This window comes from Muscardinus avellanarius, assembly GCF_963383645.1.
Source record: "Muscardinus avellanarius genome assembly, chromosome: 11".
Lineage (NCBI taxonomy): Eukaryota > Metazoa > Chordata > Mammalia > Rodentia > Gliridae > Muscardinus > Muscardinus avellanarius.
In genome coordinates, this window is record NC_137797.1 from 62,788,547 (window position 1) to 62,860,635 (window position 72,089).

General features: G+C 42.6%; 1 protein-coding gene and 1 pseudogene across 2 annotated transcripts; one reads left to right on the plus strand and one right to left on the minus strand.

The window, feature by feature from the left end:
* Nucleotides 1–14,842: 14,842 nt before the first annotated feature.
* ATP23 (ATP23 metallopeptidase and ATP synthase assembly factor homolog) lies at nucleotides 14,843–31,901 on the minus strand (the record flags this gene model as incomplete). The annotated part of the gene is made up of 6 exons (XM_080705532.1): nucleotides 14,843–15,046; nucleotides 17,775–17,858; nucleotides 20,416–20,553; nucleotides 27,380–27,461; nucleotides 28,460–28,505; nucleotides 31,715–31,901. 6 exons carry the CDS (start codon nucleotides 31,899–31,901, stop codon nucleotides 14,843–14,845), a joined length of 741 nt encoding a protein of 246 aa, XP_080561658.1.
* A 6,048-nt stretch (nucleotides 31,902–37,949) lies between these two features.
* LOC308269477 (Golgi phosphoprotein 3-like) lies at nucleotides 37,950–38,640 on the plus strand (annotated as a pseudogene). Its single transcript has one exon. The product of its transcript is annotated as a Golgi phosphoprotein 3-like (transcript).
* The last annotated feature ends 33,449 nt before the right edge of the window (nucleotides 38,641–72,089 follow it).

Here is a 72,089-nt window from a genome sequence, read left to right on the forward strand (position 1 = left end):
TTACACAGACATGGGCTATTTCTGTTTTAGCTATTGTTAACGATCCTGTGAACGTGGGAGTATTAATATCTCTTCAAGACCCTCCTTTCAATTCTTTTGAGTATACCCCCAGAAGTGGAATTGCTAGATCATGGGGTAATTCTACTTTTAACTTTTTGAGGACTATTATATCTCTGCTCTAATATTTTTTTTATTGTTGTTGTTTCCTTCCTTCTGCCAGTGCTGGGTTTAACTGGTTCTTTTATCTTCTTTTCTTTAACTGTTAAAGATAAGTTGGTGATTTGAGGCCTTTTATATATATATATATATATATACTGAGGATGGAACCCATGGCATTCTACCTCTGAGATACCCCCCAACCCTATTTTTTACTCTTTATTTTGAAAGAGGGTCTCACTGAGTTGCAAAGGATCTCACCATGTAGTAGCTGAGGCTGTCCACAAACGGAGATCCTCCTGTCTCAGCCTCCCAAATGCTGGAATTGCAAGCATGCGCCACCACGCCCAGCTTGAGATCCTTCTTTTTTAGGTCAAGTGTTTATGCCTATAAGTTTCTCCTGAGCACTGCTTTTGCTGTGTCCTGTAAGTTCTAGTATGCAGTGCCTTCCTTTTCATTCACCTCATAGAGTTTTTTCTGATTGCTCTTGTGATTTCTCTGATTCATTGTTTAATTTCTACAAATTTGTGAATTTTCCAATTTCCCTTTTGTTATTAATTTCTAGATATATCTCATGATCAGAGAAGATACACTGCAGACTTATACTATCAAACCTATTCTTGAGACTTACTTTGTGGTCCAACTTATCAATTGTCCCATGTACACCTGAGAAAAGTATATTGTGCTCAAAAGTATATTGTGCTCAAAAGTATATTGGGGAGAAGCATTCTATATAGACAGGTCTGGCTAGCTCATGTGTTGTTCAAGTCCTCTATTTCCTGACTTATTTCCTGTCTGGCTGCTCTATTTCTATGGTCATTTTCCCTCAATTTTATCAGTTTTTGCTTCGTGTGTTTTGATAGCTTATCATTAGGTGCAAAAAATGTTTATAATCCTTAAAGCTCCTTGCTGTGAGCACCTTTTGTTAACATGCAATGTCTTTGGTTTCTTACCATCCTTCTTCTATTTAAAGTCTACTTTGTCCAGTATTAGTGCAGCCACTCCTGCTCTCTAAGGGTCACTATTTTCATGGAATAGACTTTTTCATCCTTTCACTGTTGACTAACTTGTCGACAAGGACCTAGTAGACAGCATATAGTTGGATTGCTTTTTTTAACTTCTGTAAATCTCTGTCTTTTTATTGGAGTTTATTTCACTTACACTGAAAGTAGTTACTAATAACTATTTCTGTCATTTTTTATTTATTTTCTATATACAAAGTATTTGTGTGTGTGTGTGTGTGTGTGTGTGTGTGTGTGTGTGTGGTACTGGGGTTCCTGGAAACCCTTCTACCTCCGGGCTACACTCCCAGACCCATTTTTATATTTTTATTTGGAAACAGGGTCTCTTAAGCCAGCACGGCTGGCTTCAAACCTGGCTGGCTTCGAACCTGCACGATCGTCCTGTCTCCGCCTGCCAAGCCCGGGGATTACAAGCATGCACCACCATACCCGGCTATACAACAGTATTTTTATGCCTCATTTTCTACATTACTTTGTGTTTGAATTTTAAGTGAAATGTTTAAATGCTTACACATTTCCTTTTTTGTATATGTTATCTATTTTCCTTGTGGTTACCATGGAGATTACATTTAACACCCTAAAGTTATAACACCCTAATTTGAATTTACACTAGATTACCTTGGGTAACATACAAAAATACTGCTCCTAACCGGGCGTGGTGGCGCACACTTGTAATCCCCGCACTTGAGAGGCTGAGACAGGAGGATCGCACAGGTTCAAAGCCAGCCTCAGCTACTGAGTGAGGCTCTCAGCAACTTAGTTGAGAACCTGCTTCCAAATAAAATATAAAATAGGGCTGGGAGTATAGGCCAGGGATAGAAAGCCCCTGGGTTCCACCCCCAGTACCACTAAATAAATAAATAAACTGTTAAAAAAAAAAATACTGCTCCTTTAGCAGCTCCATCCCTATTTCTTTCAACTATTTCACAAAATCACATCTTTACACTTTGCGTCTAGAAACATAATTTCTAGTGCATTCCTCTCTTGAAGTAGGAAGAAAACAAAGGTACAGTTACAAACTAAATTATAGTGATACTAGCTTTTAGAACATTCTTTAAATATTAGTCTTTTAAATCATGTAGAAAACAAACACCGAAGTTATACATCACTGTTACCGTAAGACTAGCTTAACTGCCCATGTCCTTAACTGAGATCTTCATTTCTTGATACAACTTCAAGTTACTATCTCGCATCCTTCGGTTTCAACCTGCATTCCCTGTAAGGCATGTCCAGTGGTCACAAGCCCCTGGCTTTTGCTTCTCTTGGAATGTTTCCATTTATCCCTTACTTCTGAAGGACACTTGTCAGACACAGGCGTCTTGGTTAATGGCCTCCTTTTAGCACTGAACTGCCTCAGCGCAACTTCTTCTATCCTCAAGTGTCTGAAGAGAATCTGTTTATCGCCCTATTGATGATTCCACCTATATGATGAGTCATTTCTCTCTTGCTGCTTTCAAAATTCTCTTTGTCTTCATCTTTAGACAATTTGATTATATTAATATCTCCCTGCATGCTCCCTGGAGTTCATTGGACTTCTTAAATGTTAATAGTCATGTTTTCCATCAAATATGGGAAGTTTTCGGCCACTATACTTAAAATATTGTGCCTTTCTCTCTTCTTCTGGGTTCTCAGCAATAAGTACGTTGGTCCATTTGATGGTGTCCCATGGGCTCTGTTCACTTTTCTTCAACCTCTCTCTTCATCCTCACACTAACTTCCATTGCACTACATCATCAAGTCGACTGATTCTTCTGCCTTCTTAAATCTGCCTTTGAATCTCTCTAGTGGATTTTTCATTTGTTATTGTATTTTTCAGCTTCAGAATTTCCCTTTTTTTCTTTAGGTTTTCTATCTCTTTATTAATATTCCCATTGTGTTCATACATGATTTGCTTGACTTTCTCTAGTTTTCCCACAGTTCTTTTGAACATTTTTAACACAATCGTTTAAGGTTTCTGTCTTGAGCTGGTACAGTGGCGCATGCCTTTAGTCTCAGTTTCTTAGATAGCTGAAGCAGGAGGATTTCCTGAACCCAGGAGTTCAAGGCCAGCCTATGCAACAATAGAAACTTAGAGACTCTTTTTTTCAGTACTGGGGATTAAACCCAGAGGCATTCTACCTCTGAGCTACACCCCTTGCCCTAATTTTCATTCTTTATTTTGAAATAGGGTCTCACTAAGTTGCAGATGGCCTCACTAAGTAGCTAAGGCTGGCTGCAAGCCTGAAATCCTCCTGTGTCAACCTCCTAAGTACTGGGAGTACAAGCATGCTCCACTATGTCTGATTGAGACTCTGTCTTTTAAAAAATAAAAATAGCCGGGCGTGGTGGCGCATACTTGTAATCCCAGCGCTTGGGAGGCTGAGACAGGAGGATCGCACAGGTTTGAAGCCAGCCACAACTACTTAGTGAGGCTCTCAGCAACTTAGTGAGACCCTGCTTCCAAATAAAGTATAAAATAGGTCTGGGAGTATAGCCCAGAGGTAGAAAAGCCCCTGAGTTCCATCCCCAGTACCACAAAAATAAAAAATAAATAAAAAGTAAAAATAAACTAAGAGATTCTACCTCTAAAACACATAATCGGGGGGGGGGGGTAGCTTTTTCTCCCTTTGAAGCAGCCATATCCTGTATCTTTGGATTTCTTGTGATTTTTGTTGAAAACTGGATATTGAGATCTCACATTGTGTTAACTCTAGAAGCCAGACTCTTCTACAGAGTTTGCTTTTTCTGGTTTTTTCTTTTTCTTTTTTCTGCCATTTTTATGGCCCAGGAGTCTTAATTTTTTTATACCTATTATGCCATGAATTCATAGGGAATAAATTGCAGCAGCTTAGGCTTCTTTCCGTTGGTCTCACGGAGTGTGCTTCTCTGGTGGAGCTTGCTGGTGCTTCAGCTGAGCCCAGGCACCTGTCTTCGCTTCCTCCTCCTTATGATCATTTTACTTCACCTGCTTCAGGAAGCTGCCTCAACTCTTAGTGCTAAATATGCACATTAATGCTCCTAGCAAGAATCTTGCCCTTGACTTGCTTGTTTACCATGATGTCAACAGCATGCTAGATTAGCATTACAGACTCTTCCAGCTTTGCCATGGTAACACTGGTGAGGCGTTCCTTCTTGATCAGTGCCCATTCCCTTAATGTCTACAACATCACCCTTTTGTAGACTTACATATATGTGGCCAAAGGAACAACTCCGTGTTTTATAAAAGGCCTGGAGAACGTGTATCAGGTTCCTCTCCTCTTCCCCTTTATGTTCATCATTTTGACAAATTACTGGAAGATGGGGGCAAAAGGGCTTGTTTTGATACTTATAGGTTATCTCTATGCTGAGGATTAGCTTGAGGTATAAACTTCAAGTCTTTTCTGAGACTGTATCTTACTTTGGGCATGTTCAGTGACTTTCTAATTTCCCTGGTACAAACATAAATTTGCTTCTGAATATCCTAGTCCTCAATCTCTGACTCCCAAAAGGAAGGAAAGAGAAAAATGAAGTGGGGGCACCAACTTATTAAACCCCCGGTCACTTCACCCAGAGAGGAGCTTGCAACAATAGGAGATATATAACAATGGTTGCCCGCCTCTGTGATCAGAAGGAACAATTAGCCATCAGAGCCCAGATCTCTGAGTTAGAGAACAGCATCCTTTTTGTTTATCTTGCTTTCTACAAGCTATATGCAAGTTGCTCCGGGAATATGTGCACAGCTACCTTCTACAAGGCTCGGGACTAGGGTATCAGTAGATGCTAGCATGCTACGAGCTGAAATTGACTGAAACAAATCACAATTTACCATTCAAGGTTTTTCCTGAAAGTTGCAAGACTTCAAATGACTCAAGTTCCAAAACTGTTATGTCAGATTCTGCTAATATAATTGTTGCCTAAGTAGGGAAGACTTTGGGTGCCTTCCACTCTACCCTTCCATGAATCTTCAAACCTAGCTGGGCATGGTGGCACATGCTTGTAATCCCAGTACTTGAGAAACTGAGACAGGTGAATCACAGGTTCAAAGCCAGCCTCAGCAACTTAGCAAGGCTTTATGAAACCTAGTGAGACCCTGTTCCCAAATAAGTAATTTGGACTTGGGATATAACTTGGAGGTAGAATGCCTCTAGATTCAATCCCCAGAACCAAACCAAACAAAACAAAAACACCTTCAAACCTTGTTTTTAAATGTTCAATAAGTTACTTTCCTAGGATCACTTTCTCTCCCCTTCCCTTCTTTGGTAGAATTTGGGATTGGACCCAGGGGGATTTGCCGCAAACCAGCTCAGTCGAGATTGGGGTGATCCCACTCGCGATCGAAAATCTCAGAAAAGATGGGGGAGGATAGGGTGCCATACTGCAGCTGCTTATCTGCAGCGATTCTTTCCCTTCTAGGAAATAAATTTATTTAAGTTCCTATTTACGGCGCTTCTGGAAAGAATCTGACATGGACAAGAGCTTCTTGAGCTAATGACACTTTATTACAAGAACCCAGAAAAATTTATACCCTTCACCAGTAAAGTTAATAATAAGAGAAAAAGAGGTGAATGCAATCACTGTAAAACAATAGTGAATAACATGTAAACAAAGGTAAAAAAAAAAAAAAAACTAGTCCGGCTTTCAAGAGATTAGCTCCGGATCTTCTCCTGATCTTGCAGATAGGCAGTTCCAAAGGGCAACTTCCAGAAGAAATGGGCATGCCCAGGGCTTGGAGGCCTCTCAGGGAATCTTCTTTAACTTTTTTGGAACTTTCCATCTTTAGGGCTCAGTCCATATGGCAGGCATGGGGAGATGTGGTGATTCAAGTGGATGTGATAAAATTCTCCCAGGTCTCGCTTGCCTTGCCTTCTAAAATCTGAAAGCTTAAGCAAACTCACAACACAGTTTGGCAGACAAACACCAAAAATACCATGTAGTTTTTAGATTTAGTTGTTAGATATACTTCCTTAGCTGCAGAACACTTTTCCTTGAGCGATAGGCCTATTAGAAACCTATTCACCTTATAAATAATCCATATTCCTGTCCCAGACCCTTTGCAATATCCTTTCCTTAGCCACGTGGCGCCTCCCCCATCTCGGGCAGGGCTCACACTGGGTGTAAAGGTCAAGAATCTTCCTAGCCTTCAGCTCCATTGTATTGGGCAGTATCAGTTGTTCATAAACTAGGTTGCTTTGATGTCACACCCAACGTTTGTCTTCCTGTATCTGGGCAGGATCACAAAGAGAGGTAAATAGAGGCCTCGGGTCGCCTCCCCCTCTAGGGCCTTTTTTTTGTAAGTTAGTGATTAGGTTGAAGGTCAGAGATTGAGGGGAAATCTGCGTTTGTAATTACTGTCTGGAATGCTGCCACTGCATCTAAATTCTAACTAGATTTTATTACCATTTGAACAAAGCCGAGGACGTTTAGAGGCTTAGACAAATTACCAGAAACTTTATTTTCCATGGACTCAGTTTCTCTCACAGTCCTGATCTTACACCACCGGAGCAATTCGTGTGGAGAGTTAAAAGAATCATTACCAAAAGAATAATAGTTATGAAAGAATATCTAAAAGTGGAGGAGTTTTTGGCCAGAGACGACGCCCTCTCTCAGGGCTAATCGCCAATTTGACTACGTGTCACACACACACAGATGCCGAGAGGAAATAGGCGGTCTCGGCAGGGATTCTACTTCTGAACTACACCATCCCCAGTCTTTTTTACTTTTTATTTTGAAACAGGATCTTGCTAAGTTGCTGAGGGTCTTGCTAAATTGCTGAAGCTGGCCTCAAACCTACAATCCTCCAGTCTCAGCCTCCCAAGTACAAGGATTACAGCCATGTTCAACTGTACCCAGCTTAGACGTCACTTTATAATTTGCATCTAATTAAATTTTAAGTTTTTCAAAAGAATGAATCCTGCTAACTTTATTGTCTTCACACCCCTAATGAGCCACATCTATGCACAGGCATCACCATCTTTCAGTCTGGACATAATCAAGTGATGTTTGCCAGGGACAGGTTAGAAGATGCAGGTGATACCTTTGTATAGATAACATTGTTTTCTGAATCCAAAATTCAGATACAGGATCTAACGAAAGATTTGAAAATAGTCATTTAAATTTTATACAAGCCAGGCATGGTGTTGCATGCTTATAAATCCCAGTACTTGAGAGGCTAAGTCAGGAGGATTGCAGGTTCGAAGCCAGCCTCAGCAACTTAGCAAGGCCCTCAACAAATCAACGAGACTCTGTTTCCAAATAAGAAATAAAATTGGACTAGGTATAACTTGAAGGGAGAATGCCTCTGGGTTCAATCCATAATACCAAAAAAAAATACAAATACAAATGAATAAAAGTTAAGCTAAATTGCATTTTAAATTTTTTTTGCTTTTCTTTTTTTTATTTTTTAAATTTATTTTTATTGGTGCATTGTAATCATACATCACATTGGAATACAAGACTTGAGAGGATATACAAGCACACATCATCCAATTAGCCCTCATCCAGTCTCCATCCCACTCCCTCCCCCTCCCTCGATCCCATGCTTGTTTGGTGATTAACTTTGATACATATGTTTATGTACCTCCTGCTTTTTAAAGAGGCTCCATCCTCCCCTATTCCATACCCTCTGATTGGTCACCTTAATTGCTTCACTATAGGGCCCTTTCTATAGCTCGACCACTTCCTGTTGCCTGTTGCCTCCTAGTTATTGCTGATAGGAGAAGCATCTGGTTTTAATTTTCCGCGATATTTCTCTGTGCATGCCACGTTGCAAATACCAATCCTACTCTTGATGGCCCCAGTTGTGGCCTGGCTACCCAGTGGACTGATCCAGACCTCGCTGGCTGAAGCAGCTACCTTGCCTCATGGGAGGCCCCGGTTCTGGCCTCGCTGGCCCCAACACTGGCCTAACCCCTCAGCTGGCTCCGATCCCGGCCTCGGAGGCCCCAGCACCGGCCTTCCTCACGACAGGCTCCAATGTTAGCTGATGGCCCCAGCATCGGCCTAACCCCTCGGCAGGCTCCGATCCAAGCCTCGGAGGCCTCATTAGCGGCCTTGCCTCATGGAAGGCTCCGATGCCAGCCAGTGGCCCCAGCACCGGCCTAACCCCTCAGCAGGCTCTGATCCCGGCCTCGGAGGCCCCAGCATAGGCCTTGCCTCGTGGCAGGCTCCAATCCCGGCATCGCTGACCCCAGCACCGGCCTAACCCCTCGGCAGGCTCCGATTCCAGCCTCAGAGGCCTCAATAACGGCCTTGCCTCACAGAAGGCTCCGATGCTGGCCGTTGGCCCCAGCACCGGCCTAACCCCTCAGCAGGCTCCGATCCTGGCCTCAGAGGCCCCAGCACCAGCCTTGCCTCACGGCAGGCTCTGATCCTGGCCACGCTGGCCCTGGCACCGGCCTGACCCTTCGGCAGGCTCCGATCCCGGCCTCGGAGGCCCCAGCACCAGACTTGCCACGCGGCAGGCTCCGATCCCGGCATCACTGGCCCCAGCACAGGCCTAACCCCTCGGCAGGCTCCGATCCTGGCCTCGGAGGCCTCAATAACGGCCTTGCCTCATGGAAGGCTCCGATGCCGGCCATTGGCCCCAGCACCAGCCTACACCCTCGGCAGGCTCCGATCCCGGGCTCGGAGGCCCAAGCACCGGCCCTGCCTCACAGCAGGCTCATTTTAAATTTAATGTGCTGGAAAAAATTTAACTAAGATTTTCCTCAGAAAATTAAGCTATATGATGTTATATACATTTTGTGTGTGTGTGTGTGTGTGTAACTGGGGGCTAAACCCTGGGGCATTCTACCTCTGATCTATGCCCCCAATACTATTTTTATTCTTTTTTTAATTTTTTATTAGTGCATTGTAGTCATACACTTTTATGGAGGGGGAGGGGGGTCTGGGATGGAACCCAGAGGTATTCTACCTCCGAACTATACCTCTGCCCTATTTTTTATTCTTTATTTGAAACAGGGTCTCACTAAGTTGCAAAGGGCCTCACTAAGTAGCTGAGGCTGTCTACAAACCACGATCCTCCAGTCTCAGCCTCCCAAATGCTGGGATTAAAAGCATGTACCAGCCAGGCGTGGTGGCACATGTTTGTAATCCCCACACTTGGGAGGCGGAGACAGGAGGATCGCGCAGGTTCGAAGCCAGCCTCGCTGGCTTAAGAGAACCTTTTTCCAAATAAAAATATAAAATAGGTCTGGGAGTGTAGTCCGGAGGTAGAAGGGTCTCCAGGAACCCCAGTACCATCCAAAAAAAAAAAAAAAAGCGTTCTCCACCATACCCAGCTTAGTCATACATCTTAATGGGGTACAAGATGGTGGAGGCATACATGTACACATCATCCAATTAGTCCTTACCCAATTCCCGCTCCATTCCCTCCCCTTCCTTCCTTCTCATGTTTGGCTTAGTGATTGGCACTGATATGTTTGTTAAAGTACATCATGTGCATTATTCCCTCCTCCTCCCTCCCATCCCCTCAGTTAGGTCGCCTTATTTGCTCATCTATAGTATCTCCTTCTTCATCTAGAGTTCCTCCTATGACCCATTTTCTCCCCGAGTTTCCAATTTTAGGGAGAGCATACGATTTCTTATTGTGACTGACTAATCTCACTTAGCTTAACATAATGTTCTCCAGTTCCATCCATTTCCCTGTAAATGATGTAATTGTGTTTTTCTTTATGGCTCAGTAGAATTCCATTGTGTACATATGCCAGTTTTGTAATCCATTCATCTGGCTCCATAGTTTGGTTATGGTGATTTGTGCAGCTATTACACATACATTAGTTTGGTAGTTTGGTTTCCTTTCTTTTGGGTAACTACCCAGAAGTGGTATTGTTGGATCATATATGGTAGGTTCATTTCCATTCTTCTGAGGATTCTCCATACTGTTTCCCAAAGTGATTGCACTAATTTGCAATCCCACCACCAATGTATTAGAGTTCCCACTTCTTCACATCCTCGCCAGTATTTGTTGTTTTTATTTTGATTGACTGCCATTCTAGTTTGAGGTAGGTGAAATCACAGGGTAGTTTTGATTTACATCTCTAGTTGCTAATGATGTTGAACATCTTTTCATGTATTTATTGGCCATTTGAATTTCTTCCTTTGTGAAGTGTCTACTTAGTTCACTTGCCCATTTTTTGATTGAGTCATTTGTTTTCTTAGTGCTGAGTTTCTTGAGTTATCTGTATAGTCTAGATATTAGTTCTCTATCAGAGTAGTTGGCAAAAATCTTTTCCAATTCTGTTGGCTCTCAGTTGAGATTCTTGATAGTTTCCTTTGCTGTACAGAAGCTCTTGAATTTCATGCAATTCCACATATTGATTCGAGTTTCTTGTGCCCTTGGGGTCTTGTTGAGAACATTTTTATCTGTGCCTATGTGTTGCAGTGTTGGACCTATGCCCTCTTCAAGGAGCCTCACGGTCTATGGTCTAATTTCCAAGTCTTTGATCCATCTTGGATGACTCTGTGCAGTGAGAAAGTAGGATTATTTCCATTTTTCTTCATATGATTAACCAGTTTTGTTAACACCATTTGTTGAACAGACTATCTTTTTTCCAGTATGTATGTTTTGGGCCACTTTATCAAAAACCAATTGGCTGGGACTTCCGGGAAGATGGCGACCGAGAAAAGCGGGGCTTAAGAGTCCCGCTAACAACCAATCTCCATTACCACAAAAAGAGCGCCTTTCATAGCCAGAAAACACCATCACCAGAAAAACAAAAAAAACCACCAGGCTCCAGAGAGAAAGCGGACTGAGAACAGAGCTCAGGGCCACAGAGCAGACACACGCGCCCGAGGACGCGGCAGCAGCGCCATACTGCCGGCGGCAGCGGCGAACTCAACAGACAGCTACAGCAAGCCAGGTGAGCCGCTGCGGAACAGCCAGGCGGGATCTTTCGGCGCAGACAGCATTTAAAGCTCCCAGTGGCTGAGCTCAGCACACGCTGCAGGGATTCAGAGTGGAAAACGAAACCAGAGAAGAAAAAATACGCCAGCCTCATGGCCAAGGGCGTGGCAGAGGCGCCATATTGCCACCGGCGGCGGCAGCAGCAGTGAATTCACCGAGTCCAGTACAGCTACATCTGCGTACTCAAGAACAGTGAGTCAAATTGCGGGCCACAGAGGAGAAATCCCAGTATTGTGCCTCCTGGGACTTGACCCAGTGAGGGAGTGGTGGTGGCAGAGATATCACACCATAGGAGAACGTGCAACCTGGCACCCCCCATAGTTTAAAGCAGCCTCTATCGACTCCCTGGGTCGGAGACTCTGTGATACAACACAGTAAAGAAGTAGTGGGGTCTGAGATAATACAGACTCGAGATCCAGAGCACCTTAAGTGAAGCCATAGTGACCCAAGGGAAGAACCCAGAGAAGGCACAAACCTCCGAAATCATGGGAAAGAGGAATAACACTGGAGTAATGAATGTGCACAACCCCACAACATCAGAACCTGATAAAACAGAAAATCAGAGATTTCTAGAAGATCAAATCAGGAAAATAACTGTAGAAATAATAGAGGTGCTTCGAAAAGAACTCAGAGAGAGCCAAAAAGAGATAAAGGATGCAATTAATGAAGTAAAGGCCTCAATTCAAAGCACAAACAACCGATTAGACCACATGGAGAACAGAATCTCGCTCTTAGAAGATGAGCAATCCAAAAATGAATGCATAGTTTCTAATCTAGAAAAAAATATCCGACAGCAGGAATCTGACATTGAAGAAATATGGGCCCATCTTAAGAGAGCTAACCTAAGAATAATTGGAATAGAGGAGGGAAAAGAAAGTGATACCAAAGGGATCAACAATCTCTTCAAGGAAGTAATAGCAGAAAATTTTCCAAATATAGAGCAAGAGGTTGATACACAGATCCAGGAAACTTATAGAACTCCCTTTAGACAGGATCGGAGAAGAGGATCCCCACGCCATATAATTGTCAAAATGACCAATGTGGAAGCCAAGCAGAGAATCTTAAAGGCAACAAAAACAAAGGGCCAACTGACATTCAGAGGCAAACCAATTAGAATCACTCCAGACTTCCCAAACCAAGTCATGAGAGCCAGAAGGGCTTGGAGTAACATATTCCAAACTCTGAAAGAAAACAACTTCCAGCCAAAAATTTCCTATCCAGCAAAACTTTCTATCAAATTAGATGGAGAAATAAGAAGCTTCCATGACAAACAGAAACTGAAGGAATTTATGTCTTCAAAACCAGCGCTAGAGAAAATACTCAAAGAGATTAACTACAAAGAAGAAATAGGTAACACTCACCAGAACCAGAGAAACAAGAGTTTCCATTCAACAGACAACTAAGATTGGTTATCTGTGGAGATTCATTATTTATGTTAGTCTTTTACCTATCTCTAAGTTGTATTGTTTGCCTTTATTGTTGTTAATTTTTAGGATTTCTAGTTGGAATATTAATATACCTTCAGATACAGCAATTGGAAATATTTTATCCCATTCTATTAGTAACTTTTAACTCTGTTTACATTGTCTTTGGATATACAATATTTTTTTTTATTTATTTTTTAGGGAGTTTGTATATTCTTCTGTTGCCTGTGCCATTGAAATCATATCCAAGAAATCACTGCCAATTTCAATGTTGTGAGGTTTTATGACCCGGATTTTCTCCTAAAAGTTTATAGTCTTAAGATTTATATTTAGGTCTTTTATCTATTTTGAGTTAATACTTGTATGTGGGATTAGGTAAAGGTCCAATTTTATTCTTTTCCATGTAATTATTATTTTTCAACAATATTTAGTTAAAAGATTATTATTTCCACCACCAAATGTTCGTGGAAACCTTGTCAAAAATAACTTGACAATATAGGGAAGAATTTAGCTCTAGGCTTGTATTTAACTCCAATGGTCTATATATCTGCCTTTAGAACAGTACTACACTGTTTCAATTATTGTAGCTTTATATGGTTTGAAATCAGAAAATATATATCTGCTAGCTTTGTTCTTTTTCAAGATCGTTTTGGGTATCTAGAATTCATACTCCATATTAGGATAGATTTTTTTCTGAAAAATAAATATATAAATATATGATAGTTTCACCTAAAAAAACAGAAAAAAATATGCTCTAGTAAGAAAGAAAGCAAAAAGAAATATTGAAATGCTATCTTTAAATCATCAAACGCTTGGTATCAGACAAATGAAACTGTTATGTGAGATTATCATTTTTAATTTTGGATAAATTGCTATAATACTAGATGTCAACTACTAAGCCAAGCATGGGAAGGAGGGATGGGGAGAGAATGGGGTGGGGATCGGGTGGGGGCTGACTGGGCGATGTGTGCATGTATGTCTACAAAAGTTTGTTTCCCACTATGATGTATGAATACAGTGCACCAATAAAATAAAATTTAAAAAAAAAAAAAAAAAAAAAACAAAAACCAATTGGCTGTGTGTCGATTTGTTTCTGAGTCTTCTTTTCTGCTCCATTGGTTTATGTATCTGTTTTTGTGCCAGTACCATGCTGTTTTTATTACTATGGCTTTGTAACTGTAGAATTTTTTATTCTTAATTTTGAAACAGGGTCTCACTAAGTTGTGGAGACCTCACTATGTAGCTGAAGCTGGCCGAGAACCTGCGATACTCCTGTCTCAGCCTCCCAAGTGGGATTATAAGCGTGCACCACCATACCCAGCTCTTCACATATATACTAAAAGAACAAGAAGAAAAATGGCATTGATCATTGAATAAATTATTCCCAACTTTCATTATTTAAATGTTCTGATGATAACAACATCTCAAAAAGCCTACAATAAAATCAGCTCATTTGCCACGCATGGTGGCACACGCTTGTAATCCCCACACTTGGGAGGAGGAGACAGGAGGATCGCGCAGGTTCGAAGCCAGCCTCGCTGGCTTACGAGACCCTGTTTCCAAAGTTTAAAAAACTATATAAAATAGGTCTGGTAGTGTAGTCCAGAGGTAGAAGGGTTTCCAGGAACCCCAGTACCACCAAAAAAAAAAAAAATCAGCTCATTTTACTTCTTTATATTTAATGCTGAGATAACTTTGATCACCATATTAGTCAGTTTTTCATCACTAGGACCAAAATATCTGATAAGAACAAGTTAGAAGAGGTTTTATTTGGGCTCACAGTCTCAGGAAATTAGTCTGTAGTCAGGAAGCTCCAAGGTAGAAACCACAGCAGTATGGTAAAGGAAAGTTGATCCCATGGCAATTGAAGCAGGAATGCTTGGAAGTGACCAGGGACAGAAACAGTCCTCAACGCCCTGCCTCCGGCGACTCACCTCCTCCAGCCATGCCCACTTCTGAACTCTGCTGCACTGCCAACACATAGCTCTTCAGGGACATTCCACACCCAAACCCTAACAGCCACCTATCAACATCCTATGCGGGCATACTTCATAGGACTCATAATCAAATTTTAAAATAATCTCATTAACAAACTAAATCAAAATAATAACCACTTAAAACACAAGTATGATGTAAAAAATACAAAATGTGATTTATTTATCTTATCTACCAGATAATTACCTCTAAAATACAACTTTTGCCTTGCAGTTTAAGGCAGTTTCCTTTTTTACCACAGTTACCTTTTTTAATAATATGCTAAAATAAGCACCTTCTGTGTTCATCTGTATTGAATTGATCATTTACATTTTATATATCTGTTCTCTTGAGAACATATTTTCTTCATGATCATTGAAATTCTGTAATATAAAACTTTATCTTCATATATTTGAATAATAACGATCACGGTTTTGAAAGTCTCTATGAGCATATCTTGCATATGTCTTGTTATGTGGGATCCTTCCAAAAGGTTCATGGTCATTGAAACAAGATTCAAAAACTTCATCAACGGCCTTCTGAGCTACTTCTCTGCTGACATTTCTAACAGCCAAGATAGAAAGAATGGCTCTGTCTCGCACACACGTCTAAGGAAAAGGAAAAGTATGTGGATTTAATGTTATATGAAAATTTAATCATGAAATCTCATTGTATATAATATCTGGACACAATTAAAATTTTTCAAAATAAATTTTCCCCATATTATTTTATTAATTTCTTTCATTTCATAGAAGAAAACCCAAGACATAAATGTAACTTTCAAATTATGGGACATGTTTAGCTCAATTTAAAATTATTTAGGCATAAAACAGACCTTTTTGTACTCAAGTTTTCCAATAATACAAGCAGATGTCATTTTCTTAAATTCTAGGCAGTGTCTGCCAAACAGTAACTCCTCAATTTGCAAACTAACAAAAAAGTCTATAAGCAAGGTTTTAATTGACTTTTCCATAAAATTTAATTAAATTTAAAATATATTTCATATTTTTGCCTCGCTTCTTTTTCAGATGACCAACACTAGGTAATTTTTCCTTCACAAAGGGTACTCTCTTCCCTGAAGGCAAAAGGAAACCACATATATACCCAAATTTGGAAGGTGTCCTAATTTTTAACAGAAACAAAAATTAAATAACTTTTTTCCTGAATAGTTCTTTGCATAGCATTAAGTTTCTATTTACCTAATGTTACATTATAATTATCTTAAGAAATATAAGACCCTGCCATTCTAATTCTTGGAGAGCTTTTAATCTACCTACTTTTTCCCAGGCCCAAAACTACAATAATGGCTTTTGACCTTTTCCTAAAAAGCAAACACACAGTGGCCATGATGGTTGTGCACCCTGACAATCACAGATCTTCTCTGTATTTTTCCAGTTCTGCTTCATCACGCTCAAGCTGGAGATTAGCACTAGAACATAAACCAGAGCGTTACACCCAACACTTACTTCACAAATAAACCCTAGGCAGAAAGGAACAAGGACAGAAAAAAACATATGGAGCCACAACAGAAACTGCCAGAAAGTGAGGCAATTTCTCCCCTCCAGGGCAAAAACAAGCGGGGGGTGGGAAGGAACTAAATTTTTATCTCCTCAAGTCAATAGCTGGAAGATACCAATATAGACCAAAATTCAGATTTACTTCTTTCCAGATGTAACAAACTTCTGTACAATCTTACAGTTACTGTAGCTGCTATTTCCATTTCTTGGGCTCAGAGCAAGGACTCCATTCTTTACAACTCTTCTCCCTCAACCAGAGTCAACTACTTCCACATGGCTTCCATCCTATTGCAAGTTCTACTTATTTTCTGCTGCTGCTACCCAACAGTAAGAGAGGAGAAACTTCTCTTGACTGTTGACCCTGGACCACATGCTTTAATCACACTATTCTCTTATTTAATTCTAGAGGTGTGCTGATGTGTACCTTACTTCCCTCCACTCCACCAAATTTACCAGAGAAGCAAGGATTTAAAGGCACAGAAGACATGCAGCATGCGACAGGTCAGTGGTGCATCACTAGGCTCACATGGACAGTCCGGTCGGAATCATTGCCTTCTCCACTCAACAGGCTGGTCCTCCAGCTCCACTCACTAATTTCACAACTTCTACTAACAGTTCAGTGTGACTCTCCACTCTCTAGAGAGCCAAAGGCCTATTACCCCAGGCCTCCTGCTTGCACTGGCTGAAACTACTACCTGACACCTCAGTACCTCAGAGTAGCTCAACAAGCCCTTCCCACAGAAAAGATCTCACCAGCCTTTCTCCCAGGTGTGGACACAGAGCTCTCAGTGCTGTAGGCAACTCTTCACATTCATAATAATCCATGAACTCTACACTACCTCTCCCCATCTCCATTTACCATGGGTCTCGTGTGTGTGTGTGTGTGTGTGTGTGTGTGTGTGTGTGTGTGTGTGTTACTAGGGATTTAACACGGGTATTTTTACCTCTGAACTACACCCCAACCCTGTTTTTTATTTTTTTAAACGAGGTCTTACATCATTGAGGGCCTTGCTACACCGCTGAAGCTGGCCTTGAACCTGTAATCCTCCTCTCTCTATCTCCCAAGTAGTGGGATAACAGGTATATACCACTATACCTGGCCTACCATGGATCTTAAAAGGTTCTGTTTATAAAATCCCTCTCATTCAGCTCACCATAACCAAGTCTGCCAATCCAAACCTTGTCTGTTATGTCACACATTCTTTCAAGGTGCACCAATCCATAGCCACGACCTGTGCTGCAATGCATTCTTTGTTCCGAAATTGTTTGTTTTCTTTCTTTTTTTTTTTTTGCAGGGGGAGGGTACTGGATTAAACCCAGGGGTGTTTTTTCCTCCTAGCTATACTCCCAGACCTTTTTATTTTTTTATTTTGAAACAGGATATCATTAAGTTGCTGATGCTGGCCTCAAACCTGTGGTATTCCTGTCTTGGCCTCCCAAGCATTGGGATAACAGGTGTGCTAGGAATTATGTTTCCTATCTCCAGAATATTGTGGTAGCTTCAAAATGTAAGTCCAAGAGTGTTAAGACAAAAGCCAGGCTGTGATTCCCTTCCATTCCTCATCTATCCCCATCCAAAAGTATCCGAGAGGCAGGATCATAGCTCTTCTCACTACTAATACCACCCAGCTGGTAACATGGTATGCCATAATTATAGAGTAAAAGGAAATTCCACCATTGGCTTAAGTGACACACAGCTTCCATCCTTTTCATATAGGTAGTTTTTTCAAGTTCAAAATATTAAACATACTTCATTTCTTCATTCATTATTTCCACTCATAACATTCTTGAGTGTAGGTGATTCTGTGTTAGTCTTTACCTGATGGTGTTGTTTTAATCCAAAACGTAACCTGAATATTTCATTTACAAGTGAACAGTCTCCACTAAGGTTGGCAGCCCGAATCTATCACAAAAACAGAGACAAGTGAGAAAAAAAGATATGCTTATCCACTATATCTTTATGATATTAACCAATTTAATTTTTTAAAACCAGAAAAGAACCCAGGCGTGGTGGTGCACACCTGTAATCCCAGCATTTGGGAGGCTGAGACAGAAGGACCAAGGTTCGCAGACGGCCTCAGCTACTTAGTGAGGCCCTTTGCAACTCAGTGAGGCCCTGTTTCAAAATGAAGAATAAAAAATAGGGCTAGGGGTGTATCTCAGAGGTAAAATACCCCTGGATTCCATCCCCAGTACCACCACAAAAAAAAAAGGAAAAGAATATGAAATGAGCATGTTTCTCTGAGAATAGAGTATATGTAAGACTTCCTTTTTAGAGAATTTTTTTAACTCTCTTAATAACCAGAGCAAACAGTCATGAGCTATATTAGACAATGACAAATATACTGGGGATGGAGAAAAAGTTTAACCACCCACCTACCAAGGGGAATTTCTAAACTTTACCCCAGAGCCTTAACTGATAGAATTTTTTTTTTTTTGGGGGGGTGGTACTGGGGATGGAACCCTTCTACCTCTGGGCTATACTCCCAGACCCATTTTATATTTTTTATTTGGAAACAGGGTCTCTTAAGCCAGCGCGGCTGGATTCGAACCTGAGCATTCCTCCTGTCTCCACCTCCCAAGCGCGGGGATTACAAACATGCGTCATCATGCCTGGCTAGAACTAATTTCTTTTAAAACCAAAAGAACTCTGGACTTCAGAGTTCAAGTCCATAATCTGTACAAGATACCAATACTTCTAGAGAATACCAAAAGGACTTTCAGAAAATATTCTTCCAAAGATCTACAAACTGAATTTGAATGAGAGCTCAAGACACTCTGATGGTGTGAACGCCCCTCCCCTGAGCCCTCGGTTCTAGCCCAGCGCTGACACTCTCTTGGACTTTCCTTCAGATCCATGTCAAGACACTCCTCCAGGGCCTCGGCTTTCCTATGAAAAATTAAGTGGTACAAAGCACATTTTCTAATTTACTATATTTTAATAGATTTAAGAAGTCTTGAAACTATCCACATTGGCCTCTGGCCACATTTTTGTTAATCCAATGCAAAGAGGATGGCCTCATTCTCTGAGGAGCTCAAGGTACTTAACATACATTTACTAGCTAACAGCCATTCTCATAACACTCAAGGGAGAGACCTATTTAAAAACTCAGGTTTTAGTCTACTTTCCAAATAATGTGGATTATAATTAGATGCAGTGGGGTCACTCGTTAACTTTAAGGGAAAGGAAAATAATCTGTTATAAAGTATAAACTTGAGATTTATTTTTATCTTAAATTTCTCATTATAATATACTCTTCAACCAACAAAATGCAAGTATGAAATACATATGTCTCTCCTGGAGCATATATATGTATGCCCCTAAGAGCAATCCAAAGTGCTTAATAATATCTTTTTAATGTCATACATTTAAGACTAAATGTTTTACTCTAGGGCAAGCAAGGAATTACCTATGGAAGGCAATACAGCAAAATAGTTGAGAACCCTGTTTGTAGCTGGGTATGGTGGCACACACCTGTAACCACAGTTCTTAGGAGGCTGAGACAGGAGGATCAGAGGTTCAAGGACAGCCTCAGAAAGTATAGACTTTCATAAACCTAGCATGACCCTATTTCAAAATTAAAAATAAAATGGGATTAAGGGTATAGCTCAGAGGTAGAATGCCCTGGGGTTTGTTCCCCAGGTATGTACATACACACACACACACACACACACACACAAAACAGAAGAGTGTTTGACACATAACCCTCAGTAAATATTAATTCAATTATTCTTTCTTTCCTTCTTTTTCTAGTACTGGGGATCAAATCCAGGGGCATTGTACATCTGAGCTATACTCCTAGCCCTTTTTAACAGAGTATCACTAAGTTGCCGAGGCTGACCTAGAACCGGTGATCTTCCTTGTCTCAGCCTCCCAAGTATTGGAATTAGAGTAATGTGCTGTCATCCTGGCTTCTATTTTTTTTCTTTTTTTCTTTCCAGTACTGACAATTGAGCCCAGGGGTTCAACCTCTGAGGATTCCACCTCTGAGCTACAACCCCAACCTGATTTTTTATTCTTCATTTTGAAACAGGGTCTCACTAAATTGCAAGGAGCCTCACTAAGTAGCTGAGGCTGGCAGTGAACCTGTGATCCTCCTGTCTTAGCCTCTCAAGTACTGGGATTACAAGGATATGCCACCAAGCTTGGCTCCTGGCTTCTATTTTTTAATATTATATAACTTATTCATTAGAATTATAGTTTATTATTATAAATTAAAGTCAGTTGTCATTATTATTAAGGCTCAAAGGTTATATTTATGACAATTCTAAAAACATACTTGAGATTTCTCTAGTTGTACCTCAAAAACTATATTCAATAGTAGTTAAAAATAGAAATTCAAGACTAAGATGAAACTATGATAGTAAGAAATGGGAGAAGTCTCAACAAATTACACTTGACTAAAATGTCAAACACAGAGTGTTCAGGAAGAACTAAGTGTCTTTTATAAAGAACTTGCCTCTGAGCAGGCCAAGTGCCTGACATCGGTAAACCAGTTGACGTGAGCACGACAGTGATCAAAAGCGTGGATGAGCTCGTGGGTGACCACTCTGCTCATGTGGGCCTGGTTCCGGATATTATTCTGGCACAGAACAATCTAGGAGACACCACAGTAAGAGAAGGTCAGTTATTTCTAACATCTGCTTTCATTTCACAGACCCCACCTTCTGCCCCAGAGGATGGAGCCTATGTTCTCTCCTGCAAGCTTGCCCCCTTAAAAGCTTCCACCCACTCTTCTCCAGCAACCCCACACCTACCCAGTCAAGTCCCAGTCCTACGAGTGCATGCTGTTCACATTTCCCCTCTAGCCCCTCCCTTCTCCTCCCTCTGGACCACAGGGCACGTAGAAGACACTTATTCACATACTGTCCTCGCTGAGCTGACTGTACCGGTCTGTCTTGGACTCTATGGCATTATGGTTATGAAAGCAGACTTTAGAATGAAGCAGACAGACTCAAATTCTAGCTCCATCCCTTGGTAACTTGGTAATTAACCTGGGACAATTTCTTAGCCTCTCTGAGCCTCAGTTTCCCTAGCTATTAAAAAGAAAATCACTGAGCACCTACCTCAAAGAATTAGGAGAATTAAATGAGAATACATGTAAAATGTTTCTTAGCAAGTTTCTGAATGAGCAATGAATGACCACCACTGTCCTCATTCTACTAAAATGAGGGGGAAATGCCAGGAAAGATCCTCAGAAAGCCCTTCATAATGAAGTAGAAAAAGCCACTGAGCAGACCCAGTAAGATTAAGACAGACACGACGGATCCCTATAATGACAGCTGCCATTTATTGTGTACTTTCTAGATAGAAAAGGGTCACATGCCAGATATTTTATATATTCATTCCATATTCATTGATTCAACTAGTATATATTAAGACCTAATAGATATGCAATATATTAGAGACAGAAATTAATCAAATATTTACTAAAATGTTTAAGCATATGAATAACAATTATCATAAAGAAAATCTCAGGCTGGGCATGGTGGTACATACCTGTAATCCAGTACTAGTACTTGGGAGGCTAAAACAGGAGGATCACAGGTTCACAACCTAGTGAGACTCTCAGCAATCTAGCAAGACACTGTTTCAGAACAAAAAAAAAAGGCTGAAATATAGCTTGGAGGATATCTCTGGTTCAATCACAAAAGACAAAAAACAGCCAGGCATGGCGGCACACACTTGTAATCCCAGCATTTGGGAGGCTGAGACAGGAGGATCACGATTCACCACCAGCCTTGGCTACTTAGTGAGGCCCTTTGCAACTCAGTGAGACCCTGTTTCAAAATAAAGAATAAAAGGCCGGGCATGGTGGCACACGCTTGTAATCCCCACGCTTGGGAGGCAGAGACAGGAGGATCGCACAGGTTCGAAGCCAGCCGCCCGCGCTGGCTTAGGAGACCCTGTTTCCAAATAAAAATATAAAATAGGTCTGGGAATGTAGCCCCGAGGTTGAAGGGCTTCCAGAAACCCCAGTACCACCAAAAAAAAAAAAAAAAGAAAGAATAAAAAACAGGGCTGGGGGTGTAGCTCAGAGATAGAATGCCCCTGGGTTCCATCCCCAGTATTGGGGGAAAAAAAACCAAAGACAAAAAGAGAAGAGATGAAAAGAAAGGGGGGGGATGGAAAGGAAGGAAGGAGAAAGGAAGGTACACAGACTCAGGTTGTCCCAAGAGGATACAATGACAATGGCAGACTTAGTCGGAGGTTTGGGAAAAGCTTATCTGTGGCAGGAATGTTTAAACTGAGATCTAATTTGGAAAGGAGGGGACGGGAGTACTCAAGATACAAGAAACAACATAAGCAAAGCGTGGGGGTTAGATTAAAGGCACACAATGCTTGAGAAGCAGGGCCACCACTGATGCAGAATCTGGGTGGCAGGCATGAGGGCTGGGGAGTTAGCAGGAGCCAGACACCTCAGGTCTTGAGAGCAAAGGGAAGCCACTGAAGACAAGGCTGACACGGGAGCGCTTTTATTTTCTGTTGATTTTATCCTTCTAACTATACTTGGAAGAATAAGCAGAAGACCAAAACTGGATGTAGAGACTACCTCAGAAGGTGAAAGAATTGAGCTAGAATGGTGGGAGCTGAAAGGATTTAGGAGGTAAACTAGACAAAAATTTGGTGATGGCTAGCATATAAGAAAAGAATCAAACGTATTCAGAAATTCCTGGCTTGAGTAACAGAATGGATTGTAGAACCATCCACAGAAATATGCAAAACTAAAAGACCAAGCCACTGAAATATGCAAAACTGTGAAACTAAACCACTGAAATATACAACACTAGAAAATCAAGTTATGTGGGGACAAAGAACGGCAAAAACCATGAAATGGGACTTGGACATATCAGATCTAATTTACCTTTAAGACATTCAAGTATAGGTGCTAAATGGGAACTTGGATAAATGGATATAAAGTTCAAAAGAGAATTCTGACCTAGAAAAATTAGTGAGATTCCCTTGGCAGAGTACATGGTAAGAAAGGAAGGCACTCTAACACCAAGGATTAAGGACTTCACGGCTGGAAGAGGAAGGCAGGCTAGCAAAGGAGCAAGCAGGAAAGCCATGTACAAGAAACCAGGAGAAGAAAGTATCTGGCAGCTGAAATCCAACGTGTGCCTACTCTAAGACCCAGAAATTCTGCTCCAAGGCCTGTATCTTGGAGAAACCCTTGCAAATGTGTACAAGAAGAGAAGGTCAGGAATGTTTACAGCAGCATTTGTTCATATTAGCAAAATTGGAACCAATCAACATTAGATAAACTGTCATACAAACACACAATGGAATAATACATAAAATGAAACTCAAGCCAGGCGTGGTGGCACATGCCCAGTACTTGAGAGCCTGAGACAGGAGGATCACAGGTTTACAGCCAGCTTCAGGTACTTAGTGAGGCCCTTTGCAACTCAGTGAGACCGTTTCCAAATAAAAAATAAAACATCAGGCTGGGGGTACAGCTCGGAAGTAGAATGGCCCTGGGTTCAATCCCCAGCACTACGAAAGAAAGAAAGAAAGAAAGAAAGAAAGAAAGAAAGAAAGAAAGAAAGAAAGAAAGAGGAAGGAAGGAAGGAAGGAAGGAAGGAAGGAAGGAAGGAAGGAAGGAAGGAAGGAGAGAAACTCAATAAGCCAGAGAGGTACACACTACAGCATGGGAGAATTTCACAAGCAATGCTTAAGAATTAATTTACAGGGGACTACTGTATGATTTCATAAAATTACAAAGTATATAAAAGAGTATTCTAGGTATAAAGCATAAAAGAAAATAACTACATAATGCATTACTAGACTGTCCATGTAGATAGTAAAACCACTCAGCAAAGCAAGGAGTGATTTCCAAAGAGTGGATAAGGAAGGGAGAGAGGCTTCTGAAGTCGCGGTAACATTCTACTCCTCAAATCTGGCTGGTAGTTACATAGGTACTTGTTTCTTTGATTACTGAAAGTAAATATACAGGCTTTTTACTCTTCTGTATGAATGAGAGACTTCATAATAAAATTTTTCATCAAAATGGAGAGGGGAACTCTAAGACATTGTTGGTGGGATTGCAAATTAGTGCAACCACTTTGGAAAACAGTATGGAGAATCCTCAGAAGAATGGGCACAAATCTACCTATTTGGTCCAGCAATACCACTTCTGGGTATCTACCCAAAAGATAGGAAGCCAAACTACCAAACTAATGCATGTGTATCTATGTTCATAGCTGCACAATTCACCATAGCCAAACTATGGAACCAGCCAAGATGTCCATCAACACATGAATGGATTACAAAACTGTGGGATATGTACACAATGGAATTTTACTCAGCCATTAAAAAAAACCCACAATTGCAGCATTTACAGGGAAATGGATGGAACTGGAGGACATTGTGCTAAGCAAGATTAGTCAGTCACAAAAAGTTAGAAATCAGATGTTTTCCCTAATATGTGAAAGCTAAGGTGAAATGGGTCATAGGAGGAATTCCAGGTTAAAAAGGAGATCCTATAGAGGAGCAAATAAGGCAACCTAACTGTGAGGATGGGAGGAGGAAAAGGAAACTCTTTAAAGCACCCGATGTACTTATTCATATCGTAGTCAACCACTAAGCCAAGCATGGGAGGGAGGGATGGGGAGGGAGTGGGGTGGGGACTTTTGGTGGGGACTGGCTGGGTGATGTGTACATTTATGTCTACACAAGTTTTTTACCCCATTATGATGTATAAATACAATGCACCAATAAAAACTTTTTAAAAACCAAAATGGAGAGGGGAAGAGTGTGCCACTGTGTTCAACTGCTGAGAGTCATGACGAAAATTCAAAATGTTCACTTTATATAACCCATGGGAGTAGGTCAGCAGGTGAACTTACAAAGAGCTATTTTGAAAACTCTTGGTATTGTAATTACCAATTTTAAAATGAGGAAACAGAATAAGAAAAATAACTTGCCCTACAGTTAATAAGCAGAGGAACTAGGATTTGAACTCAATTCTGACTCCAAAACCCAAATTTCTCACCCTGTGCTCCATTGTCTTTCCTATGATTACTTTAAAAGAGTAATGAATAACCAAAATACATATGAATTCTCTGGCAGAAAACAGTTAAATGAGCCGAGCGTGGAGGCACACGCTTGTAATCCCAGCATTTGGGAGGCCAAGACAGGAGGATTATGGTTCACGGATAGCTACTTAGTGAGGCCCTCTGCAACTCAGTGAGACCCTGTTAATAAAGAATAAAAAATAGGGATGGGGGTATAGCTTGGAGGTAGAATGCTCCTGGGTTCCATCCCCAATACCACCAAAAATTAAAAAAAAACAGTTAAACGTAGTTAAATGTGGATTGTATATTCAGAGTGGAAATAGTTACTTAGAACACCTCCATCTACCATCATCACATGACATAATCTATCTACTACCTCCAAAACTCTGTCAAAACCCTCCAACAATTTAAACTGACAATAAAATATACTGAGTGCTCACTATAGGCCAGACATCATGATAAGCAATTTTACAAGACATATCTCATTTGATTCTCATATTTTAGAAATGGATTTTAGGGGAGCCACAGATAAAAACTCATGATATTTAAAGTAATTCAGCAAATTGTAAAGGCAATTTACTCCTGCAAAAAGGGTGTTGAGGCACCATAAAACCAGTACAGCCAGCACCCTATGTGTGCAGCCTTTTATTCCTATCACAAAGGCCACTACGCCATTCCTCATTGGCTGGAGTATGGCTTTTACAATCTAATCTGGTTGGCCAGTTTTCACTGGGTAGATTTTACAAAAAGAGAAACACAAAACCAGTATACCCAGGAGTACAACATATAGACACATGTACAAAAAAACACATGTACACATATGGTTACCTGAAGCCACAGTTACAAAATGGAAGCCTGCCAGTTTCTATGAAATCTTGCAACTCTGATAGAAAAGATTGCTTTCCTTTCTTACACATAATTATTCTGTAAGGTAGATATGGTCATTACCCATACTGTACAGGTGAAAAAATTTATTCCCCTTAACCAAAAATTTCATAGGTATTATCATTTCTCATCAAGTAAAGGTATAATCCTTCTACTTAGCATTCAAAGCCCACACCATATGATTCATCATTCTGTCCAATCCTATTTTTCCTTACCTTCCATGAATTCCTGTCCTCTAGTTAAACTACACAATGTGGTTTGTGGTTTCCCAGCAAATCACTTCTCTGTGTGTGCGTGCGCGCGCATGCACGCACATGCAGCATACATAAGTATATGGTACTGGGGACTGAACCCAGGGGCGTTCTACCTCTGAGCTACACGCCCAGCCCTATTTTACTTTCTATTGTGAAACAGTGTCTCACTGAGTTGCTGAGAGCCTCACTAAGTTGATGAGGCTGGCTGAAAACCTGCAATCTTCATGATTCAGCCTCCCAAATACTGGGATTACAAGAGTGCACCACCACACCTGGCTTCAGCACACCACTTCTGCACATGCTACTACTGTTGCGGGCAAGAGTCTTTGTCTTCTCTGCCTCTGAGGAGGCTTATGTTCTCTTGTTGAATCTGCTGGTTATCTTTCAACCAACCAATCATTCACCCATTGTGGGATTACCATAGCACTGTATTTTGTGTCTTAAATGTCCCTCAAAAGCCCATGTGTTAAAGACTTGGTCCCGCCGGTGTGGTTGTGCACACTTGTAATCCCCGCGCTTGGGAGGCGGAGACAGGAGGATCGCGCAGGTTCGAAGCCAGCCTCAACTACTTAGTGAGGCTCTCGGCAACTTAGTGAGACCCTGTTTCCAAATAAAATATAAAATAGTTCTGGGAGTATAGCTTGGAAGCAGAAAGCCTCTGGGTCTACCCCCAGTACCACCAAAAAAAAAAAAAAAAAAAAAGACTTGGTCCCCAGCCTGAGGCACCACTGGGAGGTGGTAAAACCTTTGGGTGGTAGGTCCTAATGGAAGGAAGGTCAGCATTGTGGACCAGTCCTTGAAGGGGACTCTAGAAACCTGACCTCCTCCTGTCTCTCTCCTTTTTGGCTCCCCAGGGACCATCAAGTGAGTGGCTTCCTCTATCGTGCCCTCTTGTCGTGATGCACTCTTTTGTCACAGCCCAAGGCAATGGAGCCAAGCAGCAAAGGACTGAAACCTCGCAAACTATGAACAAAAGAAACCTTTCCCTCTCATAAGTTGACAAGCTCAGGTATTTATTACAGCAATGGAAAGCTGCCTTGTAACACATCAAACTCTCCTAAAATAGTTTAACCTGCCTCAAATTTTATGATTATCTATGTTCCTGTCTTAACTCTTCTGGAGAAGTATAAACTCCTTAAGAATAAGGACCACAACTGGCTCTCTTACATAAAATCTATCAAACACGAAGCCCAGTGTGTAGGAGGTGCTCCTCAAACATCAGGAGAAAAGATTAAAGAGAAGAAAACAATTTGGCAAAGATGCCTACCTGAGATGTTGAAGAATCAAAGCCTCCACTGACATTCCCATTACAATCTTCACAAGAAAAGTGTCTTTCTTTGTTTACAGCACTAAAAGGGAAGAAAAGATTAAAGATGTCCAAAAGGAGTGTATCCGTGGGAAACAGCCCCAAGCCAGAAGTGAGGAAACCCTCCACCATACAGGAAATCCTCTCCACCACAAACACCCTTGGGAAAGCAACTTAACACCTCAACTCTCACTTTTCTTATCTGCAAAATAAAGAGACTACGTCTACAAAATTAATCTTCATTCAAATTCCATATGATTCCATAAAGCCGATTCCATAAAGGTCGACTGGTTAAGATCATATTGGAAACATGCCAGAAGTCCCTGCTTGGGCCAGAATGTTAAGAAATAGAACTCAGGAGTCACTTTCTCTAATTCCCTCAAAGTTAGCCATTCTCTGGAAGGCTCCTGCATAACAAGCTGGCATTTCTTTCCTATTAGGACAGTGCCTAGGCTGGTATACTGGAAAGGCCAAGACTGATGGAAGGAAAGATTTGAGCTCTGTCTTTACTAAATAGCCAAGGTAAATGGTAGAGCCTGAGACTGAGTTAAGACAAAGGACAACCAAAGAGAACAAGGCCTGCCTTGAAAGAATGCAGCCATCACTATCTATGGAAGGCTCCATGGCCTCAAGTGAGGGGTTGTTTTGTTTTGTTTATGGTATTGGAGATAGAACCCAGGAGCCTTCTACCTCTGGACTACACCCTGTTCCTATTTTATCTTTTTATTTGGAAACAGGGTCTCACTAAGTTGCTGAAGCTCTCTTCAAACCTAAGATCCTCCTGTCTCAGCCTCCCAAGTACTAGAATCACAAGTGTGTACCACCATGCCTGGCTCTGAAGTAAGAAATCTTTAGTTTTTTCTTTCTTGGCAGCCAGAATATAGCAGAGCACTTTACAAAGATTTACTTACTGGACACAGTGTTGCACGCCTGTTAGCCCAGCTACTCAGGAGGCTTGAGGTGGGAGGATCACAAGGTTGAGGCCAATTAGGCAACATGGGGAAAACTAATCTCAGAATTTAAAAAAAAAGATTTACTTACCAACCTGAGTGTTTCATAGCATCAAGTAGAAGTTTGACATAGGGATCTAAAAAGATAAAGATTCAATTAAGTATGCTAATTGGAAAAATAATACCAATTAAATTACCCAAAAAGGAATTCACAAATCAAAAGAAGTAATATTGTATTAAAACTGTCAAAAATGGGCATCAAAAGACAAAGTTTAAACTAACATCAAAGTGAGTGTTTAATGAAATAAAACACTAATACAGATACCAAAATGGTACCACCAAGCATCATAGACAGTATCAGAGGCCATTTTTAGTTAAATGATCAAACACTTTGTATTACAATGGATACCAAAAGACTGGAAGAATCTTAGACCACACTCATGGAACCAAACAGCAGCATAGTATCCTGACCTGAGGAAGGCAGTAGCCATACTGTTTTCTGTGCTGATCGGACCACACTGGTGACACCAGATCCCATTCCCAGTGCCATTCTCCACATGGAACCTGCCAACTGAAGCTCTTCCACAAGGAAGGCAACTACAATAATGTGGGACGATGCTAAGGAAGAAGTAAGAAAGGATTTGGGGCTGTGGAGAGGAGAAAGAACTAGGACCACAGCTGCTTCAAGTACTGAAGGGTGCTCTGGGAAGGCAGATTCAGTAGATACTGCTTCAAAGAATGGAACAAGGACCAAAGACTGGAAGTTACATGAGACAGACAGGATTCAACTAATGAGAAGGGGTGTGTGTGTGTGTGTGGTACTGGGGTTGCTGGAAACCCTTCTACCTCCAGGTTATACTCCCAGACCTATTTTTTATATTTTTATTTGGAAACAGGGTCTCTTAAGCCAGCACAGCTGGCTTCAAACCTGCGCGATCCTCCTGTCTCCGCCTCCCAAGCACGGGGATTACAAGCATGCGGGATTTTTCCAACAATTAAAGCTGTTGAAACAACAGACAAGTAGACTCAGAGAGCCTCCAAGAAACAGGTAACCTATTTCAGAGAGGTCTATAGATAACTGGCCAGCAACAGCACAGAAGTTTTCCTGTATGGAAGTGAGAAGCCTAGATCATCCCTGAAGGCCATCCACTTCTCAGACTTGATAAGCCTATGACTACTATAGGGTAGTACAATGGACCCAAATGCCTCTAGTATCAATTCCACACACAGGTGTCTTGCCTGCGAGTATAAATGCACAGGATACAGCCGGGCGTGATGGAGCACACTTATAATCCCAGCATTTGGGAGGCTAGACGGGAGGATCGCAGTTCAAGGACAGTCTCAGCTACTACTTAGTGAAGCCCTTTGGAATTCAGTGAGACCCTGTTTCAAAATAAAAAATAAAAAATTGGACTGAGGTGTAGCTCAGAGAAAGAATGCCCCTGAATTCCATCCCCAGTACTGCAAAAAATAAAAAATGCACAGGATACTACACCCCAAAATGGAAAAGAAACAAAGGTTGTTATTGCTTTATTAGCCTGCTCCCTCTTAGAGAGTGGTAACAGAACAATTACTATTACTAAAGTATTACTGAGTATGTACCAGGTACCAGACACCATCCTAAGTGTATTACTACCCATTATTATTAAATTATTAGTGCAGCTAAGACCCTTCTCCTTGAAAGGCAGAGGCCCACTGATTCCCACTGGGGGTCATGTGCAGCACTCCACCCTCCTCACACCCTATCTCAATTTGTCTTCCACTGCAAGAACAGCTTTTATTCACCTCCTGATATGCTAGCACTTTGCCTTCATCATACTATTCCTTGCAATCCTAAAGGCAGTATTATTATATCCACTTCTTCATACCTGCTAAGGAGAGGGACCAGAACTTAAACCCATGTCTAATTCTACTGCCCATGTTCTTCCCACTGTGTTGCACTTTGAAATGTCTTAAAGGCAGGGTCCTTATTCATCCTTGTTTTTTCCTCACCACAATCCAGGAGGCGATCCGTTCACATTTGTATAGTTAACTCAAGGTCATCATCATTCCCTCTTTCTTCCTTTGATTCCATATATGGAAGTAATCCCAAGAAGGCTGAAAAATCTTTGAGCAGTTGACTACAACAATGATGAGGTGTAAACACCAACCCTGCTTTAGGATAAGTACTTGTGTGGGGGTGGGGGGCTACTGGGGATTGAACCCAATGGCATTCAACCTCTGAACTATAACCCCAGCATTTTTTTTTCTTTTTTTGAAACAGGGTCTTGATAAACTGCTGAGGGTCTAAGTTACTGAGGCTGGCCATGAACTTAAGGTCCTCCTAGGATAAGTACTTTTTTTTTTCAGTACTGAGGATTGAACACAGGAGAATTCTACCGCTGAGCTACATCCCCAGCCCTATTTTTTTATTCTTTTTTTTTTTTTTTTGCGGTATTGGGGATGAAACTCAGGGGCATTGTCCCTGCAAACTACACACACACCCCCAGTCCTATTTCTTAGTCTTTTTATCTTTTGAAACAGAGCCTCACTAAGTAGCTAAGGCTGGCCACGAACCTGAGATACTCCTCTCTGAGATACTGGGATTACAAGCATGGGCCACCACGCCCAGCTGAATAAAAACATCTAAAACTTTAATTTCCTAAATGTATCTGAGGTAGTCTTCGGAATTCTATGTCAATGCAAAAGAGTTAGGAAATCTCTTATGCAAAGTCCTTAGGCCTGGAGAGAAAGTGGTCAGCGGGTACCTGTCTCCGAATTTAAACCACAGCAGCGGTTCTTAATCTTTTTTTTTTTAAGTCGTGGGCCACTTTGGGAATAAAGCTATGAACTCTTTCCCCCCAAAAAAAAACACAAGTAGGTGCATACATACGGATTTTTCAAGGGTTTCTAATACTCGATAACCCACCGATGGATGAAGGTTAAGAATCCGTTATAATGATGAGTACGTTTGCAAATTGTTTTTGCACCGCCAGCAGCAGGCATTCCTTAATTAATGGGGCTTTTTAAAACTTTGCCTCATTCTGCCCCTAAAGTCTCCGTGTTGCTGCATAACTTAGATTAAAAAGCCGTGAATGTGACCAAAATGGTTAAACTCCTAATCCTACTGGGCGTTCATTTCACAAGCAAGAGGAGTGCTCAAGGACACCCCAGGACCTCCTGATGGGGAAACTGAGGCCTGGCCTCCACCTCCACCCTCGTGATGCTGAATCTGCCCAGGTTCTGCGCGGAGGGGCCTGAGCCCGGCCCGGGCACCAGCATCGGGGATGCGCCGCCCCGGCCCTGGCTCGCCCACCGGGCGGCGGACGCCACCCGCCGACCTCCAGCCTGGGGTCCTGGCTCCTACTTGTCTCCAGGGTCTTCACAAGCATGAGCTGGCACTTCTGGTTATGGGTGAAGAAGCTGGGGAGGAGCCCTCGCCGGGGCTCGCCCTGGGCCAGCCGCTCCGGGAACACCTGGCACGAGCCGTGCGGCTGCCGCAGCGGCTCCCCCGCCGCGGGGCCCGGCCGCCGCTCGCCCGGAGCTCCCGCCATGGCGCCGCCCTCGCCGCTGCTTCCTCCGGAGTGAGGCGGCGGCCGGGGAGACAGGAAAAGGTGCCCTCCCCCCAGCTAGCCCTCCGCCGGCCCTTCCTCCCAGGCCCGACCCCAGCGGCGCGGGCGGAAGAGCTGGACAACGGTCTAGAAGTGGCTCGGGACGCTGGGGGCGGGGCGAGAGGACCTGGGCGGGGCTACCGGCTCTGGATGGAGCGAGAGAATCCGGGCGGGGCTACACACTGTGGGCGGAGCGAGAGGCCCTGGCAGACAACGTGGGCGGGGCTACCGGATTTGGGCGGGGCGCAGAGGCCCTGGGCGGGGCAAGAGGACCTGGGCGGGGCTACCGGCTCTGGGCGGGGCGCAGAGGCCCTTGTGAGGCTTGAGGGTCTGAGGGAGCGAGAGACCCTGGGCAAGGCTACAGGTTCTAGCAGGAACGAAAGACCTTGGGCGGGGCTACACGCTGTGGGCGGAGCGAGAGGCGCTGGCAGAGGAGACCATGGGCGGTGCTACAAACACTGGGTGGAGAGAGAGGCCCTGGGCGGGGCTACCGGCTCTGGGCGGGGCGAGAGGCCGGACAGTAGACCAGTGCAGACGGGAGTGGCAGGGCTGACAGCGTTGGCAGGCAGTACTGGACCGCTGTCCTTCGGTGTCGGTGGCCTGTCCCCATAAATGTCATCCCGAAGCCTCTGCTAAGCGTTTCTGCTTCCTCGCTTCCTATCCTCCTGGCCAGCACTGGCCACTAAGTGCCATTCTGCCCCTGAAGGTCTCTGTCATCCACTCCCTGCCTTCCCCAAGGACAGGCCAGTTGCTATCTCTTGGGCACCTTTTTATTGAGCCCTGCAGTCCCTCTGACCCAGTCTACCCAGAGATGCCCCCAAGACTAAAGAAAGGTTTCCAGAAGAGTTTGAAACTATGACTACTTTCTTACTGGCTCATCTGGAATCATTTGTCCACCCTACTCTGCTGCAACCCCAAATAACTCTGATAATAAAACTACCCTGTTTACTTCTACCCCCATGCCTTAGCTCACTAGGCCCTTTTCCTTAGTTCCTGTGAGTGGAGCCCAGGTCAAATCTACCTACCTACTCCACAGGCATTACCAGATGTCTTAAAAGTAAGCTTCCTGATCTCCAATGTACAGAACACTTTGTACCTGTTTCTGCTTTCATCACAGCCCGCCAGGTTTTGTCTAATTTATGCGGGTTTTTTTTTCTCATAGGTCATTTATTCAGCACCTGCTATGATGAGCCAAGCATGGAGATACTGAGGAAACAAACACCAATAAGAAAATCACTGAAAGTCAAGAACAGCATATGGTTTCCACAGAAAATATATCTAAAAATCTAGGCTCATGTCGCCTTCAAAATTGTGAACAGTGCCTTATGTCATAGGTGCTCAGTAAATATCTAAATTGAGTGGGATGCTGAGTATTCATTTGAAATATTTAAAAAACATGAAATGATCACCTCTGTTACACAGACTGCTAAAGCTGCAAGCTTAAAAAGTAAAGTGAGGTGCACTGACACACTCCTGTAATCCCAGTACTTGGGAAGCTGACACAGAAGGATCACAAATTCAAGACCAGCTTCAGGCTGGTGGTGCACACTTGGGAGGCTGAGACAGGAGGATTGCAGGTTAGTAGCCAGCCTCAGCTACTTAGTGAAGCCCTCTGCAACTTAGTGTTTCAAAGTAAAGAATAAAAATAGGGCTGGAGGTAGAATGCCTATGGGTTCAATCCCCAGTACTGAAAAAATAAATAAAAAGGCCAGCATCAGCAACTTAGGCCTTCCACAACTTAGTGAAACCCTGTTTCTAAATTTAAAAAAGGAGCCGGGCATGGTGGCATACACTTGTAATCCCAGCGATTGGGAGGCTGAGATAGGAGGATTGCACAGGTTTGAAGCCAGCCTCAGCTACTTAGGCTCTCAGCAATTTAGTGAGACCCCATTTCCAAATAAATTATAAAATAGGTCTGGGGTGTAGCCTGGAGGTAGAAAGCTCCTGGGTTCACCCCCACCCCAGTACCACAAAAAAAATAAAATAAGGGCTGAGATGTAGCTCAGAGGTAGAATGCCCCTGAGTTTAACCCCTAGTACTACAATAAATAAATAAACTTTAAATTATTTAGCCAGGCATGGTAGCATACACTTGTATTTCCAGTGCTTGGGAGACTGACATGGGAGGATCACAGGTTCGAGGGCAGCCTCAGAAAGTAGAGAGACTCTTATCAACCTAGCAAGACCCTGTTTCCAAATAAAAATAAAATAGGGCTAGGGATATAGCTCAGAGGTAGAAAGTTTCTGGATGCAATCCCCAGCGCAACAACAACAACAACAAATAAAAATAAAATAGGGCTGGAAGTAGAGCTCAGAGGTAGAATGCCACTGGATACAATCACCAGTGCAAAAACAACAAAGCTGGGTGTGGTGGCGCACACTTGTAATCCCAGCATTTGGGAAGCTGAGACAGGGGATCACGGTTCACAGATAGCCTCAGCTGCTTAGTAAGACCTTTGCAACTTAGTAAGACCCTGTTTCAAAATAAATAATAAAAGCCGGGCATGGTGGCACACCCTTGTAATCCCCATGCTTGGGAGGCAGAGACAGGAGGATCGCACAGGTTTGAAGCCAGCCTTCCTGGCTTAAGAGACCCTGTTTCCAAATAAAAATATAAAAAATAGGTGTCTGAGAGTGTAGCCAGAGGTAGAAGGGTTTCCAGGAACCCTAGTACCACCAAAATAAAATAAAATAAAATAAAATAAAATAAAATAAAATAAAATAAAATAAAATAAAATAAAATAATAGGGCTGGGGGTGCTCAGAGGTAGAATGCCCCTGGGTTCCATCCCCAGTACCACAATGTGTGTGTCTCTGTGTGTGTGTGTGTGTGTGTGTGTGTGTGTGTGTGTAAAATGGGTGACAACTGTAATCCCAGTACTTGGGAAGCTGAGACAGAAGGATCACAGGTTCAAGACTATCCTCAGCAACTTAGCCAGACTCTCAGCAACCTAGCAAGACCCTGTTTCAAAACAAAAAATTAAAGGGGCTGGGGTGTAGCTTGGAGGCAGAATGCCCCTGCATTCGGTCTCCAGTATCACAAAAAAAAATTTTAGTGGGTTTTCAATGCCATGTTTAACTTCACCTGTGTACAGTATAACGACATAGGGGTGGAATGAGAAGGCATTAGGGGAGAGAAAAGGAAGTGCAAACACAAATACAAATGAGTTTTTTTTTGTTTTGTTTTGTTTTGTTTTGGTGGTACTGAGGATGGAACCCAGGGGCCTTCTACCTCCAGGCTACACTCACAGACCTATTTTATATTTTTTTGGAAACGGGGTCTCTTAAGCCAGCAGAGCTGGCGTGAACCTGCGCGATCCTCCTGTCTCAGGCTCCCAAGCGCGGGGATTACAGGCGTGAGTCACCACGCCCAGCTACAAATGAGTTAAAAAGAGAAAAGTAATTACTGCAAAAAAAATGAGAGTGAGTCAGGCAGGGGGGCAAACGCTTATAATCCCAGCATTTGGGAGGCGGAAACAGGCCCTTTGCAACTCAGTGAGACCGTGTTTCAAAATAAAAAATAAAAAATAGGGCTAGGGGTTGTAACTCAGATGTAGAATGCTCCTGGGTTCCATCCCTAGTACCACAAAAATAAAAAATAACAAAAAGAAAATGAGAGTGTGGGCAGATTTAGCTATAAAGTTTTTCATCTCTCCAATGCAGTACTAATTAAGAGCAAAAGAGAAACTGCTTAAATGTCCAATATGAAGTATAACAATACATGCTACCATGTTGTCTTTTTTAAATGAAATATGTTAATTAAACGTTTTTAATTTACAAAACAGCACATACGTTGTGATTCCCTTTTGAATCACAATTACCTACTATATGCATAGAAAGGATCTGGAAAATCCCTTCAAAGTGGATGAGATTTAAGGGTTCCGAATTTTTTGTTTTCATGGTGGTGAGAGTGTGTTTGTGTGTGTATAATTTTTACTGGGGATTCCAGGCCGACCTCCAACTTGCAAACCTCTGCCTCAGCCTCCCAAGTAGCTGGGATTACAGAGGGACACCCGCCAAGCCCAGCCTTCGTTTTCTAAAACAAAAATTATCGCCTTTTTGTAGGAAATAACCTAGAGTTGTTTTAATCTATATCAGTAACAAATGAAGTTGCAAATAATTTTCAAGTATTTCCCACTTTTCAGCTTTTTAACATTTAATGCTTTTTTTAGCTGACATAAAAACTTTTCTACTTATAATGTACATGATGTTTTGAAATACGTATACGTATGGAATGGTTAAATCAAATTAATTAAAATATACACCTGAGCCGGGCATGGTGGCGCACGCTTGTAATCCCCGCGCTTGGGAGGCAGAGACAGGAGGATCGCGCAGGTTCGAAGCCAGCCACGGGCGCTGGCTTAGGAGACCCTGTTTCCAAATAAAAATGTAAAAATAGGTCTGGGAGTATAGCCCGGAGGTAGAAGGGCTTCCAGGAACCCCAGTACCACCAAATAAATAAATAAATAAATAAATAAATAAATAAATAAATAAAATATGCACCTGCCGGGCATGGTGGCGCACGCTTGTAAACCCTGCGCTTGGGAGGCTGAGACAGGAGGATCGCAGAGGTTCAAAGCCAGCCTCACTTACTGAGGTTCTCAGCAACTTAGCGAGACCCTGTTTCAAAAAAAAATACAAAATAGGTCTGGGAGTGTAGCCCGGAGGCCTCTGGGTTCCACGTCCAGTACTATACATACACACACACACACACACACACACACACACACACACACCTGCCAGTTTAAATAATATCTAAACTATTTATCGAAAGTCAACAAAATTCCAAGAAATAATAACCTTTCCAGACACTCAGAATGTTGGGGAAGAAGAGAACAGTAACCTCCGCCTCCGCCTGCCCCAGGAATACTCGGTTCACCTAATGGCCCCACCCCACCAGGAATCGCATCCGGAAGACCTCAGCACCTACTTCCGCCAAGACCCGACCTCCGACCCCGGAAGTGGGGGGTTGCGCAGTGCGTTCTGGGAAGAGGTAAGAAAGTGAGGTTGGAGGCGTGGCTGTTACCAGGGCAACCGAAGGCGACTGACAGTTATCCAGTGGAGCCGTTATGGGATAGGCGGAGGGGTCGTGGTCTTTGCGGAGAGGCGGAGGGGTCGTGGTCTTTGGGGATAGGCGGAGGGGTCGTGGTCTTTGGGGATAGGCGGAGGGGTCGTGGTCTTTCGGGAGGGACCGAGGGGTCGAGCGTCCTATCTGGTTGCCCAGTCGTGCTCCGCCGGGCGGGCACCTGGGTCTCCCCTCTGGAGTCTTGAGAAATGAAGCCCAGCTCCGTGGCTTCTCCCGGTTGTCACTTATTTAGTTTTCTGCTTCCTTTAAAAATATGTAAGTTGAGAATTTCTCAATCACATCGTAATGTGTCCTAATGTTAAATTATTCTACCGGGGCATGGTGGCGCACACTTGTAATCCCAGTACTTGGGAGGCTGAGACTGGAGGATCGCAGTTCGCGGACAGCCTCAGCTACTTAGTGAGGCCTTCTGCAACTCAGTGAGACCCGGTTTCAAAATAAAGAATAAAAAAATAGGGCAGGGGGTGTAGCTCTGAGGTTGAATGCCCCGGGTTCCATCCCCTGACCCGCAAAAAAAAAAAAAAAAAAAAAAAAAAAAAAAGGCCTTGAGGACCCTTGCCGCTTATGTGGAGACACATGCACTTGGGTCCAGGTTCGAACCTGTAATAAAGTGTGGATTGACGGACTAATAATTGGCTGTGGACAGTTATGCTCACTACAACACCAGTATCCCAAAAAAAAAAAGAAAAGAAAGGGCAGGGCAGTAGGGCATAGTGGTGCACAACTGTAATCCCAGCACTTGGGAGGCTGCCACAGGAGGATCGCAGGTTTGCAGCCAGCCTCAGCTACTTAGTGCGGCCCTCTGCGACTTAGTGAGACCCTGTTTCAAGATAAAACATAGCCAGGCATGGTGGCACACGCTTGTAATCCCAGCATTTGGGAGGCTGAAACCAGAGGATCGCGGTTCATGGACAGCCTCAGCTACTTAGGTTATACATCTTTCTGGAATGATTGCATATCATCTGGCCTTCGAGGGGGCATCCTGATAGAGCTGGCCATGCAAGGGTGAATCTATCTGGAACCTCCACCGTGGTTAAGAAGCGACTCTTAGACAGAAAGGTACTGTTACAGTCAGACAGCCCAACAGGGGATGTTTTACTGGATGAAACTCTCAAACGCATCAAAGCAACTGAACCCACGAAAACTGTCCAAACATGGATAGAGCTACTCACTGGTGAGACCTGGAACCCTTTTAAATTACAGTACCAGCTGAGAAATGTACGAGAGCGAATTGCAAAGAACCTGGTAGAGAAGGGCATCTAACCACCGAGAAACAGAATTTCCTGCTATTTGACATGACTACTCATCCGGTGACCAATATAACTGAGAAGCAGCGACTAGTGAAAAAAACTTCAAGATAGTGTACTGGAGTGGTGGGTAAACGACCCTCAGTACATGGACCGGCGCACGCCGGCGCTCCTGGTGCTGGCCCACTCCTCCGATGTGCTAGAGAACGTCTTCTCCTCTCTGACAGATGACAGGTATGACGTGGCAATAACAGAGCCAAGGACCTCGTAGAACTGGACCCCGAAGTGGAGGGGACAAAGCACAGTGCCACAAGATTGAAGGCTGTGCTGGCAGCCTTTAATAATTCCTAAAGCCGCAGGTGGCTTTCTCCTTTTCCTCTGCTGATGGGTGACTGTCCGAGACCCCGCCACTGAGTTTTGTGTGATGAGATGTTTTCATCATTTTGTATTCCTTTAATCAAATTCATGTTTGCGGCAAAGCAGTTTTAGGGCTTCTTCACAGACCTTAACCATTATAGACTTTATTTCTCCTTATACTTACACTCCATAGGTGAATAAACTGGCTGAACCCACATCAGTAAACATGTTTTCCCTTTCCTTGGTTTAGTTTCATCCAGCATGTTTTTGGGTAATCAGAAATGTGAATATATAAGTGGGGCTTGGAGTTCTTTAGCAACAACGTGAATAAGATGAAAAGCAAACTATTGATTAAAAGTTTCTAAGTTCACCCTGGGCATGGTGGCACACACTTGTAATCCCAGCATTTGGGAGGCTGAGACAAAGATCGCGGTTCGCAGACAGCCTCAGCTGCTTAGTGAGGCCCTTTGCAACTCAGTGAGACCCGGTTTCAAAATAAAGAATAAAAAATAGGACAGGGGGTGTAACTCGGAGATCAAATGCCCCCTGGGTTCCACCCCCAGACCTGCAAAAAAAAAAAAAAGGCATTGAGGCCTTAATGGAAATCTGTTCACAGTGCGTTTGGATGCAGCATGTGAAGAAAATTATTCGAGGAAGTTTGGCTGTAAAGGAAAAGAATGTCAGTAGCTAGAGGAGACTGGCAAGTGAAAAAAAATTAAGCCATGTGTGGTGGCGCACGCTTGTAATCTCAGCATTCAGGAGGCTGAGACCAGAGGATTGCGGTTCACGGACAGCCTCAGCTACTTAGTGAGGCCCTCTGCAATATTAGTGAGAACCTGTTTCAAAATAAAAAATAAAAAAATAGGGCAAGGGGTGTAGCTCGGTGGTTGAATGTCCCTGGGTTCCATCCCCAGACCTGCAAAAAAAAAAAAAAAGAGAGAAAAAAGAAATTTGAATTTTTCTTTATAGAGCAGAGATTTAATGATGTTTATTAGTACAAGAGAAGAAAACTGGTAATTGGAAAGAGAATAAAGATACTGCCAAAAAAAGGATGACTGGCTCCCTCAAGAAACAGGAAGAAATGGGATCCATAGCTCAGGTACATTAATTAGGTTAGATTGGAAGTAGAACTGGAAAAGAGGATATCAAGTTGAATATGGCTTTTAAGAATTAAAGAACTAGCCGGGTGTGGTGGCACATGCTTGTAATCCGAGCGCTTGGGAGGCAGAGACAGGAGGATCGCGCAGGTTCAAAGCCAGCCATGCTGGCTTAGGAGACCCCATTTCCAAATAAAAATATAAAATAGGTCTGGGAGTGTAGCCCGGAGGTAGAAGAGTTTCCAGGAACCCCAGTACCACCAAAAAAAAAAAGAAGAAGAAAGAAAGAATTAAACAACTATTATAAATTCACAGAAGCATAACAAAAATAATCAAAAGATAATCTGGCATGAGTCTCAGCTACTTGGGATGCTGAGGCAGAAAAATCACTTAACTTCACAAGATGAAGACCAGTGTGGACAACATTATGAGACCCTGTCTCAAAATACATATATATATAAAGCCGGATGTGGTGGCACATGCTTGTAACCCAGCACTTGGGAGGGTGAGACAGGGGGAGTGTAGGTTCAAAGCCAACTTCAGCCACTTAGTGGAGCAGTCAGCAACATAGCCAGCAACTGTCAGCAACTGTTTCCATATATATATATATATTTTTTTTTTTTCAGTACTGGGGATGGAACCCAGGGGCATACTACCTCCAAGTGATATCCCCAGCCCCAGCCCTATTTTTTCGTTATTTTGGGGTTTTTTGTTTTTGTTTTTTTGTTTTTGTTTTTTGCGGGTCTGGGGATGGAACCCAGGGGTATTCGACCTCCGAACTATACCCCCTGCCCTATTTTTTATTCTTTATTTTGAAACCGGGTCTCACTGAGTTGCAGAGAGCCTCACTAAGTAGCTAAGGCTGTCCACGAACCGCGATCCTCTAGTCTCAGCCTCCTGAATGCTGGGATTACAAGCATGCGCCACCACGCCCTGCTCTATTTTCGTTATTTTGAAACAGGGTCTCACTGAGTTGCAAAAGGCCTAAGTAGCTGAGGCTCTCTGCAAACCAAGATCCTCCTGTCTCAGACTCCCAAAAGTTGAGATTAAAAGCATCTGCCACCACACCCGGCACCAAATAATAAAGTTTTATAAAAGGGTTTGGGATGTAGCACAGAGGTAGTATGCCCTGGGTTCAGTCCCCAATTCCATAACATACACATAACACACACATGCACACACACAAACACGCACACGCACACACATATATACACAGACAACTGGGTTGTAGGTAGGTATGTTCAGCCACATTAGTAATAAATAGCATATTTAGTGCCTGTTAAAATATCAAAGATTAGCTGGGCATTATGGCACATGTCTGTAATCTTTGTATTTGGGAGACTGACAGGGGAGGATTTCAGGTTTGAGGATAGCCTCAACAATGTAGCAAAACTCTCAACAACCTTGAAAAACCCTGTTTCAAAACAATAAAATAAGGCTGGGAGTGTAGCTCAGAAATAGAAAATAGAGTGCTCCTGGCCACAAAAAAAAAATGTAAAAGATTAAAAAAAAAAAGAACAGCCATGTGTGATGGCACACGCTTATAATCCCAGTACTTGGGACGCTGAGTCAGGAGGATCACATGTTCTCATCCAGCCTCAGCAACTCTGAGACCCTCCATAACTTAGTGAGACCCTGTTTCAAAATAAAGAATAAAATATGGCTGGGGGTATAACTCTGACACACAATCTAAGGAAAGATTATTAAATATGTTGATAGTTGGGCATGGTGGCACACACTTATAATCCCAGTTCTTGGGAGGCTGTCTCAGCTTTGCAGCCAGCCTCAGCTACTTAGTGAGGCCCTCTGCAATTTAGACCCTGTTTCAAAATAAAGATAAAAATATGGCTGGGGATGTAGCATGGAAGTAAAATGATCCTGGGTCCAATCCCCAGTACCAAAAAAAAAAAAAAATACATTTATAAGACGGAAGAGCAAAAGTAGTATGTAAAATGGTTCTTACCTCATGGTGTCTGCTCTTGAGCTATACTTCTTTTTGTTTATCTGTATTCTACATGATGAATATATTTGTTAGGAAAAATGTTCTTTTAAAGATGCGGATAAGCTTTTAAATGGGGTAGGAATTTGGAAATGTGCCCACTGCCTTGAAGTATATGACAGTCTCTCAAACAGAAAATCAAAGGAAATAAGAAGCTTTAACAAACTTTAAGAACTTTTTTTTTTTTTTTTTTTGCCGTATTGGGGATGGAACTCAGGGGCATTCTACCTTAAAACTACGCCCCCAGCCCTATTTTTTATTCTTTATTTTGAAGCAGGGTCTCACTGAGTTACAAAGGGCCTTACTAAGTAGCTGAGGCTCTCTGTGAACCATGATCCTCCTGTCTCAGCCTCCCAAATGCTGGGATTACAAGCATGTGCCATCATGCCCAGCTTGGTTTAAGGACTATTTTTGAGAATATGTTTTATGGATCTGTATTATTTGTTGATGTCCATGTCACTCACAAAAGATTATGATTAGATAAAGATAAACACTAGAGCCAGGTGTGGTGGCACATGCCTGTAATCTCTGTGCTTGAGAGGTGGAGATGAGTATTGTGCAGATTCTGAGCCAGCCTTGCTGGCTTAAGAGACCCTGTTTCCAAATGAAAATATAAAATAGGTCTGGGAGCTTATATTCCTATACTCATTAATTCAATAACTACAAGCTCCTAAATTCTGTGAGAATATAAACACATGGAAGACAAAGTCCTTGCCCTTATCTGTTATGGAGCCTGGAGGTAGAAGGGTTTCTAGGAACCCCAGTTCCTAGAAAAAAAAAAAAAGATGAACACTAGAAAATGATTGAAAAAGAGAAAAACCCAGGCAAAAGAGCCAGGGGTGTGTTAATGCTACAGAAAATTTATGCCAAAGGTTCCTGTATAATTCCCAGAGGAGTGCCACCAATTGGACTCAGAGGATCCTAACTAAAGCAAAGAGAAAAATATAGTTACAAGTTTCACATGGCCCATAAAAAATGTTTTAAGAGAACCATAGTTTTGATGTAAAAGCCTGCAAACTTTTTTCCCAGGGGCTGGGGTGTAGTTCAGTGTTAGAGCACTTGCCTAGCATATACAAGACCCTGGATCAGTCTCCTGACTACAAAAAAAATGCAAACTTCTCATAAGGCAGTAATATAAGATTCAGCTATTACTATTGTGTTTCTTCTATTTTTAGGAATATTTAAGAAAGCTTATATTCCTATACTCATTAATTCCATAACTACAAGCTCCTAAATTCTGTGAGAATATAAACACATGGAAGACAAAGTCCTTGCCCTTATCTGTTATGTAAGAATAACTTTAATATATAATAGCATTTGTATAATATATAATAAATAGGTAGTATGATGAATACTAGAATGACTAATATGGATAGCTATCAATCAAAAGGGTATTTGAAACAAAAAAGTGTCATGGCATTTCACAGTACATAGAAAAATTTTCAATTGATGAGGCACTATTTATTACTACTGTGTGTTACTGAAGGACCAAAGTGACACCATGACAGGCTTCAGTCAAAGCTTTAAGTAAAGTAGGCCTAGGTTTCCTTTTCTTAGAAGTTAAGTTTCTATAACTCATTGTCCCTTCTGGAGAAACCGTAACTGTGTTAATCTGACTTTCTCCTAGACACAGCCAATCAGTGCAGAGTACCTCTGTGTCCAGAATCAGTAGATAACCAAGCAAGGTCACTCTGCTCTGATAAAAGAGACCCCCATTCAACTTGAACATTCTTGAGATAGGTACCACAGGCTGGACCAATCAATTTAAAGGTCAGCTTAGATGGCTGAAATTTTCCTGACAACAGCCCTTTCCTATGGCACAAAAGCTAAACCAATCCGGGGCCAACAGTGGTTGCTTGGTTACAAAACAACCAATCAATGTAATGGTGGGAAGGACTGTCTTCTTAGGGAATAAAAGCTTTGTTCTTGGGGGGCAAAGTGCTCTTCCTCTGTGACCACTGTGTTGGTGTACGTGGAGAGCCCAAGCTCGAGCTTGAATGCAATCCCTCATGTAATTTACATCAGGCTCGGCTTCTGGTGGTCTTTGGTGGATAACAGACTGGCATAACATATGGGGGCTCATCCGGGATTCCCCCAACGATCCTCCTGTCTCTGCCTTCCAAGCGCGAGGATTACAAGTGTGCGCCACCACGTCAGGCTTTGTGTGATGTTTTAACTGGTTTGCTGAACTGGTCCCGTGTCCGCACGTGGGTATGGTGTATCCAAGCTGTTACACTGTCCACCTTTAGGGCTGTTGGGGTAGTCATGAGCATCATGTAAGGCCTTTCCACCGGGGTTCGAGTGTCTCTTGCCGGTGCCATTGGATGAAGACCCAGTCTTCTGGCTGAAAGTTGTTAAAATGATGGTTAAACTACTGACTAGTTATTAAAATAGATAAATTGGTGGGTAAATGTGAACAAATTGTGCTATATACCTGTGACCATAGATGCATCTATACCTAAGAGCTAAAGGTCCTTTTTATCTGGATTCATCTAAATGTGTCAAAGGAGTTTTTAAGTTAAAAATTATATGGGTTTTATATTTGTATGTAAACTGACCAATAAGTTATTGTCTTTTGATTCAAAGATTTAGTTTTAAAACCTGGTTTACATCTGTTTGTCCTGACTGAGTAAATGTCTTATTGTATATGGAAAATATAGTTGTAGGTCATGTAACAAGTTTACTTTTTATTAATACTGTTCTCTGAAATTATAAAAATATAGGGCTGTTTGATTTTTGTCAATACTGTTAGCTTACATAGATTTATAGTTATAGTTACCAGTGTAGTTCAGTATAAAAATGGGCCAATGGACTACCAGACTAGGCTAATGTAAAACTGGGTAAATGTTTAGAAAATTCTGATAGATATGAATGAATTTCAAAACTTGGCTATTATGTTTGATCTAACAAAAATGAGATACATATCCTTTTGTGTTTTGGGGACTCAGACTCCCATTAATCACCTTCAAGTTTGGCCTTTGGGGTATCTCAACAACAGAGATGAGGTAAACAAAATTAAACACCAGAGAAAACAAATGCAGACACAGGGACAAGCCCATTGTATAGCCCTGCATTGGGTAACAAGTCCTTGCTCCCTCAGAGATACCAAAGGCTCCTTCTAGAGAGGGAAAAGAGGCTGGAGGCCTGGTACCTGCCATTATTGCAAAGGTGCCTGAGTATTGTGTCAAGGACTGCCCTGAGTGGAATCCATCTGCATCTGGGCTGTGCTATCTCTGCAAAGAGAAAAATACTGGAAAGCATGTTCCCCTCACCTCTGAAGGGAAGTGAGGTTGTCTGCTCCCATCGTGGCTGCCCTCGAAGACTGAAGATGCCCAAGATGCAAGGGCCCCTCTGATTAACCCTCTAACCAGCTGGATATTGCAATAAAAAGGCCTGGGTGACTCTTGAGGTGGCAGGCAAAATATTGATTTTTTTTTTTAGAAACAGGATTTAGTCTTCTGCTCACTTTGTCTCAGAGTTCTCTCCTATAGAGATGTATTTTGTACCTGGGGTTGACAACACCCCAAGGCCAAATAAATTTGTAATGTCTTAAACCTGTAAAAAGGTAGTTTAGTCTACTCTTGTATGCTAGCAAGCCTGATTGTAATGATCAGCCTACCTAATGTAAAATAGGTTGCTAATAAGAACAGCTTCATGTGTTAAAAAAAACTCAGAAATCAAACTATATAGTAGTAAGCCTTCAAGAGGTAATAAATAAAAAGGCTACTTCCTCTAAATACTTTGGGGACCCAGTTAAAATGAGATTCCCCCCAGATCTGCTTCTTAACTACAGAAACAATATCCCTGGATTCATATGTCTAAAATTAAACCTGTCACTTTTGGATACTGTGCAGGACTAAGGCCCTAAATTCAGGAGTAAGCATTCAGATGCTGACAAGTCCTATGAACACTGTTGCTGTAAAGGATTTAAATATATTATTCAGGATAAGTTTAAAAGTGCCTATTTGTACACTAGTGATACTCATCTGATTTCTGTGGTAATCTATAATACAGTTATTAAGTTGTGTTATCAAATATGATATGCATTGTCTTTAATTTTATTCCTTTTACAAGATTAATGTTTTAAGGCATTGGTGATGTTTACCTGACATCTTAACTTTCCATGGTACTCTGTAATTCAATTATTAAGTTTAAAAAATGTAAAATGCAATGCTTTAAAATGTTCTTAACTTCATAAGGTTTAAAGTAACACTTCGATCTTCTAAATGGGTTTTTAAACTGTTGGTATAAAAACCACATTGTTTTCAGTTCAGCTTGTATGTAAGAACAAAAGACAGATGTAAAAGTGTGTGAATATAAAGTTTTTAGTAAATACAGAGAAAATAAATTTTAATAAGAAAGCATTTTGTAAGGTGCATCCTAAGATTGTCCCAAATGAAAAAGAAAGAAATATATCAGAAGGCTAAAAGCAAGTCACAGAGGGTCTAAGCATGTCAAAATTATTGCATAGTGCTTGTGATAGAGATGGTTAAAGGTTTACATAAGGTTTTATTGAGATAATTTCCTGTGTTTTCTACTGTTTCTGTTTTCTATGGTTACATTTCTAAAGTAAAAGTTAACTCCTGTGTAACTGTAATGCTATACTTGTCCTTCTCAAATGTTAAAATAGGTATTAGAAAAAATATCAGTTTAGCTACCTCAGTTTATCACAGCTGTCTGAAGTCGACAGCCTCAGAGCCAGCTTTTCCAGAAACAACCCACCAGACTGCTTGTGATATGGTTCCTCATGGATAATAACATCCTAAGACTGTATTATGAGTTTTGTTTCTCACAGAGTTATGCTGTCAAGCTCCAGATGATGCTCCAGACAAACATCTGTGGGAGTTCTTGATGGCCATGGATCAGCTTTTGCTGATCAGCTCGAGCCCATTGTGAGTTGTGGCCACGACTGTGGGCCATATATAAAACAACACCTCTGCTAGCTCTACACAACTTTCAGCCAGAAGACTGGGTCTTCATCCAGTGGCACCAGCAAGAGACACTCAAACCCCGGTGGAAAGGCCCTACATGATGCTCATGACTACCCCAACAGCCCTAAAGGTGGACAGTGTAACAGCTTGGATACACCATACCCACGCGCGGGCACGGGACCAGTTCAGCGAACCAGTTAAAACATCACACAAAGCCTGACGTGGTGGCACACGCTTGTAATCCTCGCGCTTGGGAGGCAGAGACAGGAGGATCGCGCAGGTTCGAAGCCAGCCGCGTGCGCTGGCTTAGGAGACCCTGTTCCAAATAAAAATGTAAAGATAGGTCTGGGAGTGTAGCCCAGAGGTAGAAGGGCTTCCAGGAACCCCAGTACCACCAAAAACAAAAATCACACAAAGAACCGCATAAATACAGTCCAGCTTATGGTCTTGTGGTCCCAATATCAACCCATAAATATATGACCAGCAATGCGGGAGCCATAATTGGCTACCCCAGTTATTAGTCAGGTGGGAGGATGAAGGACCAAAGTGACACCATGACAGGTTTCAGTCAAAGCTTTAAGTAAAGTAGGCCTAGGTTTCCTTTTCTTAGAAGTTAAGTTTCTATAACTCATTGTCCCTTCTGGAGAAACCGTAACTGTGTTAATCTGACTTTCCCCTAGACACAGCCAATCAGTGCAGAGTACCTCTGTGTCCAGAATCAGTAGATAACCAAGCAAGGTCACTCTGCTCTGATAAAAGAGACCCCCATTCAACTTGAACATTCTTGAGATAGGTACCACAGGCTGGACCAATCAATTTAAAGGTCAGCTTAGATGGCTGAAATTTTCCTATGGCACAAAAGCTAAACCAATCCGGGGCCAACAGTGGTTGCTTGGTTACAAAGCAACCAATCAATGTAATGGTGGGAAGGACTATCTTCTTAGGAGATAAAAGCTTTGTTCTTGGGGGGCAAAGTGCTCTTCCTCTATGACCACTGCATTGGTGTACGTGGAGATCCCAAGATCAAGCTTGAATACAAACCCTCATGTAATTTACATTGGACTGGGATCCTGGTGGTCTTTGGCAGGTAACGGACTGGCATAGCATTACATATAATATGCCTGTGCCATGCTAAGCTCCTTAATTCATTATTTTAATTCTCAAAACCATTTGTAAAAAGAGTCACTGCCTCCCTTTTACAGCTGAGGAAATTGATGTTTAGCCAGATTGTCCAAGATCACATTGCTGGTGAAGAACAGAGCCAAGATTTCAAAGCAAGTCTATTCCATGCAAATCATCTTCTTAATTACTATGTTTTTGGGGAAAATAGCATTCAAGTTGACTTTATTTTTTTTTATTTATTTATTTGTTTTTTTTGTGTGTGTGGTACTGGGGTTCCTGGAAGCCCTTCTACCTCCGGGCTACACTCCCATACCTATTTTTACATTTTTACTTGGAAACAGGGTCTCCTAAGCCAGCGCGCGCGGCTGGCTTCGAACCTGCGCGATCCTCCTGTCTCTGCCTCCCAAGCGCGGGGATTACAAGCGTGCGCCACCACGCCCGGCTCAAGTTGACTTTAAAAAGATGAGAAAAAGGCCAGGCATAGTGGCACGCTCTTGTAATCCCAGTACTTGAGAGGCTGAAACAGGAGAATCTGGGTTCTTAGCCAGCTTTAGCTACGTAGACCCTCCATAACTTAGTGAGACCCTGTTTCAAAAGTAGAAATAAAAAAATAGACCTGGGGTTGTAGCTCAAAGGTAGAATGCCCCTAGGTTCAATCCCCAGCACCAAAAAAAAAAAAAAAAAAAAAGATGAGAAAGTTTATCTAGAAAAGACTAGGGAAAGATAATTTAGATAGAGTAACACTGAAACTGAATTAAAAAGTTGGAAGAGGACAGGGTCTGTTTTGGATACAAAACACACAGAAATCCCAGGAACATGCTATATATACAGCTGACCACTGAAGAATAAGACTAAAAAGGCTGGCGACAGATTTTTTTTTGTTAACAGTGGCAGGCTTATATGCTTTATCTCTTTTACACAGGAGTCACTGGTTTAAGAATCATGGTTTCCAGAACCTCACGTTAAGTAGCCTCACTTAGGGTATAGCTTACCTAATAAAGGTCTCAAGCCTCAGGGTATAGTTTACTGTAAAACTGTTTAAGCACAGAAATCTTGAACCTAAAAATTCCATATGATAGCTATGAGTGGGAGTGTTTTGGATATGTATGTGCATGCTGGGGATTGAAGCCAGGGGTATTCTACCTCCAGGCTACATCCCCAACCGCTTTGTTTTTGCTTTTGTTTTGTTTTGTTTTTTGTTTTGTTTTCAGAAGAACATCAGCTTTATTCCACAGACCTATTCCTTATATAAGGTTCTGGGCAAAATGGCATGTTGTGTTTTGCCCAGCCGTACAACTAAGTATGCAGCTACAGCTGCACAGGATGAGTGTGGTCATGTCCTTACTGCCAGCCTGTACTTCCTCTGGGCCCCACACACCGCCCCATACAAGGTGGCAGTGCATGACTTGACCTAGAGACATTGCATTGGGCCCAAAGACCACAACGGCAATAGAGGTTCAACAGGTGACTCTTAGTCCTGTAGCCACAAAGTTGAGGATAGTCAATACCCCCCAGGAGGAACCCAGTGAGTTCTACCAGGTTGTAAGTGGATCTTCCTATAAGGTCCAAATAGCCTGTACCTCCACGTCCATCTCGGCTATGGCTTGCTGTATTTGCTGCTGGTGGTTTGGAATGTACACAGCACTCTCTATGGAAAAGAGCATACATTCCACTCTGGGCAGCATGAGCATATTTAATGCCATTTTATTCTGTAAAACCGCCTTCCACATGTGGATGGTGTTCTGCATACCAGACACACTGCCATACAATGTCTTGCACTTGAGTGTGGGTAAGAGAAAATCCTTACTGCTCAGCTATGAACCTCATGGTGTGGATCCCTACATGTCCTAGCTTCTTATGTAACCACGGTGCTACCAACAGGGGCTCCAGGGTAGTCAGCCAAAACTTGCACTAAAGCATCAGCAGCAGCATTATCAGGGGCCTGTAAAGGCCTTTGCCCCAGAACATGACATATGCATAGTAGCTGCTCCCTGGAGGCCCCATTCCCACAGGTCCTTCCATATACCCTAGCCTCTTAATGGGTGATGCCCAATCAACCAGTCTTGTGCTGCACATAGGGACGGCCCTAAGGTTAGCCTTCCGGTAGATTGCCCAGATATCTGTATGGACATGCAGTGGCCCAGTCTCATGAGAATCAGACAACCCAGAGTTCCACCAAGTGACTAGAGCATCTGGCACCAGTCTCGTATCAAAAGGTTTCCATAAAAGGCCAAGCGTGGTGGCACATACTTTTAACTCCAGCATTTGGGAGGCTGAGACAGGAGGATCACGGTTCACGGACAGCCTCAGCTACTACTTAGGCCCTTTGCAACTCAGTAAGACCTTGTTTCAAAATAAATTTAAAAAACAGGGCTGGGGGTGTAGCTCAGAGGTAGATCCCCCTGAGTTCCATCCCCAGTACCACACACACACAAAAAAAAGTTTTCCATAGTGGGCTGTAAAGCCACAGCCACTCACATAGGCAGCCTCCTGGGACAGGAGCCATTGGTGTGTTACTGATGTCTGGTAACACTTTCATGAGTATTGGGGCTTTCCCTTCCTCATAGAGAGGTGGGGCATCTCCTACTTCCATGGGTTCCAAGGAAGCTGTCACTTCTCAGCAGAATATGTAGCTGTTCAGACAAAGGGCTACTAGAAAACCATGTTCATCGGTCTAAATATGCACCCCACTTGTTCAGAGTGGATGTTTGTCCTGGCCCTGTCCAGGGGGCACAAGTTCAAGGGTCCAAGAGTCCAAGACCATAACTAGCCTTCAGTAGGGTAGGTGGTCACACTATCCACAAGAGGGCAGCACATGCAGCCACTGTTTTGTGGTGAGAGAGTAACACACCTCTCTCCCTTTCCAGAGCTATGACCAAAACCCAATTCCTGGTACCAAGTTTTTGTCATAACCCCCATTCCAAGGTTGCATCGCCTACTTGGACTATTCACAGGAAAAGGAGAGCAGAGTCTACTACCCGCAGAGTCTGTACCTGTGCCACTGCCCTCTTGGTCGCAGTAAATGCAGTTTTCATTTCAGGGGTCCAATCCTAAATTGCTCCCTTATGGACAAAGTGGTTTAAGGGGCGTATAAGCATAGCTAGGTGGGTTATAACCATTTGCCAAAACCCCAAAGACCCAAATATGTCTGTATCTGTTGGCCCATTTACAGTTGAGGATAGACCTGTATCTTGTTTGTTACTGCTTTGGATATCACCTTTGTCTTATTGAACAATTACCAAGAATTTGATAGAATACCCAGGTCCCTGGACCTTGTTCTTGTTGGCAGCCCAACCCCATTTCTGGAGAGTGGCTCAGAAGCTGCATGCAGCTGCTCTTAACTCTGCAAGAGAATCAGAGGTTAGCATGTCATCAATATCATTATCAACAGCCTCAGGCTTCTGCCAGCAGGCTGAATCATGTGCCACCAGACCATGACCTGACCGGGAACCACAAGAAGCTTGGGGCCACATCTCCTCTACTCTGGGTTGTTTCTCCTGGGACTGCTTCTGCAGAGGGGCGCTGGGAGCACTCATCTCATCCTGCTGACTAAGCCAAGTGTCAGAGGCTAGCACTGGTTGCAGGGGAGGTTTCTGCAGTGAGATCCCCAGAGAGAAGAAAGCATGATGCAGAGTCACCATCAGGAGAACAACAGTAGCCGCCCCCCCCCCTTTTTTTAACAGAATCTTGCTAAATTGCTGAGGCTGACCTCAAACCTGCAATCCTCCTGAGTATCAGTGTCCCAAGTATTCAGATTCCAGGCATGTGCCACCACACCCAGCATGGGTGGGGAAATTTGATACTGGGACTAGATTGGTCACTTAACCCACCAAGGTAAGGGAGGGGTCTAATAGCATATAAGGACTCTACATAAAATTGATTGGGTAAAGAACTAGGGGTATAACTCAGTAGTAGAGCATGTGCTTTGCATGTGCAAGGCCCTGGCTTCCATCCCAAGCACAAAAGAAAAAGTTGATTGGAATTTCTTCGTCTCTTAAAGGATAGAGAAGGAAACATGATCTCTGTCTGTCTATCTGTCTGTCTCTCTCTCTCTCTCTCCCGTGTGTGTGTGTGTGTGTGTGTGTGTGTGTGTGTGTGTGTGTGTGTACCATGAATTGAACCCACTGAGCTACACACCCAGCCTTTTTTTTTTTTTTTTTTTTTTCAGTACTGGGGATGGAACCCAGGGGCATTCTACCTCTGGGCTATATCCCCAGACCTAATTTTTTTTTGTTTCTTTCTTTCTTAGTTTGTTTTGCGGGTTTGGGGATGGAACCCAGGGGCATTCGACCTCTAAGCTACGCCCCCTGCCCTATTTTTTTTTTTAAACCAGGTCTCACTGAGTTGCAGAGGACCTCACTAACTAACTAGCTGAGGCTGTCCAGGAACCGCGATCCTCCGGTCTCAGCCTCCCGAGTGCTGGGTTGATTACAAGCGTGCGCCACCACGCCCGACTCCTATTTTTTATTCTTTATTTTGAAACAAGGTCTCACTGAGTTACAAAGGGCCTCACTAAGTAGCTGAGGCTGTCCTTGAACCACAGTCCTCCTGTCTCAGCCTTCCAAATGCTGGGATTACAAGCATGTGCCACCATTCCCGGCTTTTATTTTTTACTTTGAGATAGGATCTCAATAATTTCCCAGGCTGGCCTTCCAACTTAAGATCCTCCTGCCTCAGCCTCCTGAGTACCTGGGATTACAAGCTTGTACCACCATGATCAGCAAGATAATCTCTTAATAGCCCTTCCAATACTAGAATTTTGTAGTCATCTAGGCCAGAGACTGCAAACTTGAATGTCTCAATTAGGGACTAAAAGGTTTCATAAATGAGCTGTATGTAGTAGTGCATGCTTGTAATCCCAGTACTTGAGAGGCTGAGTCAGGAGGATCCTAGGTTCGAGGCCAGCCTTAGTGACTTAGCAAGACCCTGTTTCAAAAAATATAGAGGGCAGAGGACATCTAAAGCTCCCAGTGTCTGAGCTCAGCACACGCTGCAGGGATTCAGAGTGAAAATCAAAACCAAGAAAAAAAAAACGCCAGCCCAACAGCCGAGGGCGTAGCAGCGGCGCCATATTGCCACCGGCGGCAGCAGCAGCGAATTCACTACAGCTACATCTGCGTACTCAAGAACAGTGAGTCAAATTGCGGGCCACAGCGGAGAAATCCCAGTACTGTACTCACTGGGACTTGACCCAGTGGGAGAGGGACGGTGGCAGTGATATCACACCATAGGAGAACGTGCAACCTGGCACCCCCCACAGTCTAAAGCAGCCTCTATCGACTCTCTGGGTCGGAGACTCTGTGATACAACCCAGTAAAGGAGTAGTGGGGTCTGAGATACTACTGACTCGAGATCCAGAGCACCTTAAGTGAAGTCATAGTGACCCAAGGGAAGAACCCAGAGAAGGCACAAACTTCCGAAATCATGGGAAAGAGGAATAATACTGGAGCAATGAATGCTCACAACCCCACAACATCAGAACCCGATAAAACAGAAAATCAGAGATTTCTAGAAGATCAAATCAGGAAAATAACTGTAGAAATAATAGAGGTGCTTCGAAAATAACTCAGAGAGAGCCAAAAAGAGATAAAGGATGCAATTAATGAAGTAAAGGCCTCAATTCAAAGCACAAACAACCGATTAGACCACATGGAGAACAGAATCTCGCTCTTAGAAGATGATTATTCCAAAAATGAACGCATAGTTTCTAATCTAGGAAAAAATATCCGACAGCAGGAATCTGATATTGAAGACATATGGGCCCATTTTAAGAGAGCTAACCTAAGAATAATTGGAATAGAGGAGGGAAAAGAAAGTGAAACCAAAGGGATCAACAATCTCTTCAAGGAAGTAATAGCAGAAAATTTTCCAAACATAGAGCAAGAGGTCGATACGCAGGTCCAGGAAACTTATAGATCTCCCTCTAGACAGGATCGGAGAAGAGGATCCCCACGCCACATAATTGTCAAAATGACCAATGTGGAAGCCAAGCAGAGAATCTTAAAGGCAACAAAAGCAAAGGGCCAAGTGACATTCAGAGGCAAACCAATTAGAATCACTCCAGACTTCCCAAACCAAGTTATGAGAGCCAGAAGGGCTTGGAGTAACATATTCCCAATTTTGAAAGAAAACAACTTCCAGCCAAAAATTTCCTACCCAGCAAAACTTTCTATCACATTAGATGGAGAAATAAGAAGCTTCCATGACAAACAGAAACTGAAGGAATTTATGTCTTCAAAACCAGCACTAGAGAAAATACTCAAAGAGATTAACTACAAAGAAGAAATAGGTAACACACATCAGAACTAGAGAAACAAGATTTTCCATCCAACAGACAACTAAGATTGGTTATCTGTGGAGATTCATTATTTATGTTAGTCTGTTACCTATCTCTAAAGGGTATTGTTTGCCTTTATTGTTGTTAATTTTTAGGATTTCTAGTTGGAATATTAATATACCTTCAGATATAGCATTTGGAAATATTTTATCCCATTCTATTAGTAACTGTTAACTCTGTTTACATTGTCTTTGGATATACAATATGTTTTTTATTTTTTAGGGAGTTTGTATACTCTTCTGTTGCCTGTGCCATTGAAATCATAACCAAGAAATCACTGCCAATTTCAATGTTGTGAGGTTTTATGACCCAGATTTTCTCCTAAAAGTTTATAGTCTTAAGATTTATATTTAGGTCTTTTATCTATTTTGAGTTAATATTTGTATATGGGATTAGGTAAGGGTCCAATTTTATTCTTTTCCATGTAATTATTATTTTTCAACAATATTTAGTTAAAAGATTATTATTTCTACCACCAAATGTTCGTGGAAACCTTGTCAAAAATAACTTGACAATATAGGGAAGAATTTAGGTCTAGGCTTTTATTTAACTCCAATGGTTTATATATCTGCCTTTAGAATAGTACTACACTGTTTCAATTATTGTAGCTTTATATGGTTTGAAATCAGAAAATATATATCTTCTAGCTTTGTTCTTTTTCAAGATCGTTGTGGGTACCTAGAGTCCATATTCCATATTAGGATAGATTTTTTTTTCTGAAAAATAAATATATAAATATATGATAGTTTCACCTAAAAAATAGAAAAAAATAGATTCTCTGGTAAGAAAGAAAGCACAAAGAAATATTGAAATGTTATCTTTAAGTCATCAAAAGCTTGGTATCAGACAAATGAAACTGTTATGTGAGATTATCATTTTTAATTTTGGATAAATTGCTATAATACTAGATGTCAACTACTAAGCCAAGCATAGGAGGGGGGGATAGGGAGAGAACGGGGTGGGGATCGGGTGGGGGCTGACTGGGCAATGTGTGCATGTATGTCTACAAAAGTATGTATCCCACTATGATGTATGAATACAGTGCACCAATTAAAAATAAATATGAAAAAAAAAATATAGAGGAATGGGATGTAACTTGGAGATAGAATGCCCCTGGGTTCAATCCCCAGTACCAAAAAGAAAAAAGTCTCATACATGTATTACATATAAGGAAAAGAGTGGTAGAAATAGGAGTAATGGTGTGGTAGAGTTTAAATTTCCCATCTAAAACTCCAGCCCATTTTTGCAAGAATGAAGACCATGTAATTTCAGACTTTCTGGTTTTTCAGAAGAAACAGAAAAGCCATATATATTTTATATAGTTTTTTTTTTTGTAGTACTGGGGATTGAACCCAGAAGCATTCTACTTCTGAGCTACACCTGCAGCCCTATTTTTTATCCTTTATTTTGAAACAGGGTCTTACTACGTTTCTGAGGCTATCCTTGAACCTATGATCCTCCTGTCTCAGCCTCCCAGGTACTAGGATCACAAGCATGTACCACCACACTGAACTGAAAGTCATATTTTTAAGAGCAAATTTTCAACTTCTGCCATAGGCTTAAACAAGAGTGATAAGTGTTTAAATGAAAATAATTAACTATGAAAAAAGAGGAAGAAATAAAAATAATACCAAGAGGATATGATAACATTAATAAGAAATGAGCAGGCATTTTAGGGAAAGTGCCTGACTGTGAGCTTCTTGGGCATGGGGCAAGCTATCATGTATGTATGTCCACAGCACATGAATCAAATTCAGCTGCTGAGTTCAGAAATATGTAAGATATAGCAGAGAAAAGGGTACAGGAATGTAGAGCAAGAATTTGGAGAGAGATGAAAAAGAAGCTAAAGATGTAAGATTTCTTCTTTCAATAAAGTTTTATTGAATGTACATCATGATATGTACATGTTATTTGATGAGACTGTAAACCCTCTGAGAGCAGAAACCACATTTTTTTCACCACTTACCAGAATCTGGTGCTTGATGTATGTTGAATAAACACATGAAAATATATGACACTGACTATAGTATAGGAAATGCAGGGTTTAATTAGCAAATCTTAAAGAAGCTTATAGGTATCAGGGCATGGTAGTCTATAATCCCAGTATTTGGAAGGATAAGACAGGAGGATCACAAGTTCAAGGACAGCCTCAGCAAATAATAAGACTCATAAACCTAATGAGACCCTGTTTCCAAATAAAAATAAAATAGGGCTGGGTGTCACTTAGAGGTAGAATGTCCCTGAGTTCAATCCCCAGTACCACATACAAACACACACAAAAAATTATAGGTGCTGAGCATGGTGGCACATGCCTGTAATCCCAGCTACTGAGGAGGCTGAGGCAGGAGGATCACAGGTTCAAGGGTAACCTGGACAACTTAGTAAGACCCTGTCTCAAAAATAAAAAAAAAAAAAAATAGGCCGGACGTGGCGGCGCACGCTTATAATCCCCGCGCTTGGGAGGCGGAGACAGGAGGATCGCGCAGATCCGAAGCCAGCCACACTGGCTTAAGAGACCCTGCTTCCAAATTTTAAAAAGTACAAAAATAGGTCTGGGAGTGTAGCCCGGAGGTAGAAGGGTTTCCAGGAACCCCAGTACCACCAAGATAGATAGATAGATGATAGATAGATAGATAGATAGATAGATAGAAAGAACGAACGAACGAACTGGAGGAGTAGCTTAGTGGTAAAATACCCCTGGGTTCAATCTCCAGTATTGAAAAAAGAAAAAGTAGGGGGTGTTTCAGCTTGCCATGAAAAACAGTAAAAAGAGAAATAGTTAAAGCTAAAGCCAGAGCCCTGAGACTCGCCCACATATAAAGATCAGGAAGAGCTGACACAGGGAAGAAGTCATCAGAAGGGGAGCAGGCAATTTAGGGAGACCCTGTTTCAAAATAAATATTAAATAGGGTTGGGGATGTAGCTTGGAGGTAGAATGCTCCTGGGTTCAACCCCCAGTTCTGACACACATGCAAAAATAAAAAGAGTAGAATAGGGCTGGGTGTAGCTCAAAGGTAGAATGCCGCTGAGTCCAACCCCCCATACCCCAGGAACGAAAAGGAAGCTAAGGGAAATACCAGGAGAGTGAGCTTCATAGTAACCAAGAATCCAGGCTGAGAGGGAATGATCAGTCAGCACTGTCCATACCATAGAAATAAGCCATCTCTGAGGACCCAAAGGGGCTGGACTTGGTGATTAACCCATTAAGTCCCAAGTTTTCAGTTCCGTGATGAGTTCAATGAAATTGAGATAGGTACATTAAACTAGATTAGCATTCCAAAATAAATAAATAAATAAATAATCCCCATGAATGTGAGGCCAAAAAGATAACTTTATACTTTCTCTTCATCTTCTTTTTTTCTTTTTTTTTTTTTTTGTGGTACTAGGGATGGAACCCTTTTACCTCCGGGCTATACTCCCAGACCTATTTTTATATTTTCGTTTGGAAACAGGGTCACTTAAGCCAGCAAGCCTGGCTTCAAACCTGCACAACCCTCCTATCTCCGCCTCCCAAGCTCAGGGATTACAAGCGTGCGCCACCACGCCCGGCATCTTTTCATCTTCTAATCTGTTTCCTCAGTTGAAAAAATAAATGACTTATAAGGTCTGTTCCAACATTAAAATCGTATTTTAGAAGCCAGATGTGGTGGCTCATGCTTATAATCCCAGCATCTGGGAGGCTGAGACAGGAGGATGCAGGGAAAGCCTCAGCTACTACTTAGTGAGGACACGCCACAACTTAGTGAGACCTTGTTTCAAAATAAAGAATAAAAAATAGGGCTGGAGCGTAGCTTGCAGGTAGGATTACCCTGGGTTCCATCACTAGTGCCACAAAAAAAATTGTATTTTAATGGCAGAAATAAAAATGTACAGGTGCATATACAATGACTGTTTTGTACAGAGAAAATAAAATAAGGCCTCTTTAGTTCAATATGCTTAAAATCTACTGAAAAATAATCTTTAAGCTTTTTTTCCTTCATTCACACATTTATTACCAAAGATATTACTGTGTATATGTTCAAAGGGAGCAGTAAGTGACAAATATTCCTTTACAGAGTAAATACTTTTGGCCTGGATGCTACTGTCATGTGTGTATATGTGACACACACAGGCACACACATACACACATATATAATTTAATATTTCTTTTTTCTTTTTTTTTAATTGTACTGGAGATTGATCCCAAGAGCATTCTACCTCTGAGCTGCACCCCCAGCCCTTTTCATTTTTCTTTTTCTTTTTTTTAATAAATTTTTATTGGTGCATTGTAGTCATACATCTCAATGGGATTAAAAACTTGTGGAGATATACATGCACACATCACCCAGTCAGCCCCTACCCAATCTCTAACCCCTTCCCTCCCCCTCCCTCCTACCCATGCTTGGCTTCCTGATTGACTTTGATATGTTTAAGTACATCATGTGCTTTAAAGAGTTTCCCTTATCCTCCCTTTTATCCCCTCAGATATGTCACCTTAATTGCTCCTCTATAGGCTCCCTTCTTCATCTAGAGTTCCTCCTGTTACCCATTTCTCCCTAATATTTTGCACACTAAGAAAAGCATCTGATTTCTTATATTTTGTGACATTTCACTGTAAATGCCATAATTTTGTTCTCCATTATGGCTGGGCAAAATTCCATTGTGTACATATCCCATAGTTTTGAAATCCATCATTCACTGAGGGACACCTTGGCTGGTTCCACAGCTTGGCAATGGTGAACTGTGCAGCTGTGAACATGGTTGTTCATGCATTAGTTTGGTATTTTGGTTTTCATTCTTTTTGGTAGATACCCAGAGGTGGTATTGCTGGATCATATGATAAGTTTGTTTTGAGGATCTTCTATACGGTTCTCCAAAGTGGTTGCACCAATTTATAATCCCACCAACAATGTATTAGAGCTTCTATTTCTCCACACTTATTCCCACTTACTGAAAACATGAAAGCCAGAAGGTGAGTAACTTTGACAGGATGATCCACTCACAACCAATTTTTTTAATAGAGGTCAATTGTATCTGGAAATCTGCTGAGAGATTAGGTGAGGCAGCGGCAGCATCTAGTGCTTCCTGGCCACACAGCTGAACCCACTGGCCCTTTGCTGTGGAGCAGGCCTCAATTCCAGGCCTGCCACACAACAGGCTCCAGGCCCGTCTTCACCTGGCCTTGCCCTGCAGCAGGCTCCAGGCCCAGCCTTGCTGGCTCCAGACCCAGCCTTGCCGTTCACTTTTCATTTTGAGACAGGATCTCACTAAGTTGCTGAGGCTGGCCTCACACCTGCAATCCTGTCTTAGCTTTCAAGTACTAGGATTACAGGCTTGTACCACCATTCCCAGCATAATTTAATATCAAATAATGTTCCTTAAATTTTTTATTCCAATGCTTCATTGCTTTCTCTTTTTCTTGTTTTGTTTGTTTTGTGTGTATGTGTCTGTTTCTCTGTGTTGACAGAATTGAACAACACAAAGGCACTCTTCCTTCGAGGTACACCCTCAGCCCTATTTTATTTCTTATTTTGAAACAGGGTTTCTCTAAGTTGCTAATGCCCTTGATAGTTGTTGAGGCTGGCTTTAAACTTGCGATCCTCATGTCTCAGCCTCCTAAATAGTAGAATTACAAGCATGTACCACCACATCAGCTCTGCTTCATTACTTTCTAATCCTATTGTCTATTATGGTCAGCATTAGCCACTTGTGGCTACCCCGCATTTTAAGTATGGCTAATCAGAATTGAGATGTGCTATAAACATAAACTGTGCACCAGATATTAAAAGACTTAGTTTGAAAAAAAGAAATGAAAGATACATCATTAATATTCTATATTGATTACATGTTTGTATCATAGTATTTTAGATATATTACACTAAATAGAATATTACTAAAACTAATTTTGTGTATGTGTGTTTGGTATTGGAGATTGAACCCAGGGACATTCTACCTCTGGGAATTCTACATTCTATACCAGCCCCTCCTTTTTTTTTCTTTCTTCTTTTTTGAAACAGGGTCTTGCTAGGTTGCTGAGAGTCTCACTACATTGCTGAGGCTGTCATCAAACCTGCAGTTCTCCTGCCTCAGCCTCCCAAATACTGCAATTACAGTCATGAGCTCCCACACCCAACTTTCTTTTTACTTTATTTATTTATTTATTTATTTATTTATTTATTTATTTATTTTTGTGGGTCTGGGGATGGAACCCAGGGGCTTTCGACTTCTGGGCTATACCCCCTGCCCTATTTTTTATTCTTTATTTTGAAACTGGGTCTTACTGAGTTGCAGAGGGCCTCACTAAGTAGCTGAGGCTGACCATGAAGCACAATCCTCGGGTCTCAGCCTCCCGAATGCTGGGAATTACAAGCGTGCGCCACCACGCCCAGCTTCTTTTTACTTTTTTAAATGTGGCTACTAGAATTACCTAAGTGACTCACATTATATTTTATTGGAAATATAAAATTGAACGGCTAACACTAATAATCTTCAAAACAGTTCTTATCACAAACTTTTAGCAAATTTAATTTTGTTAGATTAACACCTGTGATTTTTCTTCCTGTGCATATTCTGGGGAATAAAACTAGTATCTATTTTCAGTTATTTTAATTTTTCAGTGTGAGTCTATATATATGCATATATATACACATATATATATGCATATATATATTTGTGCATTATAGCCTCACCTCATATGTAGATCATGTTGACAATGGCATATATTCATACAGTACTTGGTGCCCTCCTCGTGCCCCACCCCACCCCCACCTCCTCATTTCCCTCCCTCCCGAGTGTCCAGGTTAATAATGTTATATTCACATGTATACACATAGTTTCAGGTAGCATTTTCATTAATGAACCTCAGCCTTCTTTCTCCCCTATCCTTCCTTTCTGGCTTTGCTGAGGTTTCTCCTTTATTATCTGGAATCCCTCTGGTATCCCAAATACTCCCTAGCTCAAGCATATTAGAGAAAACACATGTCCCTTCTCTTTCTGTGCTTGGCTAATCTCACTTAACAGTGTTCTCCAGGTCTTTCCATCTTCTTTACGAATGACATAATTTTGTTCTTCTTTATTGCTGAGTAGAATTCCATGATGTGTATTTCCCATAGTATTGTAATCCGTTCATCTATTGATGGACACCTAGTTTGGTTCCATATTTTGGCTATTGTGAATTGTGCTGCTATGAACATGGGTATGCATATGTTACTGTAGTTCTCTGATTTCAACCCCTTTGGAAAGACACCCAGGAGTGGTATAGCTGGATCATATGGTGGATCTATTCCCATTTTTCTGAGGAATCTCCGCACTGATCTCGATAGCAGCTGAACAAGTTTGCACTCCCACCAATAGTGTAGAAGAGTTCCTACTTCCTCACATCCTCACCATCATTTGTTATTATTTGACTTCTTTATTGATTGCCACACTGATCGGGGTTAGATAGAATCTCAGTGTTAGTTTTGATTTGCATCTCCCTGATGGCTAATGATGTTGACCATTTTTTCATACATCTATTGACCATTTTTATCTCTTCTTTTGTGAAGTGTCTATTCAATTCAATTACCTATTTCTTGATTGGATTATTTGTTTTTCTAGTGTAAAATCTTTTGAGCTCTTTGTATATTCTGGATACTAGCCCTCTATCAAAGGGGAAGCTGATAAAATTTTCTCCCATTCTGTAGGCTTTCTCTTTAGATTGTTGATGATTTCCTTTGATGACCAGAAACTTTTTTTTTTATGGTACTGGAGATGAAACCCAGAGTCATTCTACATCTGAGCTACACCCCCAGCCCTATTTCTTTTTTTCTTTTTCCTTTTTTCTTTTCTTTTTTTTTTTTTTTTTTGTGGTACTGGGGTTCCTGGAAACCCTTCTACCTCCGGGCTACACTCCCAGACCTATTTTATATTTTTATCTGGAAACAGGGTCTCTTAAGCTAGTGAGTCTGGCACGATCCTCCTGTCTCCACCTCCCAAGCACAGGGATTACAAGCGTGCGCCACCACGCCTGGCCCCAGCCCTATTTCTTATTTATTTTGAAACAAGGTCTCACTGAGTTGCAAACCACAAACCGAGATCCTTCTATCTCAGCCTCCCAAATCCTGGGATTACAAGCATGCACCACCACGCCCAGCTAGGCGTGGTTTTTAGTTTGATGCCATCTCACTTTAGTTAATTCTTGTTTAATTTCCTGGGCTTTGGTGGTCTTGAAGAGGTTACTACCTGTGCCTATATGTTGGGAGTGTTGAGCCTATGCCCTCCTCTAATAGTTTCACAGTCTTTGGTTTGATTTTCAGGCCTTTGATCCATCTCGAGTTAATTCCTGTGCATGGTTGATTCCATCTTCCTACAAACGGATAGCCAGTTCTCCCAGCACCATTTGTTGAAAAGGCTGTCTTTTTTTCCAGATCATGAATTTGGCCCCATTGTCAAAGATCAATGGACTGTGAGTGTATGGGTTTGTTCTGTATCTTCTATTCTGTTCCATTGGTCTGTGTGCCTGTTTTTGTGCCGATACCATGTTGTTTTAATTACTATTATTCTCCTAGTATAATTTGAAGTCAGGAATTATGATACTTCCTGCATGGTTCTTGTTACTAAGAATTGGCTATTCTGGGTCTTTTGTTTCTCCATATGAAATTCATGACTGGTTTTCCTAGGTCTATGAAGAATGTCGTCATTGGTATTTTGATAGGGATTGCATTGATTCTGTAGATCACTCTAGATATCGGTAGCTATCTGATGAAGACTGAGAGTCACACTCAATGGTGTGGCCTCATTCCAAGGAGCCTGTCAATAAAGGATCAGACAGCGGCAGTTGCCTTTCAGCTCCAGTGTCTAGGAAATTCACTTCATTAAAATGGAATTAGCTCAGTGTAACCCAGCTAAGTGCTCTCCTGGGCGCTGTGACAGCCCTGGGTGGGATGAAGATGCACTGACCGGCAGCCTCCTCTCGCCCCTTTGTCTGCTCCGAACACTGCTTTCTGCCTCTTGCCACCTCCAAAGCTTCTACCCTGGGCCCAAGACACAGATTTAAACTTTCAAAATTGTATTCAAAGTTTTATATGTGTAAAGGTTTGTTTTGTTTTGTTTTGTGTGTGTATGGCACTGGGTATTTAACCCAAAGGTTTAAAAGAAGCATTTTACCTCTGAGCTATACTCTCAGTCCTATTTTATTCTTTATTTTGAAACAGGGTCTCACTAAGTTGTGGTGGGCCTCACAAGTAGCTGAAGCCGGCCACAAACCTGCGATCCTCCCGTCTCAGTCTCCCAAGTACTGGTGTTACAAGCATGTGCCACCACTCCTGGCAGGTCTTTATTATTTTTTTCCTTATATAAATTTTTTTCAGTGCTGGGGAACATTTATTTTCATAGTATAGGTTTATGGGCTGCGCTGATCATTTGATACATGGTGTAGTGTATACTGGTGAAATCAGGGTAACCTCTCCACGTCCTCATTGTTCATTTGTGTTTGGAGCCGTCAAGCTGCCATGTGTCTTCCAGTTATTCACAAAATATACTGGGTGAACTCTACCCCCACACGCTGTGTATATAACACCAGAACTTGGTCCTTCTCTCTGTGTTGTGTCCCGTTACCCAGCCTCCCTCTACCACCCCACCCTCATCTGTGAGTTACTCAAGATGGAAGATGCGTGGCTTCTGTCAGGTTCTCACTGGGGACTGTTGGTCTAAGGAATTAAGTAGTGGTCTGCCTTTGGCATTAGCTTTCTGCTGCTACAGTAACAAAGTACCATGAGCTTAGCAACTCAAGCTCATTTCTATAGTCTTTTTTTTTTTTTCTACTTCTGGGCTATACTCCCAGACTCATTTTATATTTATTTGGAAACAGGGTCTCACTAAGTTGCTGAGAGCCTAAGTAGCTGAGGCTGGCTTCGAACCTGCGCGACCCTCCTGTCTCCGCCTCCCAAGCGCGGGATTTACAAGCGTGCGCCACCACGCCCGGCTCATTTCTATAGTCTCTTGAGTCCGGGTGTCCAGGCCTGCTTTCCCCTCTGGAGCCCCCAGGGGAGATTCCAGTTCCTTCTCTTTCAGGTTATGGCAGGATTCACTTCCTTGAAATTGTAGGACCGAGGTTCCCACTTCCTCGCTGCCTGTCATCAGCCGCCCCAGCTCCCAGAGGCTGCCCCTGCTCCTTGGCTCACAGCCTCCTTTCTCCGTCTTCAGAGCCAGGGTTCAAGTCTTTGTTGTGTTTCCAGTCTCTCCTTCAGTCCACCTCCTCGACTCACTCTGCTCTTACACACACACACACACACACACACACACACACACATATACACACACACACATACACACACACACACACACACACACACACACTCATACACTTGTAAAGGCTCTTAAAGGTGATTACATTAGGCCCATCTGGATAATCCAGGATAATCTTCCTATTTCAAAATTCATAATCTTAATTCCCTCCACAAAGTCTCTTTTACCCTGTCTTTAACATATTCACAGATCCCCGGGATTAAGGTGTGGACACATGGCGGGGCTGTTATTCTGCCAGCCACACCCTGCTACCCATGTTTGTGCAATTTGCTCCATTCCAAGGCCAGAGGAGGTGGCTAAACTCTATGCAGAGTATCCCTCAGCAAAATGTGCGTGAAGCTGCCTCTGTCCTCAACAGCTTCCTCAGGCTTCTTTTATTACTAGTTGCTAAAGGACCACCCAAGCCTCCTCCTGCAGAGTCTACACATTGAGGCCCCAGAAGCACCAACCCCTCCACACGCAGGCAATGCTGCGGTCTTTATCTCTCTACCTTGCCTCCTCTTTAAAAAAAAAAAAAAAAAGTAGCCGGGCTTGGTGGTGCACGCTTGTAATACCCACACTTGGGAGGCGGAGACAGGAGGATCGCGCAGGTTCGAGGCCAGCCACGCTGGTTTAAGAGACCCTGTTTCTAAAAATAAAATAGGTCTGGGAGTGTAGCCCAGAGATAGAAGGGCTTCCAGGAACCCCAGTACCACCAAAAATAAAAATAAAAAGTGATAAACTTAACCAGGCCAGATGGTGCCCACCTATAACCCCCGTACTTGGAAGACTGCGACAGAAGGATAGCAGATTTTGAGGCCAGTGCATGGTAATTTAGCAAGACCTTGTTTCAAAATAATAAAAAGAGCCAGGCATGGTGGCACATGCTTATAATCCCAGTACTTGGGAAGCTAAGACAGGAGGATCGCAGGTTCAAGAGCAGCTTCCGCAAATAGTGAGACTCTCATTAACCTAGGGAGACCCTGTTTCAAAATAAAAATAAAAATAGGGAAGCCGAGCATGGTGGCGTACACTTGTAATCCCAGCATTTGGGAGGCTGAGACAGAAGGATCATGGTTCACAGACAGCTCAGCTGTTACTTAGTGAGGCCCTTTGCAACTCAGTTAGACCCTGTTTAAAAAAAAAAAGAATAAAAAAATAGGGCTGGAGGTGAACTCAGAGGTAGAATGCCTCCTGGGTTCCATCCCAGTACTGCAAAGAAAAAAAAAAAAAAAAAAAAAAAAAAAATATATATATATATATATATATATATATATATATATATGCTGAACGTGTTGCTCAGAAGTAGAATGTCCCTGGTTCAATCCCCAGTACCACAAAAAAATAAAAATAAAAATAAAACAAAAAGGGCTAGGTGTATAGCTCAGTGGTAGAATGCCTCTGGGTTCATTCCCCAGTACCACAACGATGATGATAATGATAACAAATGTCCTAAGTTGCTGTCTAGGAAAGATCTAACAAGATCATTCATTCATGAGCGCTCTCTTCAAGCCCAGTGCTGGCTCCTGACCCACTAGTGGTCCACAGATCTGCCTTGTCCCCTGCAGTGGGCATCTGAACTCTGCCTCAGAAGACTGCTACATGCTCCCCAATTCTCCCCAGAACCTTTTTAATTTTTTTGGAACTGGAGATTGAACCCAGGGGCATTCTACCTCCAAACTACACCCCCAGGCCTATTTTTTATTCTTTATTTTGAAACAGGGTCTCATGAGTTGCAAAGGGCCTCACTAAATAGCTAAGGCTGTCCATAAACCTGCAACTCAGAAAAGAGTAAGAGAAAGAGAAAACAGAGAGGGGCCCTAGGGGAGGGAGGGAGAATGACCAGGTGTGATGGGTAAAGCCGGAGCCAGGCTGGTGAGCCCTGCGGTGAGAGGACTGGAAGGGAGAGACCAGGAAGCAGGCCCCACCTCAGCTGCAGCCACAGCCCGAGGGGCACTCTCAGAAGAACCCTTTTACTAAATATGACGACAAGGACTAGATAAGTAAATAAGCAAGCACATAGTGCAGAAAACACAGAAGTCATTCAAAAATAACCCACCCAGCCCAGGTTTCTTCACTCTTGAAGCCAACTTGGGTTTGCCAGTCCCTGTCCAGCACGGCCCAGCTGCCGCCTGTCTCCTCCTCTGCCACCTCCCCATCAATCCTTTGCTTCTGTGTTCACACGCTCCTGCACACACTCTCTGGGGTCCCTCAACTCTGTCTTGTGACCCTAAAACCAGACCCACACGTCCAAGATGACTGCCTGGCATGCACCTGGGAGCTGGGAGACTCAACCCCTGCCCCTCCCAGACCCCATGCCAAAACCCTGGGCGGCAGCTGCCATACACACACACAATCTCTCTCTCTCTCTCTCTCTCTCTCTCTCTCTCTCTCTCTCTCTCTCTCTCTCTCTCTCTCTCCATTCCTCCCACTTTCTCTCTCTCTTTGCCTCTACCAGTTCTATATTCTCAAACCCATTCTTCTGTGAACATCTTTTTTATTTTCTTTTATGCGGTGCTGAAGATTGAACCCAGGGACATTCTACCTCCAAGCTACACCCCCAGCCCTATTTTTTATTTTGAAATAAAGCCTCACTAAGTAGCTGAGACTGTCCCTGAACCACAATCCTCCTGTCTCAGCCTCCCAAATGCTGGGATTACAGCGTGCACCACCACGCCCGGCTTCATTGTTGGTTTGTTTGTTTCTAAATTGAGAATAGGTCATATATCCCTACCCAGCTCCACCCAAAATTACAAATTTGAATTTTCATAGATGCGATTTTCTTAAATATCCTGTGGCCAGCAGGCAGCGACTGCAGGTGTCATGGACTGCAGGTGTCATGACAGCACCTCCGGCGGTGCTTTCATGGCTCCGCTCTTAGCCCCGTCCCCTTTACCCGAGGAAAGGTTACGTGTTAAGTCACTTCCTGATCTATATTTCTGTAAAACTAAACAGCGGGGAAACGACCTCGGGTGTCATACTGCCTGTGACCACGAGAGGGACACAGGCCCGGTTTGTGTTAAAACTCTTCTGGCCACCAGAGGGACCCAAATACCAGTTTAATGGAAGCAAGGCCCTGATCCAGATCAGGCGCACTACTGTGTCAGTCTTCCTTTTTTTTTTTTTTTTTTTTTCTCTCCCTGAAAAATGTAATCTCTCCCACAGGTAACCAGAGAAATATCTGTCAGATGTCTAGAGCTGTATATTACTTTTCTTAGAAGGAAGAAATACAAAGGACCAAATTAATAACTTTTTAAAAATTGGTTTTAAAAAAGAGGTTCCCTTGAAAGCCCAAATTAAAGAGTCAGAATTTTTTTTTTTTTTTCTCGTACTGGGGTCTCTGGAAACCCTTCTACCTCCAAGCTACACTCCCAGACCTATTTTTATATTTTTATTTGGAAACGGTCTCTTAAGCCAGAGAGGCTGGCTTCAAACCCGCGCGATCCTCCTGTCTCTGCCTCCCAAGCACAGGGATTGCAAGCGTGCGCCACCACGCCCGGCCAAAAAAATTTTTCTTTTCGGTACTGGAGATGGACCCCATGGGCTACCCCAGTCTTATTTTTTTTTTTAAATATTCTTTATTTTGAAACAAGGTCTCACTGAGTTGCAAAGGGCCTAAGAAGCTGAGGCCATGCAAGAACTGAGATCCCCCTGTCTCAGCCTCCGCCACCGTGCCTGGCCAGAGCCAGAAATTTGAACATGAACTAAAAATTTATGTGAACCCAATCATTAAATGTTTAGGTGTATTAATGTGTTTTGGATAAAAAATAATAAATATGCATACCTAAAAGCAAAATAAAATTCTTCAAAAAAAAAGTCAAGGCAGAGAAATAGTGAATCTCAACCACTGTCATTAAATTATGTTCCTGAGCAGAGCGTGGTGGTTTGTAATCCCAGCGCTTGGGAGGCTGAGACAGGAGGATCGCACCGGTTCAAAGCCAGCCTCAACCACTTAATGAGGCTCTCAGCAACTTAGTGTTTCCAAATAAAATATAAAATAGGTCTGGGAACCCGGCGTGGTGGCCCCACTTGTAATCCCCACACTTGGGAGGCAGAAACAGGAGGATCACACAGGTTCTAAGGCAGCCATGCTGACTTAAGAGACCCTGTTTACAAATAAAATGTATAAAATAGGTCTGGGAGTGTAGCCCAGAAGTAGAAGGGTTTCCAGGAACCCCAGTACCACCATAAAAAAAAAAAAAAAAAGGTCTGGGAGTATAGTCCAGAGGTAGAAAAGCCCCTGGGTTCCACACCTGTACCATAAAAATTAATTAATAAATAAAGTATGTTCCTGAAAGACTGGCATCCCAAGCCAGATGCGGTGGCACACATCTGTTATCCCAGTTCTTGGGAGGCTGAGACAGGAGGAGCACAGGTTGGAGGCCAGCCTCAGTGAGCTAGTAAGGCCCTCTGCAACTTAGTGAGACCCTGTTTTAAATTTTTTTAAAAATAGAGTTGGGGTGTATCTCAGAGGTAGAATACCCTGGGTTCAATCCGCAGTACCATAAAAGAAAAGGAAAAAACTGGCCAGCGTGGTGGCGCACACTTGTAATCCCCGTACTTCAAAGGCTGAGGCAGGAGGATTGCAGGTTCGCACCCAGCCTCAGCTACTTAGTGAGGCTCTCTGCAACTTAGTGAGACTCTGTTTCAAAATAAAGAATAAAAAAAGGGCTAGATAGCCGGTCATGGTGGCACACACTTGTAATCCCAGCATTCGGGAGGCTAAGACTGGAGGATCGCGGTTCATGACCAGCCTCAGTTTAGTGAGGCCCTCTGCAACTTAGTGACACCCTGTCTCAAAATAAAGAATAAAAAAATAGGGCAGGGGGTGTAGCTCGGAGGTTGAATGCCCCTGGGTTTGATCCCTAGACCCGCAAAAAAAGAGAAGGGCTAGAGGTGTAGCTCAGAGGTATAATGCCCCTGCAATCCCCAGTACTACAAAAGGAGAGAGAGAGAGAGAGAGAGAGAGAGAGAGAGAGAGAGGGAGGGAGGGAGGGAGGGAGGGAGGGAGGGAGGGAGGGAGAGAGAGAGAGAGAGAGAGAGAGGAGGAGGAGGAGGAGGAGGAGGAGGAGGAGGAGGAGGAGGAGGAGGAAAAAGAAAAGAAAAGAGAAAAAGAAAAAGACTGGCAGCCAGGCATGGTGGCCCACACTTGTAAACCCAGCATTTGGGAGGCTGAGACAGGAGGATCATGGTTTGAGGCCAGCCTTAGCTACTTCGGCCCTTTGCAACTCAGTATGACCCTGTTTCAAAAATGAAGATTAAAAAAAATAGGGATGGGGGTGTTGCTCTAAGGTAGAATGTCCCTGGGGTTCAATCCTCAGAACAAGAAAGAAAGGAAGAAAGAAAGAAAGAAAGAAAGAAAGAAAGAAAGAAAGAAAGAAAGAAAGAAAGAAAAGAAAGAAAGAGGAAAGAGGAAGGGGGAGGGAGGGGGGGAAGACTAGCATCCTTATCATGTGCTGGTCAATCAGAACGAGAGGTATTTGAGGTCTGAAGAGACTCCGTGATGAGACTGCTTTGCTGGTGAAGAGAGAACGTGCAGCCACAGGCGGCCACCAGGCCTTGCTGGCGTGGCCGTGGAGGTCAGAGAGAGGAGAAGGAGGAAGCGAAGCCTGAAGACCTGCTCCAAGGCAGCGCTGTGCCTCAAGGGCTCGAACGCAGGAGAGGGGCCTCGCCCAGCTGTAGGCGAAGCTCTAGGATATATATTCTCCTTAGATGCTCTCAGCTCGTCTCATTCACAAGGGCAAGAGCCGGCAAGGCGGCCCTGTAGGCCCAGTACTTGGGAAGGAGGAGGTGGGAGGACTGAGGTTCAAAGTTCAGCAAGGAAGGGAGGCCCTGATTCATAATAAAAATAAAATAGGGCTGGGGTGGAGCTCAGAGGTAGAAAGCCCCTGGGTTCCATCCTCAATAAAAAGCAAAAGGATTCACACAGCGAGTATTATATAAAAAGACTGCACGGGTCGTGTGGGGTTTTTGTGCAGAGGTAGAAGGAAAGGCTGTCCAGGGAGCCTCAAGGTTATTGTAACTGTATAGCCCCAGAAGTAGTAATTCCATTCCCTGCTTTGCTTTTTAATATACTGATGCTATTTCTCCTCCACTGCAAGAAAGCTATTCACATGGAAGCTGATTATAGGAAGTATTTTTAACCAAAAAATAAAATGTTTGTGCCTAACCACCCACGAAATGTAGATGACCTGCGCCGAGTGTCCCCCAACTAAAACTGCTCCCTACGTGATTCTCTACCACAGTACCTCGCTGTCTATGTCCCTCGCAGCACTGAAGACGGGGTAAGTACGTTGGTTTACGATCAGCCGTCTCCCGGTCCAGGTAGCCACTGGACTGTAAGCTCCGCGAGGACAGGACCCGGATCTGTGTACACAGCAAACACAGGCAGGTAGTAAGTAGTTGTCAAATGAATAAGTGAAGGGAGGGAAAGCTGGTGTGGTGGCACACACTCCCAATCCCAGAAACTGGGAGGCTGAGACAGAACTGCAGGTTTGAGGCCAATACACATTAACTTAACAAGACCCTGGGTTATTTTTAACACATTCTTTATTTTTTAATTATTATTACATTGTATTCATACATGTTAATAGGTAGGGGATGGTAGGGGCAAGCCGGGCATGGTGTTGCGCACTTGTAATACCAGTACTTGGGAGGCTGAGACAGGAGGATCGTGGTTTGAAGACTGTCTCAGCTACTTAGGCCCTCGACAAATTAGTGAGACAGTTTCTTTTCTTTCTTTCTTTCTTCCTTTTCTTTCTTTCTTTCTTTCTTTCTTTTTTGTGGTACTGGAACACAGGGGGCTTCTACCTATGGGCTACACCCTCAGACCTATTTTATATTTTACTTGGAAACAGGGTCTCACTAAAGTTGCTGAGAGCCTCACTAAGTAGCTGAGGCTGCCTTTGAACCTGTGTGATCCTCCTGTCTCAGCCTCCCAAGTACTGGGATTACAAGTGTGCGCCACCACATCCGGCTTGAGACCCTGATTCAAAATAAAGAATAAAAAATAGGGCTGGGGGTATAACTCGGAGGTAGAATGCCCCTGGATTCAATAACTAGTACTGCAAAAATAAAAAATAAAAAGAATGGTAGAGGCATATATGTATACATCATACTTTTTGCCCTTCCCCAATTCCCAGTCCATTCCCTCTCCCCTCCCTCCTTCTCAAGTTTGACTCAGTGACTGACTAAAATGTTTGTGAATGCACATCATGCACATTAGGGTAGATCCTGTTTTAAAATTTAAAAATAAAGCCAGGGGTGGTGGCACACGCTTATAATCCCCACACTTGGGAGGCTGAGACAGGAGGATCGCACAGGTTCGAAGCTGGCCTCAGCTACTTAATGAGGCGCTCAGCAACTCAGTGAGACCCTGTTTCCAAATAAAAATATAAAATAGGTCTGGGAGTATAGCCTGGAGGTAGAAAGCCTCTGGGTTCCACCCCCATTACCACCAAAAAATAAGTTAATTAGTTTAATTAAATTTTTTAAAAAGAGCTGTATGTGGAGGTACACACCTATAATCCCAGAGCTTGGGAGGCTGAAACAAGAGGATTTCAGATTCGAGGACAGCCTTAGCAAATAGTGAGACTCTCATCAACCTAGTGAGACCCTGTTTCAAAATTTTAAAAATAATTAAAATAGGACTGGGGGTATAGCTCAAAGGTAGAATGCCCCGGGTTCAAACAAACAAACAAATAAATAAGTAAATC